Source organism: Gossypium raimondii, chromosome 13, assembly GCF_025698545.1.
Source record: "Gossypium raimondii isolate GPD5lz chromosome 13, ASM2569854v1, whole genome shotgun sequence".
In the NCBI taxonomy this organism is placed as follows: domain Eukaryota; kingdom Viridiplantae; phylum Streptophyta; class Magnoliopsida; order Malvales; family Malvaceae; genus Gossypium; species Gossypium raimondii.
In genome coordinates, this window is record NC_068577.1 from 8,459,266 (window position 1) to 8,531,354 (window position 72,089).

At 31.8% G+C, this 72,089-nt stretch overlaps 2 protein-coding genes and 1 pseudogene across 2 annotated transcripts in view; 2 read left to right on the forward strand and 1 right to left on the reverse strand.

The window, feature by feature from the left end:
* Positions 1-38,610: 38,610 nt before the first annotated feature.
* LOC128036007 (protein DETOXIFICATION 53-like) lies at positions 38,611-39,487 on the reverse strand (annotated as a pseudogene).
* A 23,981-nt stretch (positions 39,488-63,468) lies between these two features.
* Positions 63,469-65,425, forward strand: LOC105783576 (xyloglucan endotransglucosylase protein 6). The gene is made up of 4 exons (XM_012609116.2): positions 63,469-63,742; positions 63,897-63,997; positions 64,343-64,536; positions 64,832-65,425. The coding sequence occupies exons 1-4, from the start codon at positions 63,484-63,486 to the stop codon at positions 65,250-65,252; spliced, it is 975 nt and encodes a 324-aa protein (XP_012464570.1). The 5' UTR covers positions 63,469-63,483; the 3' UTR covers positions 65,253-65,425.
* A 5,726-nt stretch (positions 65,426-71,151) lies between these two features.
* The window catches only part of LOC105781962 (putative F-box/FBD/LRR-repeat protein At4g03220), a 1,980-nt gene continuing 1,042 nt past the window's right edge, over positions 71,152-72,089 (forward strand). The window contains exon 1 of the mRNA XM_012606474.2: positions 71,152-72,089. This exon is cut by the window's right edge and continues 127 nt beyond it. Coding sequence (XP_012461928.1) covers positions 71,152-72,089 — 938 coding nt within the window.

Here is a 72,089-nt window from a genome sequence, read left to right on the forward strand (position 1 = left end):
TTTACAAAATTACCCTTAAAATTTTACTTTTATTCAATTTAGTCCTGAACCTAAAACATGTAAATTAGCTATTTTAAAATAAAATCATATTAGCTGAATATTTACATATATTATTTTTCCTCCTCCTCCACTCCATTCCACATCCTTGATATATATATTACCACTATTTACTTGTTTACTCATAACAAGCTGTTCACTTGAGTTATAGTCACTAAATTAATTATATCTTAAGCTACAGAACTCCAATTGAGATCTGTAAATTTTTGTGAAACTATACTTACATATATTCTTACCATAAAATTTTAATAATTTTTCGTTTAGCCAATAAGTACAGTTTATTCTTTAAATTCATCCCTGTTCTGCTGTATGACAGTTTTGACCCTTCTTCACTAAAAATTAATTATCTCCTTGTACAGGATTTTGATGATGTTATCGTTTGTTCCTTTTTAAAATATAATTATTAAGGATTCTAATCATATAAATTAGAACTCATAATAATTGTTTTACAATTTTAATTATTTTCCAAAGTAGGAACAGGGAGCCCAAATTCATTTTGACCTTGTCTCAAAAATTTATTATATCTCATAATTTACAATTCCATTGATTACACCGTTTCTTCTATGAGAAACTAGCTCAATAATATTTAATTTTATAATTTTTCATCCTCTAATTAAATTTCCATGATTTATGGTGATTTTTAAAAGTTAACATACTGTTTTTGTCCAAAACTGTTTTAGTGCAAAATGTTGATTACTAAATTTATGACACCCTTATTCCCTTTCTATAGTATTTCCCATCACTTTCTCTTATTTTTCTTCACTAACATATCATGAACATAGAACCTTATATAATAAAACCCTACATTAACATCAATTTCATACTTTTTCAATAATATCAAACTCAAAAATATATTGAAATCTTGATGTTCTTACCTTGCTCTATTGATTTCAATCTTTAACTTGATTTTATCTCTCCTTCAGCCTCTATTTCTTCAAATCTAACTTGATATTCTAGCTCCCCATAGTCTCCTTATCAATTTTCTCTCTTGGTGACTATGGAAATTTCTTTGAATTCTAAGTGAAAATGGTGAATTTTTTGTGTGAGGACCAAATTGTAATAAAAGTAAAACTTTCTTTCTTTCTCTGTTCTTCTCACGAAAAATGGTGGGATGATGGCTTCCATATTTCTTTCCACATATATATATATATATATATATACACTAAATAAAATAATAAAATATCATTAAGAAAAAAATTAAATCAAAATATAATAAACTAATATTTATTTATTTATTTAATCTAAAATATCTCCAACATCATCATTATTTTCTAGATTTCTCTCTTCTAATTGACCATTTTGCCCTTTATATATTCTAAAATTCCATCCTTGAGTCATCACTTAATTTGGTAAAATTACAATTTGGTCCATCATAATTCTTCATCTATTCAATTTGGTCCTAATTCATCCATTTTCCTTAGGTTCTAGATTATTCCACCCTTAAAATATTTACATTTTAACCCCTCAAATTTTGAGTATTTACTATTGAGTAACAAAACTTTTCTCACTTTTACAATTTAATCCTTGCTTGAATTAATATGTCATAATATACTTCCCAATGTTGTCATAACTCAAAAATCTCCTTTTTGTCACTTTATTTCCTTACTATAAAAATTTTCGGGGTATTACACCATTACTTACACCGTTTCTTCTACGAGAAACTAGACTCAATAAGATTTAATTTCATATTTTGTTCATCCTCTAATTCGATTTCTACAATTTATGGAGATTTTTCAAAATTAGCCTACTGCTGCTGTCCAAACAGCAAGTAATTTTGGCTTTTCGCCGAATCCCTTTTTTTTTGCGTTTCAGGTACATACCTGGTTTTGTTTGATGCTAAAACAATCCTCGAGCACTCCAAAGCCTATAATCAAGATACTCAACATCAATTTAACAGATTTACAAGTGAATTGACAACCAAGAACGAATAGAAACCCAACTTACCACAAACGATAACCCTCTATTTAACTATTGTTAAGACGAGAACACTAAATTCACCAGTTCGAGCCTCCCCCTACGCCCAAATCGCAGAGAAAAAACATTACCACTTCAGTCGCTAAGTGATTCATGACAGAAACAAAGAGAAACACTTATCGAAACTTAGCGAGCACTAACCACGTGCGAAAACGAAATAAAATAAATGGATTAGGGAAAAATCAAGAAGAAGAAAAAGAAGAGAAAAATGGAAAACTCAGAGAATTTCGACAAGAGGAGAGGGAGAAGAATAGATGGCACAATTGTTTTGGAAAAGAGAGTCATTCAGTTATGGGAAAAATAAAATAAAATCCCGATAACCCCTAAAATCCCTTAATCTTCTCCCCTAATTCCCATTACACATCCACTACTCAGAATCCCCCTATTACACAACTCTATCTCGAAATATGAGCAAAAAAAATAATACCCTTGCCTGCATAGGGATTCGAACACAAGACCTCCACCATAATAACACACCATTTAACCACCAAACCAGCAGGCCCATTCTAATGTAATTTACCCAACAATCAAATAAAAGCCTACTGAACAAGAGTAAAACCTAATTCATTCAAAATACAAAAATTTTCCCAAGCGAAGGCTTGAACTTGGGACCTCCCAAACACTCCCAGAACACAAAACCACTAAAGCTGACAGATATTTGTGTCATATTTTCACAATAACGAAATTAGAAATTTTGGGGCGTTACAGTATTGGAATCATCGACTAAAAAGGGAAAAGGTAAAGTCGACATCGAATAGCTCAGAATTTCCGGTTTGTATTTCTATAATTTGAAACTAGTTATTAACTGTTGTATAATTTAATGTATATGGTAAGTGTTGATGTGAGAATTATTGTGTTTTGCAATTGAAATGGATTGGTTTAATATGTGATGAATTTATTGAATTTATATTGCTTGAATTGGTATATATATTGAATATATTGATTATTTGAATTGAATTGAATATTAGTTGTATTTGAAAAGCGAATTGGAACCCTATTAACTGTATCGGGCTGAGTCAGATATAGATGGCATGCCATAGGATTGGAAGAGTTCAGGGGTTTCTTGGACTTTGAGTCGATGAGACACTGGGTGTCAATTCATTACTTCGGATTAATTCGATGAAGAACTGGGTGCCAATTTACTTCAGTTTAGCCGATGAGACACTAGGTGTCAAATTATTACTTCGAATTATCCGATAAGGCACTGGGTGCCAAACTGTTGTGTTTTGGTTGGAGCCGTGTATCTGTCTGAGTCCGAGTCATGTTAATAGGGTAAACATATAATAAAGTTTTATAATTGATATTTAAATGGCATGGTATGAGAAAGGAAATTTATATAGTGAATTGTAAATAGAATGTGAAATATGTTGTAAATACATAGAATACATGAGTTAAATACTCATGAATTGAATATGGAATGGATAGTGCCATTGTTTAAATGATATGAGTTAAATACTCATGAACTAAATATGGAATGGATAGTGCCATTGTTTAAATGATATGTGAACCAATTATGGAAAGCTATTATATAGCAAGTGATGAAAATTGAGTATGGTATATAATGATGTATTCATGAATTGAGTATTGCATGACTAATGCTATTGTACGAATAAATATGGTTTGATATGTGAATAACCATTTATATAGCAATTGTGCGAATAGGATATTGTTTAATAAAAAAATGATAATCATGATACTAGACATTAATATGTCCTTATAATTTAATTGCGCTTATTATATTATCATGTCTTTAAATATTCGGATTATAGAAATACCACTAAGTTTTACTCAGTGTACGATTTTGTTTTCCGTGCGCAGATTAGGTACAGTAATTTTGAAGAGTTGTAATTGAGGTTGTGAGCATCCATCTCATCACATCTCCAAGTGCCAAGAGGGTATGTTTCAAAATTTTGAATAGAAAGGCCTGTACTTAGGAAGATCAAGTGTGTACCAAGTAGTAGGGACAAAAATATAATTTATGAAAACTTAAATTTTTTTTTAAATGTTCAAATATGTTAGTGATTAGCCAAAATCACTTTGGCACCAAATGTAATATTTCTATATCAGGCTCCGTGGATCGAACCAGGTATAGGGGTGTTACATCATCGATACGTTTCGAACTAAACAAATTGCGCCCAACGCTCATTCGTTAATCTGAAGCAATAAGCACGCCTAGCACTCGCTGGTACATCCGATGGTTAGTGCGCCCAACGCTCATCGACCTATATTCGAAGTAATTTTATATCGGCACATCCGACATAAATAATATGTGCCCTGCACTCATCGACTCAGCCGAAGTAATAATTGTGAAAGCCACGGATTGAGACGTTCAAAGAATAATGCGCCTGGCGCTCATCGACTTATAGTCGAAGCAATTATTATTATTTTAATCGATTCTATAACTCATTAATTATTCTAAACTTTGCTCAACAATTACTACAGTAACCCATAGTCTAATTTCATTCTCTGTTTAGTTTCCATTCTATTGATCTCAATAACAAATCTTCCGTTGAATATCACTTCATATAAAACATGGATGGTTCGTCACATGTTCAAGCCAAATGTGTAACTTTATTAAATTATACTATTTCAAATTTTTATGCAATTTAACTCTTTATCACAATAATCAATTTCAGTATTGTATCTCTAATCAGTCACTCATGTGTAACTTTCTTCGTTTTGTCAACTTACCTAACAATGAAGTTAAAATGAAAAATAAATAATAAGTTGAGTTATGGTGATGCTTACAAGAAATTTCAAACTATTCATCGGTGACTTTAACTTTTTCCTTCGCTTTTGAAGAAATTGGATCGTCAGTAGATACGAATTAACATAAACAAATAACACCATCAATAATTCACCCAATTCATAGTTAATTATTATCTCAAACAAACTTTACATTGCATTCAATTTAAATTCTTCACACTGAAACAAGCATAACTCTCCATTCTAAGCAATGATTTATAATCCAACTTAATTTTCTTATATTTTAGACCCTCTATTATCAATTTCTAACCAAAACTCATAACAACTCTACTTGATATCCACTTTATTTTCTCGGTGAAAAATCTAACATCTAACTTCAAAATCTAGTTATTTTCATTTATAAACTAAAACTTATCAATTTAACATAGAAAAGTCATTAATGGTAACTTTCTAAAACATTAACAATTTTATAAATTGATACACAAGTTCGTTAAATTATGACTCCCCAATCTCAAAAACATAAAATTTATAAGAAAAGTAATAAATTGCACTCATCAATTTACGGGATTAGTACCAATAAAGGCCCATTTCTGAAATTATTTACGGAAATGGGCTGTTTCTAAAAATAATAACGGGTATGGCTGAAAACCCATAAATGCGCTGACGTGGACGCAATTTCAGGGGTTAACCAAGAAAAACGCGTCCATGTCAGTGCTTTTCTCCTTGTGTCAGGCAAATGCACGCTGACCTGGAAGCGCTTTACTAAAAAGTGCTCACGAGTACACGCTTTTGGCCGTGTTTTCCCTAAACAGTCACCTCCAAGGGCCGTTTAAAATTTTGACCGTTGGGCCTCAAACGATCAAGAAAAAAAGTATAAACCCCAACCCATTTGTTCACACCAAATTTTATTATTCTTCCGAATTTCTCTCTAAATTTCTCCTTAAATTTCTCAAAAAAGCTCTTAAAGCTCTCTAAATTTTTGAGTTTTGTCTGAATTATTATTTTTATAATTTCTAAGGAATTTGGTCGTGTTAGCAAGAGCCCAACAATTAATTTGTCTCGATGATAAACATATCTCCGTCAACCAAATGCAAATAGTAATGGTTAATTTTATTTTTTAATATTTTTTAAATTTTTTATTTCATTTTTATAATTTAGTTAATATTTTTTATATTATTTTATAATAGCCGGTAGATCGAGTGTTACAATGTTTTATTCGTAATCTACCTGGTCCTCCATCAGTGTTGATTGAAAATTATTTGAGGGAAGTGAGTTTTTGGCACGTGGCCAATATAGGTCGGTGGTGCAAGTTGGACCCGAAACTCATCAGCGCGTTTGTGGAGAAGTGGAGACCCAAGACGCACACATTCTATCTTCCATGTAGGGAGTATTCCATTACTTTGGAAGACGTGCAGTTACAGTTGGGGTTATCGGTGGATGGGTCCGTACCCACTAGGTCCGCTCAATCTACTGATTGGGGAGCCATATGTTACGATCTTTTGGGTACTTTTCCAGATAATATTTACAGAGGTCAAATCGATATAAAGTGGTTATGAAAGACATTACCGGTGTCGGGGGATGATTTGACTAAAGTACAAAGAGTACGATATGCTCGGGGGTATATCCTTTAGATCATCGGAGGTTATTTGATGCCAGACAAGTCATGAAACATCGTACATCTGAGGTGGCTGCTAAAACTCATCGATTTTAGATCAGCTGGCAAACTCAGTTTGGGGTCTGCCGCGATGGCGACATTGTACTGGGAGACGTGTCGAATAACAAAACCAAATAAAATAAAAATCAGAGGTCGCCTTGCACTGCTACAATCATAAGCTCAGTTTCACTTTTCATTTTTATGTCTTCGAGTGGACCACCCGTATACATTCCTATTCATAACAGGGTAAAATTTATATTAGATTTTACAATTATTAAGTAAACTTAAAATAAAATTTTATGCTAAAATTTTATTTAATGCTAAAATTTTATTTAAATAGGTGGAACCATTCGCCGAGTTATGGGGGAATACCTACCACTCTTGAAGATATGCAGCTTCTATCGATTTCATATTTAGTATTTAAATTATGTATATAACTAATATTTTTATCACGTTCATATAGTTTCAATGGACACCATACGAGGATCCGACAATTCAAACAGTAATTTCAAATGAATTCTTATAGAATCCGAACATCGGGCACGTTAGGGTCCTATTGGTCAGCTGCGTTACCATTAAGATGCACCAAACGAATAGAGTGTTGCATCAATTTAGATTCCAACAATCGATTCCCGTGGCACTTGAAGTGCTCGATGATGAGCAAAAAATTGACTTACGACAATCAGATACACATTGGCCGCTCTTCCACTCGGAATATATTGAAATGTGGAAAAATCAGTACGATAATATACCAACTCGTGAACCGATTATCATTCCGGAGTTAGTGTGCGATCCAGATTACATGCCATGATTCAGGATCCATGGCAAGCCATATTTACTTGCGGAAGAGGGCAGGCCTCAGTAAATCTATGTTGAAAGAGAATTATAGAGCCTTTTAAATCCAAGGACAAAGGTGGCCAGGCGGACCCATCAATAGCGCCCACGCAATTACTGGCCCCAAAGGAGCAAACAATGTTGCCCACACCACAACCCCTTCAGATTATGCTAGGTGTGTATTCGATGAACTTCTTTATCTCCCACAACTCTATCCTCTTCTTTATCGAAGCCATGATTTTCCATGAAAATGTATCATCTCGTACTGCACACTTGGCCTCGAACTTCTCGGATTTGGATTTATCCACATAGTGGTTAACCCTGTTCTTGATACTATAATAATTCAATGCACCGAGAAAACCATTGTTACTGGAAAACTCCTTACCAACTTCCAAGTCACCCGAATCTAACGATGAACTTGTGTGGCCACACCTCCTGTGTGGTAGATCTAGAAACTCCAACGCATCATCTACTGATATATCGACATTATACATGTGGGCTAAAGGAGAGTACGCTATGAATCGTGGATCTTCTTCATCATCATCTAAACCCCCTTCACCGTCTTCAGGTTTGGTTGGAACAGGATTCGGTTCAAAAAATAATACAACTTTTGCACCATTAGCACCGGACTCCCAGGGTGGATCTATATCAAACACATCATTCGACCCACCAACATCTGCCATGTAGAAGGTCCCCTCGCCGATGCACGTCGTAGAGAGTACATCATCTCTTCTCAAGTACGTTTCAGAACGTCCCCAATCAGATGTGGATTGCCAACTACTAGAAGTTGATGCCATTATTTAGTAACTATATCCAGCATCTAATATTGACCCATCAAAGTGTATGTCACATCCACTAACAAAGTGTCGTGTATCCCGTCCTGCCACAAAAAATGGACGGTTCCATGTTTCGCCTCTCACTAATGGAGTGTCGGGAAAGGGTCATGTATTTTTCTCAGATTGTAATAGATGTTGAAGTCGCAAGTGCTTCATTTGGCCTTGAAAATTCCATATATAACTCAAGATAGAGTGATCCACTAGCGGGGTGAGTCTGCACCATTGCCTCCAAGCCACGAGCACTTTTGATATCAAATGCGTTATATGTCACGGGATCAGCCGAAGCACAAAATTAATAGTTAATAGACAAAACTCTCATTGGCGTCGTTCCAATGATTTTGTGCCTAATTTTTTTACGAAGTTTTGTCAATTCTACGTTCTGGTTAAAAGCCAATCACGCTGTGTTCTCCGATAAAAAAATAATGCCGTTCTCGGTGTCACAGAGCTCACCATTGTAGTAAATAACATCACTAATACGTCCACTCAGTTTCAATCAAATTATCTGTTTAAGGAAATTTAAAAAAAATTATGCAAAAATATAATGATTTGTATAAATATTAACACGAAAAATTAACTTATACCTTCTCAACTTCTTTAATTTCTATTCTTCTGAACTTCGTCAATTTCTCTTATTGTAACTTATGCAATCAGAAAATGAAATTTGAGTCATTTAAAGACTAAGGGGTAGTGCGATGCTAATTTCTGTATAATTCCCCAGATAGTGAGGGTTGAAATTTGTAGGTTGAAAAACACTCCATGGAAGATGCACTGTCACCAGTACTATTGAAAAGGGCATCCAACTGGGAGTTTTTTGAGTACTTTTGCTGGCAGTGCATCCTGCTTGGAGCATTTTTCAACCACCACTATTAAGTTTCCCGAGAATCCCGAGATATTTTTCAAAACCATCTTCTCAATTTTATTTTTTCAAAATCATCAGTACAAAAAAAGCATCCAACTGAAAGCTTTTTTTGTACTATTACTGATTGTTAAAATAATTTTTTTCATAACCCATCTTGTTAAAATTATTTTTTCCAGAACAATAATTAGCAATTAAAAAAATTAAACCCTAAAATCCTAAATAATTAAAAACCTAATACCCTAATTTAAATTTTCTTAAACCCTAATCAAACCCTAAAACCCTAAACATAGGCTCTAATTAGCAAATAACCCACTGGGGATTACACGGCCAAAAGCGCGTCCACGTCAACGTGCTTTTGGCTGAAACAAGGAAAAAAGCACTGACGTGGACACATTTTTCTAAGTTATCCCCTAAAAACATGTCCATGTCAGCGCGTTTTTTGCTTTTCAGTCCATTCCCATTATTATTTTAAAAAACGACCCATTTTCGTAAATAATTTCGAAAATAGGCCTTTATTGGTACTAAACCCTTAATTTATGGGTTAAACTTTAAAAACCCTAGGTAAATTTCCTCTGTTTCTTTTCTGTCTCTTTTTCTCGTGTGTGGAAAGATGGAGAAGACATATTCTCTCTCCTTCCACTTAAATCATTTCACCTTTTTATAATTTTTTATAATAAATAATAATAACATAACAACCCCGTTTTTTAGCCACAAATTTGGCATGTTTATTGCCATATTAAATTTTAATTTGAATTTCGAGTTAAACGAATCGAGTTATTCGAATCAACTTGAATTTTTTTTCGAATTTCGAGTTCGAATCGAGTTGAGTTTTCGAATTCGAATAACTCGAATATTTCGAATAATTCGAATATCAAACTATAATATTTTACATTTTTACCCTAAACTCCCAAACTTTTTTACTTTTCCCTCAAAACTTTTACTCCTTCCCACTTTCCCCCCAAAACTTTTACTCCCTTCCCCTCCCCTCCCAACCCCCCAATCTACCCAAAATCCATTTCCCACCAAAATTTTACTCTTCCATTTTCTTTTTTTCAAAATTTTACTCCCCAAAACCCTCAAAACCTTTTATTTTCCCCCAAAATTTTTACTCCCTCCCACTTTTCCCCTAAAACTTTTATTCTCTTCCCATCCCACCTCCCACCTCCCATCTACCCTAAACCCTCCCCTTCCAATTTTTTTTGTAATATTTTCCCTCCAAAATTTTACTCCCTCTATTTACTTTCCCTCAAACTTTTATTCCCCAAAACTTTTTATTTTCCCCCTAAACTTTTACTTCTCACCCTTTACTCTCAAATAAAAATTAAAATTATCCAAAAAAATCACTAAACATAAATAGTAATAATTTTATTTATATATACTATTTATATTATTAAATTAAATTTCACATTTTATATTATTTATATTATTGAATTGTTTAGTCATATTGAATATTTATATTAAAATTGAATTCTTAATTATGCCATAAAATATTCGTGTTAAAATTTTATATTGGTATCAATTTCACATTTTATTTTTAAAATAAATTTTATTAAAAAATCATATTTTTATATTTAATATATTTTTAATTTCAAAATACATAGTGACAAGAATCAAGATAATTGAAACAACTAAGTAAACAAATAAGCTAACCAAGATATAAAAATTAATAAATAAATTATAAGGTGATGAAAGTTAATAAAAAATTGATTAAGGTGGACAAATTTTATTACGATGGGTGACAACGGTTACAAAGACCCAAAATTATTTTTTAAAATTTAACTCGAACAAATATATCCGATTCGATTCGATTCGAATTCTATCTCACTCAACTCGATTTGAGAAAACTTCAAATAAAATTAGGATGATAAAATGAGATTCGAAAACTCGATTAACTCGAAAATTTTCGATTCGATTCGATCGAATGCTTACCCCTACCGAGGAGAATACAGAGGCCACAACAAGTATTGAGGTTGCTACAAGGAAAAATCTTCTGAGACAAAAAAAAAAGCTACTTGATCATTTGTCTGATTATGTAGTTGAGTTGAATCATTTTTCTATTTTGTCTTGTTTTTCATGAGAGATCCATGTGAAAATGAGCCAAAATATACAACGAAGCTAAAGGTGTTCCAGAATGGGAAAAGGGCAATGGTAGAAGAAATTTCAACACTCATCAAGAATGACATGTGAGAGCTTGTACCAAAATCATTGGATGCTGATTTTGTTACCTGTAAATGGGTTTACAAATTAAAAAAATGAGTTGATGGTACAATCGAGAGGTCCAAATCTCGATTTTGTACCAGAATGGGAAAAATGCAATGGTAGAAGAAATTTCAACACTCAACAAGAATGACACGTGAAAGCTTGTACCAAAATCATTGGATGTTGATTTTGTTACTTGTAAATGGGTTTACAAATTAAAAAAATGAGTTGACGGTACAATCGAGAGATACAAATCTCTCCTTGTTGCTCGTGGTTTCTCCCAACAATATAGTCATGATTATGATGAGACTTTTATCCCCGTCGTAAGAATGATAACTATTGGAACAATCATTATTTGATTGCTACTAGAGGCTGAAAATTGTGGCAGCTAGATGTAAAAAATGTTTTCTCTATGCTAAGTAAGACCGTGATATTTTCATGGAACAACCACAAGGATTTATCTCTAAGGAATACCCAAATCATGTGTTCCGGCTCAAGATGGCGTTGTATGGCCTCAAGCAAGCTCCTCGTGCTTGGTTTGGTAAAATTGCTCAATATCTTGATTTTTGTGGCTTTATATCTTCAAGTGCTTATCCAAGCTTATTTGTTAAGAAAACACTCACTTTGTGCACTTTGCATTTACTTTATGTGGATGATATGATTATTACAGGTGATGACAGTGTTGAAATTAACAGTCTTTAAGATGCTTTGTCGATTCGTTTTGAAATAAAAAGTTTGGGTGAAGCTAGTTGTTTTCTTGGTTTGGAAATTAAAATATGTGATTGTTATTTTGTCTCTCAAAAAAGATATGCAACAAGTTTATTGCAGCAGTTTCGTATGGAGGAGTCAAGAGTAAAAACTACTCTTATGGAACCTATCTGAAGTTAACTAAAAATGAAGGAAAGTTGTTGGAAGATATGACACTTTTTCGTCAAATTGTTGGTAGTTTATTGTATTTAACTATGACACGACCTAATATTGCATTTCCCGTAAGATTTATTTCACAATTCATGGATCAACCATGTGAGATTCATTTAATTGCAATAAAGAGGATTCTTCGTTATGTAAAGGGCACTCTAAGTTATGGATTAATGTCTAAGAAATCTAAGTCATTTTTTTAAGTGGCTTTGTAGATATAGATTGGGATGGTGACATTAATGACAGACGTTCCACAACAGGTTTATGTTTTACAACAGGCTCGTTGTAATTTCATGATGCAGTAAAAACAAGTTGATGTGGCTCTTTCAAGTTGTGAAGTAGAATATGTAACAGCTACAATGGCTACTCAAGAATGTTTGTGGCTCCAGAGACTTATTCAAGAAATAGTGTGTACTCTCAATCATCCAATTCGGGTTTACTGTGATAATGAGAGTGTGATAAAGCTTGCTAGAAATCCAGTGTTTCATGCTTGTATGGTACACATTGAAACCCATTATCATTTTGTTCGAGAGGAAGTGTTAACTCATGATATTGAGCTGCTAAAAATATGAACAGAAAAGCAAGTTGTTGACATATTAACTAAGACACTTGCCAAAGCCAAGTTTGAAAGTTTTCGTGAAGTTCTTATCATCATTAACAAGTTTGCACTAAGGGTGAGTGTTAGAACTTAGTGCTACTTTCTTCTGCTAGTTATGAATTGGTCAAGTTATTCATTTTTATTAGGAGTCGGTTAACATATTTGGTCCTTTATTTGTGCAAATAAAACAGGAGCACGTTAGCTTCTTATAGTTAAAGTAGTTGAGTTATTTTAGGAAGTTTTTGAGTATAAATAGATGTCTTACACTGAGCTAAAAGTGTAGCACTTCAATTTCTATTTTCTTTGTATTATCTTGATCGGGTAATAATAATATTTAACTTTGTTTCTATTTAGAGTTTTTTTTTTGTAATTGTGTCAAAGTAATAGTGTTACATTATTTGGTTGAGTAAAATGATTTAAGGAATAAATTGAAAATAGAGATTTTACCCTTTGAATTATTTACTGAATTGGTGTACTAAGTAACTGGGCTCCAATTGGGCTCCAATTTGGTTAGGGAATTAATAAAATATTCTTTTGCATTAAAAATCAATTAATTATTCAAGGGTCTTTTATTTTAAAAATAATAAAAAATGCATATAGTGAAATTTAAACTTATGCTAATTGTATCAATAAAACCTTAAATTTACCATTCAACTAAAACATTATCTTAATATTTTGTATATATTTTACTTTTATTATGCACACTTTATTACCTCTATTAATTGTATATATATATATATATATATTAATAATGTTATTTATTGAGTTGGAGTCACAAATTAACTCGATAATCGACTCGTAATTGATGACAACATTATAGTAAACAATTTTAGTCATTTAGTATTATTAATCTGATGTATTTATATGTTTAAATTTTATTTTACTCACAATTTAATTTACTTATTTTATTTTAATATTATGTATATTTCATGTGTTATTATTAATTAGTTTCAAATGATAGTGAAGAGATAGCCATTATGGTTGAAGAGAAAATGGAAATGGATAAGAGTGAGGCCCGAATTCCACAAAGATGGAAACTGCAGAAAATCACGTGTGTTGGCATTCTCTGCCTACACTTACTAGTATAATAGACCTCACCCCCACCTAACCTCGCACCTTCACGTGTGCCAAACACTTTCATCATGTTGACCCACTTATCTAAGGTCAGCTGCTTATCTTATTTTAGATTAGATTTATGTTTCTATGGTTTAAATACAAAAACAAGCTGTTTGAGTATGCTAGGGTCACTATGAAGGCTAAAATGTTAGGGAGGAGTCGCCCATCTTCAAAGCAATCTTCTGCTCATCATATCATATGACTTATGTTTCATTTCAGGTTCAATTTTGTTATGTTTCCATCCCTATCATATTTGGTTGCTACCATTTTTTATAATTATATTGAAAATAAACTATTAAATCTAATTCATAAATTTTAATATTTAATTCCGAATATAAATATATTTACATTGATAAATTTGCAGTTTTTTTTAGAAAAATATATTAATTTCATATTATAAAATATATTAAAAAATATACCATGTTTTGAAAAATGTGAACACTTTTTTATATAACATTGGGGTGAGGAAGGGGGATGACAGATTTTGAGGCTATGTCAAAAGCTTCAACCATTGCTCAGAAAAAAGTGAACTTAATATCCATTTAGATGAGCGGTGAATTTGACTAAAAATAATGGTGCCAATAAAATTAAAATTAGTAATTGAATATGTGAGATTAAAGTAAAAAAATGATCATATATATAATAATAAAATTTAAAACCAAATTTATATTAATATTTTTTGGAAAATATATTTATATTTAATAATTAAAATATAAAATAAAATTATTTTAATATTAAATGATAACTAAAAATATTAATATTATATTTATGTTAAAAATATTTTTTTCAAAATGTTTAAATTATTATATTGGTTAATTATGAAAAATTATAAAATGGTCACTGATTGTGTTCTTTTTTTTGGTTATCCATCTATGAAAATTTACAAAATATCTGCTCAACCATTTAATTTTGTATTTTTAATCCTCTAACTATCTTGAATTTTTTGGTATTACCATTTTCACATTAGTCAATTGGTGACTAAAAAGACAAAATTGAAATGTTGGGTGACCAATTTTGTAAATTTTCATAGTTAAGTGATAAAAATAAAAGAAGCATAGTTTGGTGATCAAACTGTAACTTTTTATTGCTAAGTGACAAAAATAACATGTTAAAGACGCCATTGAATTTAAACAAATAACACTTGAAAGATTTTACCTGAAGGAGTTAAAAATCCCTTAACGGAGAGGCCAACTCTTTTGAGAAAATATTTAAAAGTATTATCCATTAGAAATTGACAAATTTGTATTCTTGACGGAGTCTTACATCACATTCTTACGAAAATCTGACTACTTGTATTGGTAAGTTTAACAGAGTCAGGAAGAAAATCTTGATTGATGGCAAGACTCATTCATCGAGTGATCCATCCATTCTAAATCTAAACAATACATAGTAGGTCCAAAACCCACATCCATAGATGGATGGTGTGAAACAAGCAGCCACAGCAGAGTGTGGGAGAAAGATATTGGATTAATTGCAGTGTTTGTACGGGCAGTACATGTTGTTTTGTTTATCTTACCCCTAATCTTAAGTTGCGAAATAAAAGATTAAAAACTGCACCTCGATGGATACGACAAGGTTCATTCCGACATGCGTGCACTCCACCGTCTCTCACAGTCAATAATTTTTGTTTCCATTTTGATTATTTGAGTACACGATATCCATGGACTAGGTCAGATCGAGATCGAGTCTAGTAAAAAATTTAAGTCTATTTGTTAAGTTTTGCTCGACTTTAAAAATAGATTTAAAATTTTGTTCAAATTTGGCTCAGATAAAAATACTAAAACTCAAGTCCGGCTCGCCCTATATTAATTTTTTTAATAATGCATAAAAAATACTAAAAATATTAAAATAAATGTTTCTCAACAAATTAAAAATAAATTTAAAAAATTATGTATACTTAAATAACACTAAGTACAACTTAACAAGTAACTATGAAATATAATAAAAATTCATAATAAAACAATAGTTATACAATATCTAAATAATAACAATAAAATAGCAATAATATAATTATAAAATGATAACAAAATAGTAAAAAAAGTAACAAGAATTTTTTTTAAGAAAAAGTAAAAAACAGTAAAAAAATAGTTTTTTTTTTATATATTTGAGTGGAACTGAGTGAGCTTAGGCCAAAAAAGTTTTACCTGAGGTCCAACCCATTTTCTAAACGGACCTAACTTTTTATCCAAATTTATTTTTCGAACTTATATTTTATCCAAATCTTCACTCTACTTCTCTAACCAAACTTCACTGCTACGCTTGAATTTTTAAAGAAAATAGTATAGTATATACATTTCCTTTTTAATTTAAGCGTTTTCATTAAAAATAGTAAAATACGTCAATTCTCATCATCATTTTGGTTGAATAGTATGTGTGAACTCATAAAATTTTTTAATGACTGAAATTAAATTGTAAATTTTACCATATTAAAAATATAATATTATTATTTTAATATTTTATATTTTTATAATTTTTAAAAATTAAATTAATGTTTTATCATTTTTAGAGGGGTCAAAGTATAAATTTACATTTACTAATTTAAAATTTTAAAAATTTCAAAAAGCTAAAAGAAAATGTTTCCATTTCGAGAGCTCGGCCCCTGTCAACCCCGGTTTCACCCTTGATAACCATACTTAAACCTAACAGCTCAATAGTTTTTATTGGGTCATAACTTATGTTTTTAAAATTTTAAATTATTTTAGATTCCAATGGTTTAAAAATATTTTTGGATAGATTTGTTAGTTGGTTTTGAGGTGATTAATTTGCTTACGTAAATAAATTTAAATAATTTTAGTTTTAATATTTTTAAGTCAAATTATTTTTTGATTTATAGTTTTTTTCTTTTATTCAACTTTTAAGAAGTTTTTCTTTGAGTTTTAATATTACAAATACAAGTGTAATACAAGTATAGATATTGTAACGTCCTACACTTGACTTGATTTACCAGATCTGAATATAGGATGTCACTAGACTTAAACACTTAACAAAAATTTTAAAACGGGCGAAGACTTTATTAAACGTACAGTTTTTCCTTATTAATTTTTATTCTAAGTCAAGAATACTGAATGTAAATGTTTGTTTGATTACAATTGATTCTCAATGATAGCATAATACATTATTTGTAATACCCTTAACCCGTATCTGTCACTAGAACAGGGTTACAGAGCATTACCGGGGTTTACGGATCAAATATATAGAAATTTCAAACGTTTCATTACATATCAATATTCATAATAAAACCAATCAAAATCATATTTATTGTCCCTTATACGAGCCCCCAAAGCCTGAAATACATATTAAAAACAAGTCGGAATTAAATCGGAAATTCAGAGAATTTTTCAGAAATATTTAAAATTTTCAACACTGTAACGTATGACTCACACGACCGTGTGGCCAGGCCATGTGACCCACACGATCAAGAGACATGCCCGTGTCTCAGGCCGTGTGGGCTGTAACGACTCGATAGTCACGGGTGTTGAAAAGTGCATTTTCGGGATTTTTTTCGTAAAAGGACTCGTAAATATTTATTAAAAATAGTTATGAAGTTAGTTGTGTAGTTAATTATGTTTTGGTTAAGTGAATTTACTTGAATTAAAAGTAAATTATGTATAAAGACTAAATTGCATATAGGGTGAAAGTTGAATTATAGATTAAAGAAAAACTAAAATGACTAAAGAAGCAATTATGCTATTGTTTCTTTATGAGGCGGCATAAAGTAGTTTTCTTTGTGAAATCATTATAAAAATTTTAAGTTAATATATATTGTAATAGTTACTTAAGTATTAAGTATATATGTTATATTATATTGCAATAAAAAATAATATAATAATGTATAATAAAACAAATAAATGAAAGAAAAACAAATAGAAAGTGAAACGAAACAGAAGGGAGAAAGAAAGAAAAAGAAAGAAAGAAAGAAAAGGATCAAGAAAAGCTAAGGGTTTCAATTGTTCAAAGCTCAATTGGTTAGTATAAGGGAAAAGATAAAGTCAATGAGAAATAACTCAAATTTTCTGGTTTGTATTTTTATAATCCGAATTTAGTTATTGTTATAATTCATTTAATGTATATGGTAAGTGTTGAGGTGAGAATTTTTGTTTTTGTAATTGAAATGGATTGATTTAGTATGTGATAAATTTATTGAATTTATATTGATTGAATTTGTATATATATTGAATATATATTGATTATTTGAATTAATTGAATATTGGTTGTATTTGAAAAGTGAATTGAAACCCTATTAACTATATTGGGCTGAGTCAGATATAGATGGCATGTCATAGGATTGGAAGAGTTCATGGATTTCTTTGACTTCGAGTCGATGAGACACTAGGTGTCAATTTACTACTACGGATTAATTCGACGAGGCACTGGGTGCCAATTTACTTTGGTTTAGCCGATGAGACACTGGGTGTCAATTTATTACTTCAAATTATCCGATGAGGCACTGGGTGCCAAACTAGTGTGTTTTGGTTGGATCCGTGTATCCGTCCGAGTCCGAGCCGTGTTAATAGGGGTAAATGAATAATAAAGTTTTATAATTTATATTAAAATGGTATGGTATGAGAAATGGAAGTGAAATAGTGAATTGAAAACAGAATGTGAAATATGTTGCAAATATATGGAATATATGAGTTATATACTCATGAAATGACTATGGAATGGATATTGCAATTATATAATGAAATACGAAATAAATTGTGAAAAGCTATTTATATAGCAAGTATGAGAATTGAGATATTTGTGAAACAAATGAAATATGATATGGTTGTTGCAATAATTAAATATTAATATGTGTTTATGTTTCAATTGTATATTTGTAATTTCTTACCTTTAAATATTCGGATTATAGAAATACCACTGAGTTTATACTCAGCATACGATTTTGTTTCCTATGCGCAGGTTAGGTACTTAACTTTTGATCGCTGATTCAGCATCCAACAACGATCCCGAACTCAAATGTGGTGACGTTTATCCTTTGTGTCGGCATGTACCTAGGATGTCTAAATAATAGTTATTTTGTGGTTTGATTGTAAATGAGGTTATAAGTTTAATTTTGGTTGGTTTTATACATATAAATATGTGTTTGTTTTTGAAGCCATATTATGACATGATAAATTGAACTAAATCTAGATAGGTACATGTGAATTTAATTCTATGTTTAAGTGCTCATGAACTAGGCAAAATTGATTTGGATTTGATATGTTTATAATTTGGATTAAAATGATGCTTTGATGACTTGTTTTAATGATATGAAATGTTTGAAATTTCTGTCTGTTTGATCTGTAAATTTCGGTAATGCTCCGTAACTTGGTTCCGACGAAGGATACGGGTTGGAGGTGTTACATGGGCATTTGAAATAGGGGCACACGGACGTGTCTCAGCCCGTGTCCGTGCTCATGTAACTCTCTAACTTGGGTCATACGGCCAAATCACACGCCCGTGTGCTAGGCTGTGTGAGCATACTGATTTGTATTCTTAAGAAGATATAAGGGACACACAACCGTGTCACTTAGCCATGTTCACACATGGCTGAGACACACACCCGTCTCTCTACCCATGTGGATGAAAATTGTAACACCCCTAACCCGTATCCGTCGCCGAATTAGGGTTAAGAGGCATTACTAATCAAAACACAACTCAGAACAGACATTCATTAAAGTTCAATAATTATAACAGTTACATATGATAAGCTAGGTCTAATATTAAACATGTAAAATTTTAAGCTTCTCTTTTGACCATTTAAAACAAAACAAAGACATTACAAGCTAGCAAAACCATAAGGAAATAAACCATTTTCGTATGGCTATTTAATTCATAAACAATATAACAAATTACGACCTTCAAAACGTTTATCTAGTCTGTACACGCCATAGTTAGAATTTAAACATTTTAATACCGAGACAGTAGATAGAGTGATGATCTTGCTGATGATCCCCGAGCTTGAAGCTTGATCTTTAAGTCTATAAAACGGAAAGACATAAACAAACAAAAATAGTTTTTATAACTTAGAAAGTCTATAGCATGACGAAAATATATAAATAATTATAAAATTTCCTGGTACACTTAGTGGATTCGCAAACACCATATATGTTAACAAATACCTAGACAGATGCATACAAAATTATCCACATTTAAAACCAAATGTATATACACTTTAACATAAATAGCCGATTTCATCAATATACATATTTGTCCCATGCATACATCCAAATGCACATATGTACTTAATATGTGCATATAATCGATCATGTGCATATATACCAAACACATTTCGAATCCGTTTGTTTACATATGTACTCATTAAAATTATACCAAACGCATAGCTAATACATTTAATCGAATATATATATCTACTTATTCTTCATATACTTATAGATGAATACATTTATATTTAACTCTCAATTTAATAAATAGATAATTATCAAACACATTGTCTCAATGTATGTATATTTAACAACAGCATATCACCATATGCATTAAAGTAAATTCAACAATCGCATATACCTAATGTACATATGCCTTTATTAAATGCATATACTGAATGCATACATTTATATTTAACCAATGCAAAACCCGAATGAATGTGTATACTCACCAAACATGTAAAAACTGGATAATTATGTTTCATCAATTTCCTATAATTAAAATCATAGACATATCAAGTGCATGTACGTACATAATCTAACAGATTCACCGGCACTTAGCCTGCTAGGTTTAAAACTTGATTCAGTACACCGGCTTTAAGCTTGCTAGACTTATAGTCCAAATTTATTTCACCGGCATTAAGCCTACTAGACGTAAAGTCTGAATTTATTTCACCGGCATTAAGCCTGCTAGACGTAAAGTCTGAATGGTTTCATTGGCAACAAGCCTACTAGGTGCTAAGCCTGAACACTCAATTCACATACGATATAATTCATTTTTGAGCTATATATGCATACAAAATCCCTGCATAAAGATTCAGCTTAAAATTCAAGACTCATATTCTTTTATACACATGGATATATAATAAGCTTGATCATCAATTCCAACTGACTAATTCAATGATTCAACCGAATAAATATATATAATTTTATACTATAGATTTCTAATATTACTATAATAATATTCAACTTATATTATACTTAATTAATATGCATTTAACACTCGAACATATTACATAAACTAAGCTAACAATTTCATACGTTTGATTCAATGCAAATCTTATACATATATACATACACATTCGACTTCATATGTACATATATAATTCCAAACCTAACTTCGACACAAGAAATTATACATGACGTATATATATACATATTTTAATTTATAATATACATAAATAAATTCATACTTAATTTCAAAACAAGATCTTATATATATATATATATATAATTCTATACTTATTTTCAAACAAGAACTTGTACCTTTATACATTATACACATACATATTAAAATTAACACACACATATGTATAAATATAATTGCATACATATACTCAATATAAGTATTTATTCATATATATACATGCTTATTCAATCCAACTTATACAAATATTTGATACACATATATATATATCTTTATATATCTATTCGAACATCATGTAAACATATATAACAAGCAAGCATTAACTAAATTCAAACTTTATTCACACATATACATACCTATGTTTGAATACATCACATACCTATATAGTTCCATACCTAAATTATTTACAAGGACATTGATGTATATATATTTATATATTCATACTCATTCGAACCTAACACATACATATATATAATTTTGATACTTTCCATTTGATTTATGTAATACCCTAATTCTGCCCGGCCCAAATCAGAAATAAATACACAAAAAATAAACCAATAAAAAACAGTCCATTTTAAATGTCCATTTACACTTGGCTCAATACAGACCCAATTAAACCTATGGCCCAAAACCCGCCTCAGCCCAAATGGCCCACAACATAAACATTTCATCAAACCCTAGGGCGCCGCTCTTGCCTCTACTACCCATTTCACACAAGACGCCTCTCTCGTGCCCACCACGTAGCAGCACTCACACGAGCCGCACGACGTCCCAGCTAGCCTCCGTACACCTGCAGAAAGGACAAAAGAAACGCAACAAACCACGCACAAAAAACAGCAGCAAATCAGGGAAAATAGAAAAAAGAAAACAAAGAGGGATTCGAGGGAGGATTTCTTTTATTTCTTTTTGATTTTCTGTAATTCGGGCGATATAAAGCCAATACAAACGTTGTAAAAAAAGGAGACAGTTGAAGAAATCAAAAAAAAAACAAGAGATTCACAAAAAAGAGAGTTGAAAAGGTGGTTTTAAATCTTTCCTAGTGTTTTTTTCTTTTTATTTTTCTTTTTCTTTCGGTTTTAATTTTTGTGTTTATTTGATTCATTTTTTAACACAAGAATATAACAATAGAGATTAGAAAGCATAGAACATACCTCGAGGCCGAATCCTTGTTCTCTCCGCCACAATCAGAGCATGAACGAGGCTTCGGAGGCCTTTTCCGATCGGCCATCGGCAGAACGGCACATCCAGGCTTGAGAGAGTCTAGGTTTTTTTTTTTAACTTTTTTTTAAAGAGAAAGGAGGCTGCGGTTTTTAGGTTTTATAGTCTGTGTGCAGAGGAGGAAACGTCGCCATTTGATACCAATCTGATGGTTTCAAAACAGCGTCGTTTCAAGGCTTTTGGCCTCCGACCTGACGACCTGACCCAGTGGGCAAAGGATCCGCGCATTTTTCCTTGATGGTCTTATTGCGCAACAAGCCCCTCCGCATTCGGTTTTCATTCCAATCCAGTTTTTGTTCATTTTTTTATTATTACTTCAAATTTTATTTAAATTTCATCTAGATCCATGGTGAGACGGTGTCGTTTTCGCTGAGGAGATTTGAACTTCTTGATTTATGTGGTTATTTGCTGTTTTGGTCCCTGAGTGTTGAATCGATAGTTAATTTAGTTTGATTTTGTTCTCTTCTTTTAATTTTGGTTGTAATTTTAATTTTGTTCCTTTTTGTGCTTAATTTTTAAATATAATTAGATCTTATTTGGATATATTATTTTAACATTTAAGTTTGATATCATTTCTAAACTTATTATTAATACAACTTTTAAAAATACAATATATTATTTTTAAAATTGTTATTAATATTATCTAAATTCATCATACATTAGTTTTCTTATTCATTAAACGTTTTAAATAAAATTTTAGTACATTAATATTTAATTCAAATGTAAAAATTTATGTGTTGATACTTTCATATTACATTATGTATGCAACTTTAGTAAATTATTTTGAAATATATTTGTATGTATGTTTTAAATCTTATGTATAATTTATTTCATGTAAAGTACCCCTTTATACTTTACTTATTTCAATTTTTGATACGTATATTATCATACATATATTATTATAAAGTTATTTTTATTTTGTATGTATCATTTGTTAAAATTAGCGTATGTATATTATTTTGAGCTCCTTTTCATGCAATACTTGTTTTAAAATTCATTTTATATTATTATAGTATTCATTTTAACCTTTTCGATATATTTCAATATTCATTTTCTTTAGTTGAAAACTTATTATATTTTATTTATGTTATTTCACTTGGCCTTTCTTTTAAAATTGACTATTAATTCACTTAGTTGTTGAAGGTTGTTATTTGCATAATGTATGATTGAAATTATTGTCACTATGCTTGTTCGTATTGATTGATTATTCGCATTCATTAGTATATATTCCGGGCTTACGAGTTATTACTTCGCATTGTACATTGAAATTCCATCGCGCTTTATTCGCTTAAAAAGTTACGTTTAATATCGTTCAAGTATCAAAACCAATCTATCGAAAAAACTTTCAAAACAAGGCAATATCTGAAATTTGGAATCCTCGAGAGAATTGAGCCCTAAAGTATTGGGTTTTAATTTTTCTCATTGAATCTAAATAATCGAGATTTTTTTAAAACATACAAATTTCAAATAAAAACCCATTCTCGGGAATTCGACACGTTGTGTCATAACGCATTGGATATGACATGTTATTTTCTCGAGATGAGGATTTTAAAAATAAAAGGCAATGTTCGATATTTAGGAATTTTGTGAAATCAAACCCTAACTTACTGGGTTTTGATTTTCTCATTGGACCCAAATAATCGGATATCCTTCTCAAAACACATAGGTTTTAAAAATCAAAGGATAAGCTTAATTTTGAGGATTTGAAATGTTGCACTCTAACTTACTGAGTGTAACAATTTATTTCTTTAAAATGAATGAGCCTTATCTTCCAATTCATTCAAAATAAAAGGACATTTTAAAATCTTTTCAAAATTTCGACATTAAGACATTAAACAATCAAATCGGTACCAATTTTGGGCGTCACGAGGGTGCTAACCCTTCCTCGTATGTAATTGACTCCCGAACCTGTTTTCTCAAAAATTCGCAGACCTAAAATTATTTTCAAGGTGATCCGATCACACCACAATAAAAGATCGGTGGCGACTCCGTTTTCATTTTAAAAGTCGATCCCGTTTTTTTTCAAAATTCAAATTGAAAATGGTTTCGACAATTTATATACTTTTAATTTTAAATCAACATAAATACAATTGGTATTCATACATATAAACTAATTTAATAAAATTAAATAGCTAATAGACTTACTTCGGACAGTGAAAATTTGAAACCGGACAGTTAGTCGACGACTTTGGCTTTTCCCCGATCTAACTCCGATTTCTTTGGTTCTTGATCTAGAAATATTCAAAATGAGCTAGTTTAAATATTATTACATTCAATTTAGTCCAAAACCACATAAATGGGAAATTTACCATTTTTTCCCCTGACATTTACACTTTTACAATTTAGTCCCTATTGCATAAAACACAAAATACACAAAATTTGCCCACACTATACAAGGGCCGAATATACCTAGTACTCATACAAGTCCACACATTTCATTTATTTCACATTTTAGTCCCCCAAAAATTTAATTTCACAATTTAGCCCTAAATACTCAATTTCACCAAAAATTCAAAGACAAAACATGTTAATCTTTCACATATCTTCCATATTTAACCATTAACTAACAAAAAGCTCAAGCATTCATCAATGGTATATCTCAAAATCACCATCAATTTCTAAAATTAAAGCATGGGTTTGATAAAACACGAAGCAACGATCACAAAAACGTAAAAATCATCATAAACCGAAATCAAACCATACCTTAATTTTGCTAAAGAAGTGCCGAACATTCAAAAGCCATGGATGAGTTCTTCTCTTCCACTTTTGACTTTCAAAGATGAACAAAATCATCTTTTTTTTCATCTTATTTTAACTAATATGTAATATATTTACTAAATGACTAATTTAACCTTAATTAATTTAATTTATATAACATATATATTAAGGTCACTTATGTAATATGCCACCCACTAACTACTAAATGGCCTAATTTCCATTTAAAACCCTCATTTTTAAAAGACATCTACAATTGGGTGCTTTTAAATTTAATCCCCTAAATTTTTATTTTACGGGATTAAGCCCTTTTTATCCAATTGAACACTCAAACGATCAAATTTTCATACGAAATTTTCACACATAGCAATTCACATATTGCAGATGTCAAAAATAATTTTAAAATATTTTTCTGACTCAGATTTGTGGTCTTGAAACCACTTTGTCCTATTAGGGTCAAAATCGGGCTGTTACAAAAAGAGGTCATTTTCTAAGTCACATTTCTCACCCAATTTGACATCAACCTAGCCTCATCAAATTGCACATCAACAAGCCATAATAAGGCATTCAACACAAGATAAAATCAAGTTTTAAACATGTATTATCACCACATACAACTATTAAACCCTTAAGCACCTCAAATGTCAACTTAAAAACATGTCAACCAAGTATCCAACCTTACCTAATTAATTTACCTAACCAAGTTACCAAAGTTCACTATGACTCAGTTACATACATACATATTTATTTATACTAATATCACAATCATACCTTAATTTCATACCAATATGAAAGTTGGTTATATAAACAAAATATTATTCAAAATATTTACATAAGCTAAAATTTGACTAAGTCCATACAAAAGCGTATACATGCCATATAAACCGTATTGAACATTTCAAAAACTACCGAGATAAGCTGGAAAATGTGACTTGAGTGCTGATCCGATCATCCAACCTTCCGAAAATCTACAAAGACATTAAACAACACATATAAGCTTAATGAAACTTAGTAAGTTCGACGAGTTAAATGAAAATCTTACCGAATTAACTATAATAAATCAAATATTAAATATTATCCAAGACAACTCCCTGTCATTCACAACTTCAATTGATAAATATATCCGTATTCAAATCAATACAAAAATAAATAACATGACTTTCAAATTCATTTAATAAATCATTTTACTGAAATCTTTCCATTCGAAAAACAACTTACGGATAAGAGTACATTGTCAACAGAAGCTCATAAGAACTGGTCCTTTCGAATATGCCAACAGAAGCTCGAAAGCTGAACAGAAGCTCATAAGAGCTGAACAGAAGCTCATAAGAGCTTATCCATCTAATTACGCCAAATAGAATGTAAAACACGAGAGTTCGCAACAAATGTTGAACCCTAGTTTACTTCAAACTAATGTCGTTGTCTCCTTCCAATATCATCGTACACCAAATTACGAATGTACTCAAATCCCGCATTCAATCCAAACCGAATATCCAATTCAATATTATAATTCCAACTATAATTCATTTCTATCAATAGAATAAATGCATAATACCATTCATTAATATATACAAAATGTTAAATTTTAACCATACAAACTTACATGGATTGAATTGTGGTAATTGTAGAAGTTTAGGGACCATTCCGCTATTTTTCCTTTTTCACGAGTATCTACGGGATCTTGATCTAAAATATAAAAGTATTCATTTATTATCATATATTCCATTTCCAATTCATTTTACAATTAATAATCTTTTATTTTTAAAATTTACATAATTACCCTAAACTTTTACAATTTTGCAATTTAATCCATTAATTAGGTAATCTATCAAATTAACTAATTTTCTCAATCAATAATCTATCAAAATATTCTAGTCCTTCATACAGCCCTAATAAACCCAAAATTCACTATCAAACCCTAATATTTTAACTTTTCACAATTTAATCTTAAAATCATTATTTAACAAAATCACTTTATAAAACCATCATTCAAAATAATCAAAGCTCTAAATCCATGTTATTCATAAAAAAATATAATATTTATCAATGAAAACTGACAAAATTTTAATAAAATAAAAACAAATGTATGATTTAATTTGGACCTAATTGGAATAATCTCAAAACAAAAAATTTACAAGAAACGAGTAAGAATTGAACTCACATGAAGCAAAAATATGAAAAAATAGCTTAATCTCTCTCTCCTATGTCGGTTTAATCCAAATTTAGAAGATGAAATGCATATGAAACTTTAAAATTCAATTTGTTTGTTTTAATTTCATCAAAACTACCATTTTGCCATTCCATCACTTTATTTTATTATTTTCTCTTCATATACCGCCTCATCACTTTAATTTAGGTTTATTTATTTCTTAAGTCCTCCCACATTTATTAATCAAGCCATTTAATCACTTAATTATTATAATTAACAAGTTTTGCACATTTTCAATTTAGCCATTTTTAATTACTTAACTATCGAAATGTTAAAAATTTTCAACGAAACTTTAATACCACCATAATGACACTCTATAAATATTTATAAAAATATTTACGACTCAGTTTATAGAAACGGTATCCCGATACCTCACTTTCTAAAACCACTTGATCTAAGGTCTTACCACTTGAACCTAAGAAATCATTATAGAATATAAATTACCAATTCAAAAACCTTTTTAAAACCATATTTGACTCGTAAATATTTAATAATAATATTTATGAACTTACTCGCTAGATTTGGTGGCCTCGAAACCACTATTTTTGACACCACTGAAAAATTTCGGCTGTTACATTATCACTTAAAACTTTATTAAAATAGACTCAATCGTGGCATATACTATTCACCATTTGGAACATATTTTCAAAAGCGTCTCTTTATATGTATAATATTATCCTCGGTCTATCGCCATGGTGCATTCTTGGCTTGGTATCGTATTTACCTTTTTTAAGGAGACGTAGATTCTTTTGACTTAAGGGTTTGAGTTCTCTCTCAAACATTAGCGGATACGTTTTGTATTTTTGGTTGGTAGATAGTCATACGTCAATCCCTGCACTAAACTGTCTTATACTCCTTTCACCCAACTGGTGAATCTTAAACTTTACACCATATTTCAAACTCTATTACACAATTTCTTTGGGGTTTGTAGTTAGATACACATCTCAGGATAATACTTGGCGTATACTACTCTTTATGAATCCCTTTACAAGACCCAAGAAAATTCCAAGTTTGGCGGGTACCTATACTACCCCATATTCCAATACACAAGGTTCCCTATCATGGCAGACTAACATCTCACCCCTTGATCATTACAAGATTCACCCTATAGATTTTCTAGACAATACGCCATGAAGGCTTTTCACAGATTAGCCACAAAGCCTTTCCACAAAACTTACCGATTTATTATCCTAGCGGACCTCATTTCTGTTCCATGTTTTATGTCCCAGTGGACTTTATCTCAATTGATATCATGAGCCTTACACACATGGTCTTACATATAACAGCCCATTTTCAATGATATCATAAACAATGGTTTTGAGACCACAATTTTGACGAGTAAATTATTATTTTATTATTTATTTAATGTTTATGAGATTATATTAAGGTTGTATTAAAATTTTGTTAAGAAATTTTTATGTTTAAATGGTTAATTAGGTAATAGCTATGAAATTTTAAACTAAAGGGCTTGAATGATAAATATACCAATTAATGAGTTAATGGATAGTTATGGACATGGTTTTGATGAAATTTTGATAGTTTTAAAGGTTAATTAGGTGATTTGATAATTTAGTTAAAATGTTAATTGATTAAAAGATGAAAAGCTATCATATTTTTCTTGCTTTCTTTCTAAAACCTAAATCACCATTAAAAGAGCTTGGAGTATTTAGCTAGCTTTGTTCTTGTGCATGGTACGTAGTTTGTTCCATTTTTAATGATTTTTATGTTTTGAGAACGTTTTAACTTAATCTAGCTAGCCTAAGGGTTAATTTGCAAAACTGTTAAAGGTTGAGGGACTTGCCGTGGATTTTTTGAATGAGTTTTCATGTTAGTTGAAGTTGGTAGATTATAAATCTTTGTTGAAAAATAAATATGTTTTGTTAAGTGAGTTTTGTTGAATTTTGAAAATAGGGATTAAATTGTTAAAGGTATAAATCCTAGGGTTTTGTTGTGAATTGTTGATAATTATGAGTTGCTTTAAGGTCCCTTGCAACATGGGTTAGGTTGGATTTAAATTAAAATTGTTAGATTTTAAGTTATGAGCATAAGGACTAAATTGTAAAAAGTTAAAACGTTAGGGGAAATTTTTAATTTTGCATTAATATGAATTAAGGGTTAAATTGAATTATATAAGTACTTAAATATTTATTTAGATCAAGATAAACTACATACGAACTTAGACCGAGGAAAAGCAAAAGCTTCGAATTAGCTCGACAAAACTACTACTCCGTTAACTATCGAGATAAGTTCGTATGAGCTGTAATCATTTTAATGTTACTTAAACTGAATGTTTAGTAAGTTGGTTTTAATGTAAATGAATCAATATATGAATGTATTCATGCGATACTGAATTGACGGATATCGAGTCTTGGTTGAACCTTAAGAATTCTTAGGATACAATTGACATGTCATTAAGTTGTTTTGTAATGATATTTAATGAATGTGTTAATGTAAGTTTTGGTAAGTTTAAGCCTTGAAGTTATGTTTAAAATGTTGAACTATAGTTCTTTACCAAACCATGTCATTTTGGTCACTTTTAAGTACATGTATAAAAGGTTCTTATGGTATGTTTGTAATAGCTTGCTAATGGTTATTTGTGATATGTTTTGATAGGTAATCGAACTAGGTTATAATGCTTGAAATAAGGAAATGTTGACTAGTTTTGGTATATAATGTTTTGGTATAATTTAGGTGCCTTTGAATGTCATATTGGTTAGGTGATTTAGGATGTTTGAAATGACATGTTTATGCATGTTTGAATGGTGTTTGAAACCCTTGAATGTGTGCTTAAATGGTTTGAATAGTTATGCATGAATTCTTAGGATGCAATTGACACGGCCTAGGACACGGGCTATCACACGGTCGTACGACACACATGGCCTGGCGACACGGTCGTGTGTCATCTGAGAGTTTCTTAGTGTTTCAAGTGAGTGAGTTAAACGGCCTAGCACAAGGCTTGGCACACGGGCGTGTGGGGCATCTCAGTGAGTTACACGGGTGAGGACACGAGCTAGGACACCGCCGTGTGTCCCTTGTTTGAAAGTTACATAGCCATGAACCCTGTTTCTAATTTTTTACAATTTTTTCCTAAACTTTCTGTTTTGTTTCAAATTAGTCCTGAATTGCTTCTAAGCTATTTTTAGGGACTCGAGGGCTCTATTTATGGATATAATGCATGTGATTGAATGTATTATGATATGTTTAATTTGTTTAAATATTATTATGTTAAATGTTTTTTATTGTACGATAATGCACTGTAACCCTAATCCAGCGACAGAGACAGGTTAGGGGTGTTACATTACACATATCTTTATGTTGTTATCTGCCAGTCCAACTTACAACCCACCAGAGGTTACACCATGAACATCCTTTATAACAATCCGTTTTCAAGTGGTGTCGAAAATAATGGTTTCGAGACCACAAATTAGAAAAGTGATTACAAGTCAAATATAGTATTATAGTAAATTTTTAATAGATAATTTTAGTTAATTGAATGATTTGTTTACTTCAAGTGGTTTATCTCTAAAGTCAAGTGGTTTTGAAAAATGCGGTCTTGGGACCTCATTTCTATAAATCAAGTCTGTAAATATTTTATTTAATATCTACGGAGTTATTATATAGGTATGTGAATATTAAGTTAGGAAATTTTAATGTTTAATTAGTTAATTAATTAAAAGGACTAAATCGTAAAAGTAAAAAATCTACTCACTATCGAATTTTAATGGCTAAATAGCTTAACTAGTGGACATGTGAGGACTTATGAAGTGATTATACCATGTTTTATATTAGTGGATAGTTAAGACATTTATTTATAGATTATATATGTTATATTATAAGTTAAATAATAAAGTAAAAAAATAAGTAAAGTTAAAAATAAGAAAACTGATAAGCTGTAAAAGTAACATATTTTAATCTCATTCTTAATGCGTTTTTGGATGATAAATTATGTAAATTAGTGAATTTGATGCTCCTAATCCTTTAAATTCATGTTTCTATACTTAGGAGAACATTTGGGAGTGAAAGGAGCGAAAAACAAGCCAAAATCAGACAAATAGAGCTGTTTCTAGAATCCACACAACCTGGGCATTTCCACACGGGTTGGCCACACGGTCATGTGTCAGTCTGTATCGATATCACACCTTGCTTCCCAAATACGCGGAAAAACTCAATTTTTAGGCTTTCTAAGCATTCTAAAGTCTATAAATACCAATTAGAAGAAGACCTAAGGTGGCACATAAAGAAGATCGAAGAAAAGACTCGAAGAACGCTATCAGAATCAACCCGAAAGTGGATCTCCTCCAAGATCGAAGATCTCCATTTAATTTTCTTCGAAGTTTTATTGGGTTTCTTTATACCTTGTTGTTATCCTAACTTTGAGATGTTTCTATTCAGGATTATGAACTAAATTCCCTAGATACCTAGGGAGGATGAAACCTATGATGAATCTTATTATTTAATTTCTGTTTTTACGTGATTAATACTTGATTATTATTCTCAATTATGTATTCTTATTTCTTGTTTTAATATTTATGAGATATTAATTCAAGTTTAATGTGCTTATTTCAGTAGAGTAGATATAGCATAATTGAGTGGAGTTGCATGCAATCCTAGAAATAGGGCGACATAAATCTACGAAATTAGAGTCAAATCTAATAAGGGAATCCATAGATTGAGTTAATGCGACAATAGGGGTTTTAATTAGAAAAAGATTTCAATTAATCAACCTAGAGTCAGTTGTTCTTACTCTCGAAAGAGATATTAACATAATTTAGGGATTTCTATGGATCAAGGCACAAGTGAATAAATCATTTAATTCAGATTCATAATAATAGGTGAAGTCTAGGTGGATTCTTTCCTAGGTATTGTCTATATCATTGGTTATCTTCGATTATTTTCCTATGTTATTCTCTGTTGCGTTCTTAGTTAGATTAGTTTAGTAATTTTAGATTAAAAACAATCACTCCAATTTGTCGGCTAAATAATAGAAAAACGGTAATTACTAGTACATTTAGTCCTCGTGGATACGATATTCCCTACTCACCATAACTATACTATTGTTCGATAGGTGCGCTTGCCTTAGTCGTATTTATAGTTAGTTTAGTGACCATCAAAAACATAAAGAATGGGTGTCATCATCATCTTCTTTTAATTTGAACATCAAAAACATAAAGAATGAGAACTTGGGAAGCTTCGGGTTTGATACTTCCATTGCATGTAAGTGCAATTTTATCTCGTTTCTAGTAATTTTTATGTTTTTGTGATCGTTGCAACTAGGTCCAACTAACTCGTACCTCCGTTCTCAAAACTATTAAAGATTTTATATTTTTTCATTAATGAATTTTAGTTGTGTTGAGAATTTAATTGATGGATTCTTGAGTTTTATAGCTAGATATAAGTATTTTGTTAAGTGATTTTTAATAATTTTAATGTTTAGGATTAAATTATTTAAATAGTAAAATTCAATGAAAAATAGTGTAAAATGATGAGAAGTATGGGCTCTAATGGACCCATTAGAAAAATTAGCTAGCATGGTTTTTCATTAATTTGTGAGTTTCGGGTTTAGGGACTAAATTGAATAAAAAGTAAAAGTTAGGGTAAAAGTGTAAAATATCGATTAAGGGTAAAATATATGAATTTTAGTATTTTATGATATTTGAATTGGTTAATTGAATAAAATTATTATATTTAGATCAAGAAATGATACAATCGGGCTTGAATCGTGGAAAAGTTAAATTAACGAATTAGTCGCTGGCATTGTTTTTGCACCCGTCTTTGTCCAGGTAAGTTCATACGGTTTAACTAAGTATGATTTATAATATTATTGATTTCTGAGCTGCGGTATGTTAATAAATATATATGTAATTAAATTATAATAAATTGGTATAAGGTGAGAAAATGAATTGAATTGTAAAATGTTATACAATTAACTGTATTGAGCCCAGATTAACATAGGATAGGATATAGTTGGCATGCTAATAGGTTATATTGCGCGCTATACAGGTATAACTTCATATGAGATGATGATTCTTGATTAATTTCTATCCACTGAATATATCGGAGTCCACCATTTGTTGTAGACTATTGTGTTATATTTATAATGTTTCTGACATGTTACTGGGGGCAGATGTACAGCCTTCGAGCTTAGCACTTGGTGCCGAGGTGTGCTCTAGAGGGATGTTAGCCTACAAGCTAGGCACTTGGTGCCCAAGTGAATTCTCGGTTGGTTAAGCTTGTTCGAGCTTTCTGGATGGTTAACCGTATATCCGAATCTATTTTGTCGTTCATCAGACATGTTTAAAATGGTTAAATGACTTGCATATTGAATTGTAGAAATATTTGCTTGATTTTCGATAGCATATCGTAACTTGATAATGATTGATTTCATACGATTGAACGGATTAAGCAACTTGTATATTTGTATAACTCACTATTGATTGGTTGTTGTTGGCAAGACTAATGTCTACTGACATTGTTATTAAATGATTTATTATTTTTATTCGATAAGTTTTATTGTTTTAAACTGTGAACTTACTAAGCTTATTTAAGCTTAGTCGTGTCATTTTGATGTTTCCTTGTAGATAACATTTTGCGGAATCAGGCAATTGGATCAATGTGAATATCACAGTATCCAGATTCTTTTTGGTAGATTTTAAAAACATTTAATTTTGGGATATGTGGCATGTATTAGGAGTATCTTGTATATGTTTTTAGTACTTATCACAAGTGATATGTTCTCTATTGGTGTGATGAACATATGCCTTAGTTAATAATGTACTAGTTCATGATTTGCTATGAAAATTCAAATATGGTGTGAAACTTGTCTTCTATTAGGTGAAATTTGTATATGTTTTGATTGTGTATTATATGTGGTATTGGTTAGATTGATGAAATGATGCTTATGTATAGAACTAGTTTATATGTGATCATATTTTGAGCTTGGTAGATCTATAGTCTTGATATGCTATTTGGTCACTTGATTAAACTCTTCAATGATGTTTGATTTGTGGAACAAATGAATGTTATTGGATGAGTAGAGAAATGGTATTATTTGACATGAGTTAATGTTTGGTTTTGAGGTTAAATGTGAACTAATTTGTACATGATTGTGTCATGAATGTATATGCTTGGTTTGAAGTTTGGTAGATGAATTGAGGTGCCAAATAGGCTTAGGATGATTGAATTTGGCATGTTTTAGTTGTCTTTGCAAGTGTTTATATGCATGTGGAAATAGGTTGAAATGTTGTGTCTTGGTGTGCAAGAAAAGGGTTTGAAATAGCTTGATTTTGAAATTTTTTTAGGTCCACACAGTCTGGCACACGGGCACATCAAATGGTCTTGTGTTACCTTGATTTTGTATGTAGGATTTTTGCACATAGCATCAGTGAGTTACACAGCCTAGCGATACGGCCTTGTGATCCTAATATACACAGAATCAACGAGTTACACGGGTTATGGGCACGGGCGTGTAGAGGGCCACATTGGAGTGCGGAATAGTCACACGAGTGTGTGTCCCCAGTTTTAGAAAAAATCAAAGCTTCTCATATTTCCCTATTTTATTTCAAATTAGTCCCTACTTGTTTTCAAACTATTTTTGCAATGAATATGCAATGAATAATACTTAGCCAATATTTTTGGTGTGAATTATAATAAATTTTGATTTAAACTTGCTTGTTTCAGATTGATTATCTATTGTAGTATCCCATAATCATAATTCGGTGACGGAGAAGGGTGAGAGGTGTTACATTTAGTGGTATCATTGGCTTTTTTCGTCAATTCTGTGAAAGATATGAGACCTTGTAATCTTGATTGAAATAGGGAAAGCTTCGTGCAAGATTCAAAATTGGCAAGTTTTTCATTTTTGGGTACTTTTTAAAAGCCGAAAAAGGGGCGTTAATTGCGATTAATGGAGAGCTAAATCAACATTGATGGAGAAGAGACAAGAAACCAAACAATGCATTCCACTTCTTTAAGAATATCTTCCGATGGTTACCAGTTGTTTGGTCGTCAAGGTTCTCTTCACTAGTTTTTAAGTGGTGGCCTAGGTAAAAAATTCGAAACAAAAAAGATAACCCTACTTTTCAATTTATTTTTTCAGGGAAGAAAACAAACAAATAATATATATAATATATATGACGTCACAAAGAAATAAAATTTTAGTTAAACAAATAAATTTGTCGGTTTATTTGATATGTAGTCCTTCCCTCTCTCTAACTCTAACAATAATCTTTACATTGTTTAAGGTTATTAATGTTATAACTTTGTCTAATCATTATTGTCTTTTTATCTAATACTACATTTCATGCTTCTCTTAGCATGATTTGTAAATTTTAAGGTTACCCCTTTTCTAAATTGTTGTAGACAAAATGATAGGTGAATTCAATCCTTATTTCATAGTCGAAAATAGAAGTGCAGCCCCAGCTAATGTCGTCCCTATTGATATTGAAGCAAAAAACTTACCTGCATGAAGGCTCTCGGCTTTTTATCTCTCCAACTTGTACAAGTTCAGTCTTCTATATTGTTTGATGGTGTTTGTGTAACACCCCTAACCCGTATCCGACGCTGGAACAGGGTTACGGAGCATTACCAGACTTACAACTTAAACAATCATACATTTCATAATTAATTATCATTCAAATAAAAAACCATTAAAATACATTCATACAGTCCCTAATACGAGCCCTCGAGGCCCTAAATAGACATTAAAAGTGGTTTGAGACTAAACCGAGTACTCAAGAAATTTTTAGAAAAACATTGAAATTTTTCAAAGTGCAGGGGACACATGCCCGTGTCGGCATTCGAAATGGAGACACATGGTCGTGTCCCAGCCCGTGTCCAACCCCATGTAACACATTGGCTTGGGTCACATGGCCAACCACACGCACGTGTGCCAGGCTGTGTACCCTTCGAAATAGCCTTTCACGCCCGTGTGCCAGGCCGTGTGAAAACTGGAGGGTATACTGACTTGTGCCACATGGCCAAGCCAAACGCCCGTGTGCTAGGCCATGTGAAGCTACTGACTTTATTTCTATAGAAGTATCAAAGGACACACGACTGTGTCACTTGGTCGTGTGTCACACACGGTTGAGACACACGCCCGTGTCTCTGCCCGTGTGGATAAAAATATGCCATTTTCCAAGCCATATTCTTCACTCACATTGGTACCAACATATACACATCAATTTGCACATAACCATGGCATTAATAAGCACTCAAAACCAACCAATTTCAAGATTATATCATGTACTATCCATACTTACAGCATGATATCAATAAGAACATTCATATGACCACTTTTAAACATACCAAATATACTTCCAAAGTCTACCTAAATGGTCAATCACATATATGAGACATTGTGCCTAAAACTTAGCATACATACATATCTAAAACACAACCATTTAGTAACAACACACAATCTCACAAGCAAGCCATTCATATAGCAACTATACACCACATATCATAAGGTCATTTACACCTTTTTACATATCAACACATATACCATTTTCAAGCCAAATCAATTGGCTAAATACACAACAAAACATATAGGCCACATTAGCCAAAATACCTATACATGCCATTTAACCCAAAATATAAAGTCCAATGTACAAAAATAAGAGTTTGATAGTGTGACGCGATCTCTGACAACTTCCAAATCGAGCGAGCTTCTGAATCACTATAAAACACAAAAATTAAAACGGAGTAAGCAATTAAGCTTAGTAAGTTCATATAACTAGAAATACAACTTACCATTCATCCACAATCTATAAAAGAAAAAAATTAAGACATAGATTAACTCTAATTGGCCTAAAGCCTAACACATAATCCACAATCATGTTAGCCATGTATGAATATATCAAAATGAATTACTTCCCGTATTTTACATGAATACCTCTACTAGTTTGTATCAATCTCGTATAACTTCATATCATCACTATGCCCATTGAACCATTTGGAATACTATGATACTCGTGTATCTCGCACACTAAGTGCCAATACATGGTCGAAACCACCTCTATCTCATATCTCATATAGATGCTCACTCCCGAGCCATCACTAGGTCTACTCACACAAGCTGTTAGTCAAGATGTAGCTACACATACTCACACAAGCTATAAAGTAACCGCAACACATGCCGAAAACTCAGCCAGTAGTAGGACATACGAGACTAGCACCCAAAACACGGTAACCCCTAATGACATGTCATTTGTATCCTATCTATTCCTAAGGTTCAATCGGGATCCAATCCATAAGTCGTCGAATCTTCATCGAGTATTTTCGTGGAGTCATATCGTTACAATTATAACAATAAAGCATTTAAAACACGTATAATTTAATGCTTATTAACATAAGAACTTACCTCGAATTAGTATGAAGAAAATCGATCGATCAATCCACTACTTTATCTTTTCCTCGATTCAATTCCGAGTGTTACTTTTCTTGATCTATATATAGCAAATTCAACTAATTTAATTCACATTCTACTCAATTCAATCTCAAATTCATGTTATGGCAAAATTATCATTTTCCCCTATACTTTTGACTTCTTTACAATTTAGTCTCTAGGCTCGTAAAATGAAATTCATGCAATTTCATCCACATCTAAGCCTAGCCAAATTTACTATATGCTTATAACATCCCACACACTCCACAAATTCACACATTTAACACACAATTTTCACATTTCACTATTTAACCCCTAATTGGTAATTTCATTAAAATTTCTTTAACAAAAGTTGTTTATTTAACAACAAAGATTCATTTTCTTCCATTAAACTTCAAAACCCTAGAATTTTCATCAATATAAAATCTCAAACTATTCAATAGTTTAGCAAATTAGTCCCCTAGTTAGCTAGGTTAAGCTACAACGATCCCGAAAACAGAAAAATCATCAAAAACGGGCTTAAAAATCACTTACATGCAATGGTTTAAGTTGCTTAAATTTTGAGCTCTCCAATGGCTATTTTCTTGGTGAAAAATAGAAACATTTTTCTTTTGTTTTATTTAATTTACTATTAATTACCTAATTATCATTTTACCCTTACCTAATTTTAAAAATTACTCAATTACCAAGCCATGCACATCCACTAACTTATTTAATGGTCTAATTACCATATAAGGACCTCCACTTTAAAGTTATATAGCTATTTAACACCTTTAGCTAATAGAACACAACTTTTACACTTCACGCGATTTAATCCTTTTTCACAAATTGAGCATACCAACGGTAAAATTTCCTAAAAAAATTTTTATACAATAAGACTATCATGCTTTAGACCATAAAATAATATTAAATTAAATTTTACCCTTAGATTTGTTACAAAGGACTATTCTTGTGAATAGTAGGAAACTAAAATAAACATGGAGGTTCTGCTTCTAACTAGTTGGTCTTGTGTGGTTTGAGTCAACTCCTTAGGCAAACTAGAATCAACTTAGAAAATTAGTTTCTAAATCGTTGTTCTGGTCTCTTGTGGCTTGAGTCAGCTCCCTAGCCCTCTTAGCTTGGTGCCTCCAACCAGTGAAAACTAGATTGCAACTCATCATACATATACATGTAACTTGTGCTACAGAAAGCTCGAACCATAACCCAAGGAAACCCGTCTTTAATCTAAAAACTACAAAAATCGAAACTGGCAAACGAGCAAAAATTTATACAAGCACCAAGATTAGGCCTAGTAGAACTTATTAGGATTCCACAACATGTTGTTTAAGGACAATTACCAAGCTCACAAAAGCCTAATATTGGTAGGACAATGTATGTTAATGTTAAAACCTTAGGTTCACATGTATACAACTTTCCCTACACATCTACTACAATTGTGAAAGTAAAAGCGTATTCCACATGCCATTGCTCTGATGAGTCCTGTAATAGTTGTCTGTCATGCCTGAGCAGGCGCATCAACACCTAACTCTTGCCCGATACGCATAGATAAACTTACACTTCGAGAATGAGGAAAAACATATTAAAGTCCTGTTGCTTGTATAAGAATCCGCATTGAAGCCATATTTGTCTTTGGATTATTAATTAAGCCACAAAGTACCACCATTATCTCATACCACCACCATTCTAAACACACAGATGCAACACTTGGAATCATGAGCAACACTACTGAGTGCCAGTCACGATAACTATTGCTTAACATTTGACCATCCAAAGGTTTTATTATTGTTTTGTGAAGAAAAGATAAACTAACAATGCTAAATTTATGTTTAATGTGTTGCAAAAAGAGGCTAAAAGGACTCCTTTAACCCCTAAATCCAAATATATTTCAAGGAAGTAATTGATTGGAAGGTGAAGTATCATGGTCGAAGTTGCAGGAAATTGTAAAAGTTAAGATATAATAAGAATCTGGTGCCCGTATCGACGACTTGTTTGATTAGTTGAAAGGTGACGTAGTTTTTTCAAGAATAGACCTCAAATTTGGTTACTATAAGTTATGAGATAAAGATATTAACATACCGAAAACTTTTTTTCGTACTTATTATCGCCATTATGAATTTCTAGTAATGCTAATCAGATTAATTAATGCCTTTGCGCCTTTTATGGATTCGATGAATCAGATTTTTCAGCTCACTTGGATAGATTTGTAGTAGTATTTTTTATGACATTATTTATATGGTGGCTTAAACTATTGAAAGATTTACGATCTGATAGTTGATTACCACCTCGAGAAAAACTAATATAGTTGCTAACGCTTTTAAGTCAGAAATCACTGCTTGCTTTGAGAGTGTTGAATGTTAAGTTGATTTTGTATAGTAATGGTTTTGTATTAGCTGAATTGAAAGCTAAACCATTGTTTTCTGCAGAGAATTTGATAACTGGAAAATGGTAACCTGAAATTGATAATCGAACGAGAACAGATTCAGAGTGATCAATCCATACAATTCGGATTTGGTAATGTTGACATGTTGAATTTCCATAATAGATTGTGTGTCTGAATGATTTGGAATTGAAATGAGACATATTATCACAAGCTTACAGTAGTACGTATTTCATTCATCTGGGTAATATTAAAATGTTTTATGATTAAAAAAACATACTTGTTGTAACAACCCAATTTCAACGGTGTCAGAAACAGTGGTTTTGAGACCACGACTCCAACAAGTGAGTTATTATTTTAATATTTATTTAATTTCTATATGGTTAACTTAAGGTAGTATTAAATTTTCATTAAGAAATTTTGAGGTTTAAATGGTTAATTAGGTAAAAATGACTAAATTGAAAAAGGTACAAAAGTTGAGTTCTATTAGTTAACTGGATTAAATAGCTTTAACAATTTGAGTTAATGGATTTATTTAGTAATTATGCCATATATAAATATGGTGGACAATGATGAACATGGTCTAGTGATTTTATAAGTTTATATTATAAGGATAAATAAGTAATTTAATAAATAAATGCTTAAACATGAGAGAATTAGCTATCATCTTTCTCATTTGCATTTTACTATTGTCGAAATCACCATGGTTTTTCATCTTAAGCATTCAGCCAAGCTCATTTCTCTTACATGGTATGTATTCAAGTCTCGTTTTAGTGATTTTTATGTTTTGAGGTCGTTTTAGCTTAAATAACTTAGCTCGGGGGTTACTTTACAAAACTGTTAAAGGTTAAGGGTTATGTTAGAAATGAAATTGATGAATTTGTAATGTTAATTGATAGATTATTAAACTTGGTTGTTAAATAAACTTGTTTTGTTAAGTGATTTTTTTATGAATTTAGGGTTAATGATTAATTTGTAAAAAGTGTAAAACCCATTGGTTTTAATGTGAAATGTTTGTAATAATGGGCTATTCATGACCCCTAGTAAAATCAGCTAGCATGTTTTATTAGAAAAATGGTGAAATTGCAGGTTAAGAATTTAGGGACTAAATGGTAAGAAAGTTAAAGTATTTGGGGTAAATTTGTAAATTGATGATGGAAGAGTTTAATTGCATAAAATTACTTATTAGAATTTGGGGAATTATAATAATTAAATGAAATTATTTATTTAGATCAAGATAAACAACAACTGGATTTAAATCTAGGAAAGTCGAAAGCTTTGGAGTGAAATAGTCCGAGTTGAATCAGATAGATGTGACAGTTCAGCTATCATTTCAGTTATATTAGCTCATAAATATGTTAGGAAGGTTGTGAGGCGTATTTAGCTTATATACTTGATACTAGGGCTTTAGAATCAAAATTGGATTCAATTCCTGTAATAGCCCATTTTCAGTGATGTCGGAAACAGTGGTTTTGGGACCACAATTCTTATGAGTGAGTTATTATTTTAATATTTATTATAGGTCTACGAGATTATATTAGGTAGTATTAAAATTTCGTTAAGAAATTTTGATGTTTAAATGGTTAATTAGGTGAAAAAACTAAATTGTAAAAGGTGTAAAAGTTGAATTCTATTAGTAAAAGGGATAAATGGCTATGGAAAGGAATTTTAATGGACTTGAATGGTAAATATACCAATTAAAGAGTTAGTGGATATGCGTGGATAGGTTTTAATGAAATTTCAATGAATTTTAAAGGTTAATATGGTAATTTGATAATTATGTTAAAAGATTAAGCTAATTAAAAGGAAAATAAGCTATCATTTTCTTTATTTTCTAATTTTTGAACCAAAAAGTTCCATTTAAAAGAAGAAAAGCTTCAGTTTTGAATTCTTCCTTGCATGGTATGATTTTATGTCTCGTTTTTAATGGTTTTATGTTTTTAAGTTCATTTTAGCTTAATCTAGCTAGCCCGAGGGTTAATTTGCAAAATTGTTAAAGGTTGAGGGACTTGCCATGGTTGTTTTTGAATAGGTTTTCAAGTTATTTGATAGATTAATAATCTTGGTTGTAAAATAAATATGTTTTGTTAAGTGATTTTTGATGAAATTGCAAATAATGATTAAATTGTTAAAAGTGTAAATCTATGGGTTTTATTGTGAATTGTGGGTAATTATGGGTTGTTTCAAGGTCCCTTTGTAACTTTGGTTAATATGGATTTAGGTTAAAATGGTTAGATTTTAAGTTATGAGCTTAAGGACTAAATTGTGAAAAGTTAAAATATTTGGGGTAATTTTGTAATTTTCCATAAATATGAACTATGGATTAAATTGAATACTTGCAGTACTTAATTGAATGAAATTATTTATTTAGATCAAGATAAACCACAATCGAACTTAAATCGAGGAAAAGCTAAAGCTTCGGATTAGTTTGATTCTACTCCGACGCCCTAGTTATCGAGGTAAGTTCATATGAACTGTGATCATTTTAATGTTAGGTAAATTGAATATTTGTTATGTTGTTATAATATAAATGCATTTTCATATAAATGTATAAAGGATATGAATAATCGACGGATAACGAATCACATTTGAACCTTAAGAATTCCTAGGATACAAATGACATATCATTAGGGATTTTATGTTTCGGGTGCTGCTCTTGAATATCTTACCGATGGCTGAGGTCCTACATTTGTTGCGGATTCTTCACAACTCGTGTGAGCAACATCATGTAGCTAACATTTTGACCCACAGCTCATGTTAGCAAACGCATTTTACAGCTCGTGTGAGCATTGATGTAAAGGAAAGGTTACGGTTATATGTAAAGACACACGAGATGGTAAGTATGCAAATGGATTGACTCATGATCCTATAAAAATGTTGGTGTGTTAAATGATGTTTATATATATAGAATTCTACTTATCTTATAGTTAAATTCATTTGTATCATGAACAAGTAAGAAAAGGAAATGAAATGAAATGAAATGGTAAGTATGCAAATGGATTGACTCATGATCTTATTAAAATGTTGGTGTGTTAAATGATGTTTATATAAATAGAATTCTACTTATCTTATAGTTAAATTCGTTTGTATCATGAACAAGTATATTAACTTGAGAGTTAATGATGCTTGTATAGGCTTACGCTAAGGTTATGGTTTTGGTTGATTTTATGTTTGTGCAAATGAAATGGTAAGTTATGTTTAAGTTTATACAAGCTTACTAAGCACTTGTTGTTTGCCTAGTTACTTTCCTTTGTTTTATAGATTATCGAAAGCTCGATCAGTTGAAAGCTCGTTGGAAACCTGCTACACTATCCAGCAATCATTTTGGTAGTTTTTGAGCATTTTGGCCAAGGTTAATAAAGGCATGTATAAGATCTTTGTAATGAATGTTTTAGTATGTTTAAGCTTTTGAAGTTATGATTGATTAGGTGAACTTTAATGCCTTATCAAGATATGTCATATTGGTCAATTTCAAGTGCTTGTATATAAGGTTCTTTTGGTATGTATGTGATGGTTTGTGAATGGTCATTTATGGTAACATGTAGTGATTAAATGAACTAGGTTTGCATGGTTGGAAAATGGCAATATTGACTTGTTTTGGTAAGTAATGTTTTAAAATATTTGTGATGCCTTTGAATGGCATCTTGGTTAGATGAATTAGAGTGTTTGAAATGGCATGTTTATTTGTGTTTGAATGATGTTTGAAACCCCTTGAATGTGTGCCTAAATGGTATAAATGGTTAGGTATTATTTGGACTAGAAATGGCTTGATTTTAGGTAAATTTTGGGTTCAAACGGCCTGGGACAAACGCTGTCACACGACCGTGTGACACACACGGCTTGGCGACACAGCCATGTGTCATTTGAAATTTCTTCATGTTTCAAGTCAATGAGTTAAATGGCTTAGCACACGACCTACGACACGGCCGTGTGACCTTACTTAGTGAGTTACACGGGTGAGGACACGGGCTAGGACACAACCGTCTGTCCCTTGTTCGAATATTACACGACCTGGCCACACGACCGTGTGACCACTTTCTCTAATTTTCCAAGTTTTTCTTAAAACTTCTATTTTGTTTCAATTTAGTCCCGAATTGTTTCTAAGGTGTTTTGAGGGCCTCCAAGGCTCGATTTAGGGAGAAAATGCATACGATTGAATTATTTATAATATGTTTAATTTATTTAAATGTTTTGATGTTAAATTTTTTTGAGTGTAAGGTAATGCTCCGTAACCCTAATTTAGCGACGGGGACGGGTTAGGGGTGTTACAGTTCTAACTTTTATGAGTTTTCGAATGTGTTTCTAGAAGAGTTATCGAGGTTACCACCAGTTAGAGAGGTTGAATTTACTATTGAGTTAGTATCGAGAACTTTTTCGATATCGATTGCTCCTTCTGGAATGGCGTCTATAGAATTGAAAGAGTTGAAAACACAGTTGCAGGAATTGACAGATAGAGAATTTGGTCGGCCTAGTTTTTCTCCTTGGGGTGCACCTGTACTATTTGTTTAGAAAGAGGACGGATCAATGTGACTATGTATTGATTATCAACGACTTAATAAAGTCACAATAAAAAATAAATATCCATTACCGCATATTGATGATTTTTTTGATCAACTGAAAGGTGCAATAATGTTTTCAAAGAATGACCTCTGTTCTGGATATTATCAGCTATGGGTTAAGGACTCCGATGTGCCGAAGACTGCTTTTAGAACCAGATATGGACATTATGAATTTTTATTTATGCCATTTGGTTTAACAAATGCACCTGGTGCGTTTATGGATTTGATGAACAAAATATTTCGACCGTATTTAGACAGATTTGTGGTTGTTTTCATTGATGATATTTTGATATATTCCCGAGATGAAATTGAGCATGCACATCATTTAAGAGTAATATTGCAAATATTGCGTGAGAAATAGTTATCTACTAAATTTAGCAAATGTGAGTTCTGGCTGCGAGAAGTTGGATTTTTGGGACATGTTGTATCGGCGGATGGTATTAGCGTAGATCCAAGTAAAATATCAACTATTGTAGACTGGAAGCCTCCAAGAAATATTTCAGAGATCAAATGTTTCTTGGGTCTAGCCGAATATTATCGGAGATTTGTTAAAGCGTTTTCGATGATTTCTACACCGTCAACGAAGCTACTCCAGAAGGATGTTAAATTTGAATGGTTTCAAAAATGCCAGCAAAGTTTTGATCAGTTGAAAGTATTGTTGATCGAAGCCGCTATGTTGGTTCAACCAGAGTTTGGAAAGGAATTTGTGATCTATAGCGATGCTTCACTTAATGGTTTAGGTTGCGTCGTGATGCAAGAAGGCAAAGTGGTAGCTTATGCTTCTTGTCCATTAAAATCGCACTAGAAAATTTACCCGACTCATGATTTAGAACTTGCAGCTATTGTGTTTGCATTAAAGATTTGACGGCACTATTTGTACGGAGAAAAAGATCACATCTTCACGAATCACAAAAGTCTGAAGTATTTGATGTCATAAAAATAATTAAATTTGAGATAACATAGATGGTTGAAGCTTCTAAAAGATTACGATCTGATCATCGATTATCGTCCAGGAAAAGGTAATGTTGTTGTTGATGCTTTAAGTAGAAAATATTTATTTGTTTTGCGAGCTTTGAATACTCATTTAATGTTGATTGATAATGGTTCTATTGTAGCGAAATTAAAAGCTAGATCGACATTTCTAGTGTAATATCCCTAAATCGGGTCTAGTAGTTTCAGGTATATTTTTCGGGTTTCGAGTGTGAAAATAGGAATTTATGGGGTTTTTAATAATTTTTAATTTAATTTAGGAGGTTAATTTCATTTAAAATCGATTAAATAATAATTCAAAAAAATAAAAATATTTTTGGAAAATTAATTGTAAAGTAATTAAATAATTATTAGTGAAAATAATTAATTTGGGTTAAAAAGAATTTTAAAATAATTTTTATTGGGGTTAATTTGAGTTCAATTTAAATACTAATTAAATTAGATTTAATTGTAAAATAAGGGAAATTTTGGAGTACTTATTTGGCAAATAAACCTTAAAATTCAGAATTTTGGAGGGAAATGATCAATTGGTAAAGTAAGGGAAATATGGGAGTGGCCATTAGACAAATTTCCCAATTTTTAAATTTCTGGTGGGTTGTTTCAGTTTTAAACACAATGCATCTAGCCTACTTTTTACACCATTTACATCAGATTAGAGAGCTATAAAGTTCATTTTTTTGCATGGTTTTAAAGATCTATCATCAGAAAATAGATCCAACCATTTTCCTTTTTAAAATACTTTTTCAATTCACCCGAAATTATTCTCAAAAGTAGCAAAAAATATTCTAAAATTTCTCAAGCTTCTTAAATCAAGATTTTCAATCAACAAATTTAAAGCGAATCAAATGTAATCTTCAATCCTAAACTTGTTTTTATGAAGACTAGAAACATTTTTACATGATTTGAGAGTCAATTAAAGGATTTTTATCAATGTCATCTTTTTCCTAGAACACAAGGTTCTTTAATGGCGGATCTTGAATTTTGAGAGGAAATCCACAAATCAATGGATGTTCAAACTCAAAATGGATCTATTAAAAGGTTTTTGGTCTTTTTTTATCAAGATTAAACATGATTGGTGAGGTAATTTGAAGAAATGTAAAATTTCATCATCTTCAAGAATTGATTTTTTGGATTTTTTTTGAAATTGATTTAAATGTGAAATTGATGCTTAGTATACGTGTATTTGGTCTAGTATTGATGTTTGGAAGTGATTAGGAGGGTTGGAGAGATTGATTTTGTGAGGAATCAAGTTTCCGACTTGATGTGACAAATCCGGTAAGCTATCCTTGTGAGAGAATTTCGATTAGTATAGTTAATTAAAATTTGTGTTTATTATAGCATTAGAAAGGTTGTAATGTCTATTTTACCTCTGTTGAAGCTCCGAATCTTATAGAGGACCGAGATAACTGGAATTGAAGTTTGGAATTGCTTAGTTTATCACTTGTTATGATAGAATAAAATTGTGTGGTGAGTGTTTCTAATGGCGATTTGGTAAATTGACCCTCAATTATGTTTAATTAGTAGCTTAGTTAATGATTTCAATTAATTAATTATGGTTGAATGGGTGATTTTGCAAGATTGGCATTAAATGTGCAAAAATTGAATTTGTATTGGAAAAAATATGGTAAGTAAACGTTTGGGTGGTGTTGTGCTATTTAATTAGATTAATCTTAAGAAATATTTAAAGCATGTGTACTGAAATTTTTTATCATGGTATGTTGGTCTTACAATTGGTTATTGAATATGGGAAATTGGCAAATGATTTGGTTGTTAAATGTTATGTTACATGTTACACATAAGCATCTTGTTACATTAAATTGAGCACACTAATGACTGATTTATATGCTATGTTTGTTTGAAAATATTGGCAACATGCGTGGTGGATCCATTGGATATAGTTAGCATGCCATAAGATTTGTGGGTACTCACCTTTATTTGTGACATTGTGAGCATATGGCTCTAGGTGGACTAATTTGTTTAGAGTAGATAAGGGAGTTTTGAGCATGATTCTCCACTCAATGGGTTATTTGAGGTGCTATAAGGGAGCGTGTGCTTCGGACCGTTCAACTTAGTGGACTATATTTGATATTTGTGGGAGTTCGAAAATCCGTTGATCCGATGTATGATTACCCGATTAAGCCATGAGAAGTGTGTGGCAATGTATTCTTGTGTGATTGTTGCTATATCAATTGATGATTGAAAGCCATGAATAATTGATTTTCGATATTGAAAATGCTTTTGGAAATTAAATTGACATGTTTAATTATTTTTGCTTGAAAATTAGTGAATGATTGGTTGTGAATTAAGCATGAATTGGATGTTAATTTACTTGTTTTTATTAACATTCACTGAGCTTTTTAAAGCTCACACCCTCACAATTCCTACAAATAATCGTCGGGATTGAGGAGCTGAGCAAGAGAGTTCCAAGAGATTTAGGCTTGGTAGAGACTTTATTATACATTTTAGAAACTATAATCAGGCATTGTAGAACTCCTGAGAATTAGTTGATTTTGGTTGTAAATGGACTTTGGACATTGGACATTTATTTTGGATGGTTTTATGATAATTTTGAGGCATGTTTAAGTTTAATTATTGATTGATTTACATTGTATTGTTGCTTGATAACATGGTGATTGATAACACGATGTGTGAAGTATTATACTAACGATTGTTTAAATGAAGCTTCCATGGAGTGGTTTAGTGACTAATGTATGCCACTTGTTTGATTTAATTGGTGTTTGATGTACATGAAATTAATTGCCTAAATATATTCAATTGAGATTTAATTGATGTCAATAAATTCAATTGAAGTTGTGTGTGTAAGTATAATAGTTAATTGTAGTTAATTCGGGTTAAATTAGCCATTTAAATATACAAAATCGAGTTTTAAAATGAGTTTTTTTGTAAAAATAGGTGTAGTGATTTTCAAACGGGCGTGTGAGGGGTTGCACACGGGTGTGTGGGAACTGAAGCTATCATACACGGACGTGTGGGATTTCCACATGGGCGTGTGCAATCTGCCTAAAAGGTTTTCGCGAAATGAACGCGATCATTTAATGACACACGGTCTGTGGGTCAATGCCGCGTGGGTTTTTGGGGGGTTTAAATTTGCCTTTATAATTTGGTATTCTAATTTTTTTATGTTATAATTTAGTCCTGAAATTTGATTAGTCTAATTAGACCCCTAGATGGTAAGGAAACCTGGTACAATTTTAGGATTAGTCTCGTAATAGGTAAAATTTGATAGAAACACACTTAATTTGTAACTTGGAATAGGTCCTGATAGTTTGTATTTATTACAATTTGGCCCATAATAGTAAAACTTGAATTAGGCATAGCAAACGAACTCAATTTAAGCTGAAATTTTTAGGCTTGTATAATTTTGACTAAAAGAAGTTCGGTAATCATTTAGATCTAAAATCGGGTTAGTTTTACCGTAGGTGGTAAAATGATGAAAATGTCTTTAGGTTAAATTACCTAGGTAAAGTTTAAAACTGGCTCATAATTTGCTTTTGCGTTAATAGATAACTAATATTCAGATAAGACTAAGGTGTTATAAGGTTGGGGTGTGTCTTGGGTGGTCCTTAGCCAGAGAGTCACTTAGGTGGCTAATGTAACTCTTAAGATTCGGGCCGGTCCATCTCAGTCAAGTTTGGGGTGTCACATCTACAACAGATTTGTGAAGCTCAGAAAAGTGATTCCAAGTTTATTGCTAAACGAGAACAAATTGAAAAGACATCTCATTCAGAATTCCATGTTAGTTCTGATAGTAGTTTATATTTTCGAAATAGAATTTGTGTTCCGAGAAATTCTGATATTATACAGTAGATTTTACAGGAAGCTCACAGCAGTAATTATTTGATACACCCTGGTAGTAACAAAATGTACAGTGATTTGAAGCGAATGTATTGGTGGCCAAGTATGAAATGTGAAATTTCAGAGTTTGTATCGAAATGTTTGATTTATCAGCAAGTCAATACCGAGCATCAAGTACCCTTTGGACTGTTACAGCCTATTATAATTCCAGAGTGGAAATGAGAGCGGGTTATAATGGATTTTGTATCAGGGTTACCTTTGCCTCCGTGGAAGAAATATGTTATTTGGGTTATTATTGATCACTTAGCTAAACCTGCACATTTCATTCCAGTACGTACGGATTATTCGCTTGAGAGGTTGGCAGAACTATATGTTTCTGAGATTGTTAGATTGCATGGTCTGCTAGTGTCTATTTTTTCTGATAGAGATCCATGATTTACTTCTCGATTTTGGAGTAAATTGCATGAAGCTCTGGGTACTCGACTACATTTTAGTACAACATTCTATCCACAAACCGATGGTTAGTCTGAGCGACTGGTACAGAACTCGAGGATATCCTCCGTTGTTGCATTTTAGAGTTTTAGGGTAGTTGGGAGAAATTTCTTATGTTGGTTGAGTTTGTATATAATAATAGTTGTTAGGCGAGTATTAAAATGGCGTCATATGAAGTTTTGTATGGTTGGAAATGTAGAACTCCATTATACTAGACTGTATTGAGTGAGAAAAAGCTTTTCGATGTTGATTGGATCCGAAAAATTGAAGAAAAATTCAAAGTAATTCCTGATTGTTTAAAAGTTACTTTGATCATTAGACATCATATGCGGATTAGAAAAGAAAAGATATGAGTTTGAAGTTGGCAACAGTGTATTCTTACAAGTTTCGCCGTGGAGAAAAGTTCCCCGTTTTGGCCAAAAAGGGAAGCTTAGTCCACGATTCATCAGGCCGTATGAGATCATCGAGAGAATTGGGCAAATAGCTCACTGTTTAGTTTTACCATCTGAGTTGGAGAAAATACACAATGTATTTCATGTATCGATGTTACGACGGTATCGATCTGACCCTTCACATGTGATTTTGCCTATTGATTTTGAAATTCAGCCAAATATGTCTTATAGTGAGGAATCGATCAGAATTTTAGCTCATGAAGTAAAAGAATTCAGGAACAAACGTATAGCTTTGGTTAAAGTTCTCTGCCAATGTCATGGGGTCGAGGAAGCTACCTAGGAACCAGAAGAAGCTATGAAAGTGCAGTACCCAAACCTATTTTTGGGTAAGATTTTCGGGGACGAAAATTCTTTTAGGGAGAGTTGTAACAACCCAATTTTAGTGGTGTCGAAAACAATGGTTTCGAGACCATGACTCTGACAAGTGAGTTATTATTTTAATATTTATTTAATTTCTATAGGGTTAATTTAAGGTAGTATTAAATTTTTATTAGGAAATTTTGAGGTTTAAATAGTTAATTAAGTAAAATGACTAAATTGAAAAATGTGCAAAAGTTGAGTTCAATTAGTTAAGTGGATTAAATAGCTTTAACAATGTGAGTTAATGGACTTATTTAGTAATTATGCCATATATAAATATGGTGGACAATGATGCACATGGTCTAGTGATTTTATAAGTTTATATCATAAGTGTAAATAAGTACTTTTATAAATAAATGCTTAAACAAGAGAGAATTAGCTATCATCTTTCTCATTTTCATTTTACTATTGTCAAAATCACCATTGTTGTTCATTTTAAGCATTCGACGAAGCTCATTTCTCTTGCATGGTATGTAACAGCCCGATTTTAGTTAAATCAGAACAGTGGTTTTGGAACCACAAATCTGAGGTAGTAAAATTATTTTAAAATTATTTTTGGTAATTACATTATGTTATTTAATAGGTGTGAAAATTTCGTGATTTAATTTTACCGATTGGTTAGTTAATTTGATAAAAGGACTTAATCGTGTAAAGTACAAAAGTTGCATACTATTTGTTTAAAGTGCTTAATTGCTATGGTTTATTAAACCAAAGGTCCTTATGATGTTATTATGCCATTGATAAGGTTAATGGACACTAATGGCCTTATATTTGATGATTAAATAGTTTAATAACTAAGGGTAAAATAGTAAATTATGTATTAATGTGTATTTAATAAAAAAACATAAAACTTAGTGATATTATTCATCTTTCTCACCGAACATCAAAAGAAGAAAGACCATTTGAAGCATTTTAGGGTTCAGCCCTTTGCATTCTTGATTTAGGTATGTTTTAAGCTCGGTTTTTGATGATTTTTACATTTTTGAGATCGTTGCTTCGTATTCTAGCTAGCCTATGCTTTAATTTTTGGATTGGTTGATGAATTTTTGAGTTTCCATTGATGATAGCTTGATTTTTTTGTTTTTTGATGATGAAAAATAAATATTTGATGTTAGATTATCATGTTTTATAAAGTGATTTTTGATAAAAATGTAAATTAGGGATTAAATTGTGAAATGTGTAAATTGAGTGGTTGAAATGTGAAATAAATGCAAGTTGTGGGCTACTAGGGACCCCTAATGAATTCGGCTAAGCATGGGTGTATTGAAATTTTGTGTAATTTGTGATTTTGTGAAATAGGGACTAAATTGAATAAATGTGAAACTTAAGGGGCTAAAGTGAAAAATGTCCATTTATGTGTTTTTGGATGAAATTGAATCGATATGTTTTTAAATAAATTAAATTTGAATTGATTTAGATCAAGAAAGAAACAAATCGGAGTTAGATCGGGGAAAGTCGAAAGTTATCGAGTAATCGATCCGATTGGTCAATTCTGAGTACGAGGTAAGTTCGTAAGTAAATAAATGTTTTGAAATTAAATATAAATTAATTATACATTTCCAAATTTGATTAATTATAGATATACATTGCCGAATTTGAATGTTTTATATTTTGCCGAATTTGAATTGTTTTTGGTTATACATTGCTGATATTGAATTGTATATTACATAAGTTGCCGAAATGATTCGTATATGGTTGAACATTGCTGAAAATAATTTTTATATGGTTATTCATTGTTGAAATTGAATTGTATATGTATATAAGTTGCTGAAATGATTCAGTATATGGTTGAACATTATTGAAAATAATTTTATATGGTTATACATTGTTGAAATTAAATTGTTTATGAATATAGGATGCGAATTTGATTTGTATATGATTATACATTGCCAAATTAGATTCTTATATGGTTATATATTGTCGAATTGCTTGGTATATCGATATTCATTGTCGAATTTGATTCGTATATGAATATATATATTGCTGAATTGATTGGAGCATTAGATGACTGGTTTCGTGTATGAAATGATTTAATTATGAAGTCAATAACTCAGGATTAACCTTAGGAAATGTATTTGATATAGTTGACATGATATTAGTACTTCAAAGGTGTGATTTCATGTAAGACCATGTCTGGGACATTGCCATCGTATATGATTCGTATAAGACCCTGTTTGAGACAGTAGCATCGATATGCGTTAACATGTAAGACCATATCGGCATTGTACAAATTTTATATGATTTTTGTGTGTACTTAACAAATCCGAAAGTGAATTTGAGCTGAATGACTTAGGTACGTATGAGGTTTACATGTTCATTAGAAAATAAGGTAAGTGAAGTGATTTACTATGGTAATTTGGAATATAAGAGATAAATGATTTTATATATGAATGTTATTAGTTAAATTTTGGCCTATTTTGGATTAAATTAAATATGTTCTCGTGTTGAAATAATTGCTTATGACTTATTGAGCTTTTTAAAGCTTACTTTGTATGTTTTATTATTATTTTATAGATTTTGAAAGATAGCTCAAGTTCGGGGATCATCCAGGATCATCGTCGCACTATCGATCACTATTTTGGTACTTTAAAAGCTTGTATTTTCAACTTATGACATGTATAGGCTAGTCTTGATAAGATTCATTTTGATTTGTATATATATAGCCATGCGAAAATGGCTTGATAATGATACAAATGATTGAGTATTTTCGGTCATGGTATATAAATGTACGGTGTTTTGGTTATATGTTTAGGTTAAGTAACAAATTAGTTGATGATGTGTTATTACTATAATATATAAGATCCCGTAAGCTAAGATATGTATAAGAGATTGTTTCATATATTGATTGTTAGGTACGGTTGGTGATGGTAAAAGATGACTATGTTTTATAGAAGTTTAACCAGTCACTTGAGCAAGTAAAATGTGTTGGGTTTAAAATTGTTGTTTAGTTATGTAATGGTACCTAGTCGAGTTTTTGTTTGAAATTGGTAAGATCTATAAATTAATAATTGGTTATTCGAATGATTTGATTGTTGATCATATGTTTCTGCTATTGAATCTATATAAATTTAAAGCATATGTAATATGTTCCAATGGATGTTAGTTGTCTCGAAATTTGAATAATTAAATGGTTACGATTTGGTTAGATTTCAGAGCATGAGTTGTAATAAAGACCTGTGTTAGACTGGGTTGAGTTCGGTAATGCCACGTAATCCTTTTCGGTGACAGATATGGGTTAGGGGTGTTACATGGTATGTACTCAAGTCCCGTTTTTAGTGATTTTTATGTTTTGAGCTCGTTTTAGCTTAAACTAGTTAGCTCGGGGGTTAATTTGCAAAACTGTTAAAGGCTGATGGTTATGTTAGAACTAAAATTGAAATTGTGATGTTAATTGATAGATTGTTAAAATTGGCTGTTAAACTTGTTTTGTTAAGTGATTTTTTTATGAATTTAGGGTTAAGGATTAAACTGTTGAAAGTGTAAAACTCATTGGTTTTAATGTGAAATGTTGGTAATTATGGGTTGTTCAAGATCCCTAGTAAAATTATCTAGCATGTTTTAGTTAGAAAAATGGTGAAATTGCAAGTTAAGAATTTAGGGACTAAATTGTAAGAAAGTTAAAGTATTGGGGTAAATTTGTAAATTAATGATGGAAAGGTTTAATTGCATAAAATTACTTATTAGAATTTTGGAATTATAATATTTGAATGAAATTATTTATTTAGATCAAGATAAACAAGAACCAGACTTAAATTGGGGAAAGGCAAATACTTCGAATTAGTCTCCAACTCTACTTTTACGACTATAGTTTTTGAGGTAAATTCGTATGAATTATAATCTTACTAAATATAATTTGATTGATTATCTATTATATTATGTTAGTTATAAACTGACTTGAAAATATATGTATCGATGCTTTGAGTAATTGACAGATAAATAATCACGTTTGAACCTTAAGAATTCTTAGGATACGAATGACATGTCATTAGGGATTTCATGTTTTGGGTGTTGGTCTTGAATGTCCTACCGATGGTCGAGGTCTTGCATTTGTTGCAGATTCTCCATAGCTCGTGTGAGTAGCATTGTGTAATTAACATTCCAACCTATAGCTTGTGTGAGCAGGCTCATTTCATAGCTCGTGTGAGCATTATTGAACAAGAAACGTTATGGTTATATGGAAAGGCACACTATGTGTGAGCATTCCCAAGTATCCAATGTAATTCTAGATGATTCAATGGGTAAGTAAAGGTTAATGACAAGGTATGTATACAATTGGATAGTGGTTCATGGTCTTATGAAAAGGTTAATGGGATAAATGATGTGTACATGAAAATCTACTTATGATATGATTGAACTTATATGTATCATGTATGAACTTACTAACTTGTGAGTTTGGTGGTGTTTATAGGAATTTATTTAGCTTATGAGCATGGTAATGATGTTATGCATATTTTATAAATTGAGCTTAAGAATGGTAAGTTATGTTTGAGTTTATACGAACTTACTAACACTAGTTGCTTACGTAGTTATTTTCCTTTGTTTCGTAGGTTATCAGAATCTCGATCGGTTGAAAGCTTGTTGGAGGTTATAAATGACATGTATAGGACCTTTTTATAATGGTAGTTCTTGAATGTGTTAATGATCATTTTGGTATGAATATGCTTTTGGAGAATATATCTTGTTTGATGGATTTTTAGTGCCTTAACAAATTTATGTTCTTTGGTCACTTTAGGTACATGTAATATATGGTTCTTTTGGTATGTTATTTTTTTTATGAAAAGTGAATGGTTATAATTGATGTCATTAGGGAACTAAAGTGACTATGTTTTGTGTTTGATATGTGGCATTGTAGACTTGTTTTATTGAAGTTGTTTTGGTATAAATGTGGTGCCTTTGAATGACATATTGGTTAGATGAAATAAGTTGTTTGATTGGTATGTTTAAATGTGTTTGAATGATTTTTATGTCTATTGAATGTATGCACAATTGGAGAGGATGATTGGGTATGTTTTGATCTTGAAATGACTTGTTTTTAGGGTCAAATTATGGAGTACACGGGCAGAGACACGGGCTGCCATGGCCGTGTGTTACTTATTATTTTTGGTGTAAATTTCACACGGCCGTGTGTATCAAGCCAAAGAGTTACATGATCTGGCACACGACCGTGTGACCTAACTCAGAGAGTTACACATTTTAAAACACGGGCTGAGACACAACCGTGTGTCCCTTTATTCGATTGTTACATGGTTTAGGCTATGTCATATTGCCTGGCCACACGGCCGTGTGACCTCTGTTTTCAAAATTTTTAATTTTTTCCCAAATTTTATTATTTGTTTCGATTTAGTCCTAGATTGATCCTGAATTATTTTTAGGGTCTTGAATCCCCGATTTAAGGATCAAACGTATAAATGTTTGCTACGTTTGTAATGAAATTTAAGTAATTATGTTATAAATTTAATTGTTCAAATTTACATGGTAATGTTTCGTAACTCTAATCTGATGACGGAGATGGGTTAGGGGTGTTATATTTAGTGGTATCAGAGCCAAGTTTAGTAGGTTCTCGGACTGAACGTAGCTAGTAAGGAGTATAAAATACATGCCATTATATAACCTATGATAGTGTGATATCCCATGACTCAAATTGAATTATGTTTTCCTATAGATAAAAGATGTCATCCAACCAAACTGATTCCGATGAGGTTGAAAGTAATGCGCAAGCCTCTGTTCAAGGAACATTTAGTAGTGGACCCGTAGTTGAGGCCCAGGAAAGTGACGCGAAAGAAACTTTCTTCAATCTGATGTCTGAATGGTTCTCTGAATTTGTTAGAACGAACCCAATGGCTCAATGACCTCCACCCCCTCCCGTACCCCAACCTATCCCCTCTATTCCTCAAGGTCTGGAACAAGTACGTGTAAGCAAGCCTTCGGTTGAAAAAATACGTAAGTATGGGGCAGAAGAATTTCGTGGAACAGCTAAATAATTCTCGTCTCCAAAAGTAGCAACAGAGAAGGAAAATGAGAGGGACAGTAATGGAGGAGATCTGGTGGGAAAGGGGGAGTGGAATGGGGGAAAGGATTTTAAAATTAGGATCAAATTGATAATATTTATAAATTTTAAGAATTAATTTTTGAAAAGTATGATAAAAATGATATATATATCGATGTTTTGAATAATTGACGGTTAAATAATCCCGTTTGAACCTTAAAAATTTTTAGAATACAAATGACATACCGTTAGGGATTCATGTTTCAGGTGCTCGTTTTGAATGTCCTACCGATGGCTGAGGTCCTGCATTTGTTGCGGATTTCTAGAGCTCATGTGAGCAGTATCGTATAACTAACATTTCGACCTACAGCTCGTGTGAGTAGGCCCATTTCGCAGCTCGTGTGAGCATGATTAAAAAGGAAAGGTTACGATTATATGGAAAGGCACACTATTTATGAGCATCCCGAGTATCCAATGTAATTCTAGATAGTTCAACAGGTAAGAAAAAGTAAATGGGAATGCATGTATTCAAATGGATATTTGTTCATAATCTTACGAAAGGTAAGTTTGATGATTGCAAATGAATAGACGTAAACGAAATGATTATGTGATGAATGATATGTTCATAAAGATTCATTGGTGTAATGGTTGATTGTCTATATGTCTTATACATGAGCTTAATAATTTGTGAGTTTGATGGTGCTTATAGGATTGTATTAAGCTTATGAGTAAGGTAAAGATGTTATGCATATTTCATAAAATGAGTTTAAGAAGGGTAAGTTTATGTTTGACTTTATACGATCTTACTAAGCACTGGTTGCTTACGTAGTTATTTTCATCTATTTCATAGATTATCAGAATCTCGATCGGTTGGAAGCTTGTCGAAGTTCTATCACACTATCCAACAGTCACTTGGTAGTTTTTGGTTATCTTAGTTATCGTTATAAATGGCATGTATAGGGTTTATTGTCATTTATACTTTTATTACGTTTTGGTTACTTTTATAAATGTTTATATGTACATATGACATAGTTGGCTTGTATATGTTAAAAGCCATATGAATATGGTTATTTTGGTATGTTTTTGTGGAAGATGAATAGTTTGATAATTGATGTCATCAGGTAGCTAAATTGTCTATGTTTTGGGCTTGAGATGTGGAATTATAGCATTATTTTGATTGAAGATGTTTGGTATAAATGTGGTTCCTTTGAGTGGCATATTGGTTAGAAGAAATAGGTTGATTGAATTGATAGGTTTTAATGTTAATTGTTCAGATTTGTATGGTAATGCCTCGTAACCTTAATCCGACGATAGAGACGAGTTAGGGGTGTTACACAATTTCTTCTGTAACACTCCTAACCCGTATCCATCGCCAGAATAGGGTTTTGAGGCATTACCGGAGATTACAGAACATTTTCAGATAATTTGAGTCATTTACAATTCACTTTTCGTGTTTATCCGTAAAGTCCATTAAATGGACCTTCGTGGCCTAAATCATGCATTAGAACTGGGTCGGGACTAAACCGGATTCTCAGGAAATTTTTTACAAAATTTAAAATTGTTTTTCACATATAGGGGTCACACACTTATGTGTCTACCCGTGTGGACAAAAATCATGCTATTTTCCAAGCCTAATTTCTCAACCATTTGATCATTTATCTTCACCAGTATTTTAATACATTCAAGTACCAATTTAAAATATTCAACCAAGCCTTATAGTTATCACCATTTGGATAACCATTTGTTCATTTCATAGCCATATCAATAACCATCACTTTCTTGTATTTCAGATAAATACATATATCCATGCATAAGCATGCAATTCACTATTCTTCCTGTCAATCACAATTTCAAATGACAGATTCACGTAAATGAGCTCAAAATCATTAGTTGTTTAATTTTTATCACTTAAATTCACATACACATAATTTATTAACATAACCTGTCAAACATAACCTCTGAATGCAGGGATCACATAATTGAGCTCAATTGCACTATTCAATATGTTTTATCACATAAAATTTGCTTAACACTTACCACAATTTGTCAAATTAGAGAACGTTTTACGGAATTGAGTACTTCGTTTTCACATTGTCATAGTACCACTATGGTGTTGCACATCGTCACATATCACACACCGAAGCCATAGCCCAGCTATGGTCTTACACGGAAGCACATAATCACATTTTCACATGTTGCCATGGTCAAATCATGGTCTTTTCCGTCAATTCATCACATATCACTAGACGAAAGTACTCATTCCTGCGTTCCCCTTAATTTGAACTTACAATTCGATTTTTATAACATAACGATAATCATAATTTCATATTAACTATTTGAAATAAAACATTATATCATTTCTAATTCAATATTTATCGGTTATAATCGGGCAGATGACCAATTTATACACAAGTCATTCATATGTTTTCCTCCTCCTCTCCATTCCACATCCCTAATGTATATAGCACGCTTATAAGTAACATTATCTATAATCTCACTATTTACTTATATATATATTCAAAGCTATTCATCCGTGTCATAGTCACTAAATTATCTTTATCTTAAGCTACAGAACTCCAAATTAAGATCCGCTTGATGTTTTTCAAACTAGATTCATATATCTTTCTACCATAAAAATTTTAGAATTTGTAGTTTAACCAATTAGTACAATAAAATCTTCAAATTTATCCTTGTTCTACTGTTTGACAGCTTTGACCGTTGCTTACTAAAAATTAATTATCTCTTAGCAAAAAATTTGGATGATGTTTCCGTTTGTTTCTCTTGAAATTAGACTCATTAAGAATTTAAACATATAAATTTAAGCCCCTAACTATTTTCCCTAACTATTTTTCTCCAATTTTTGATGATTTTCCAAAGTCAGAACAGAGGAACTCGAAATCATTCCGCCTTGTCTCACAAAATTTATTATATATCATGATTTACAACTCCATTGCTTACACACTTTCTTCTATGAGAAACTAAACTCATTAAGCTTTAATTTTATATTTTATTCATCTTCTAATTCGATTCCCACAATTTTTTGTGATTCTTCAAAATTAGACTACTGCTGCTGTCCAAAACTGTTTTACTGCAAAATATTGATGACCATTTTAACCCTAAACTTTTAATACAAGATAATTTCGTCCCTAAGCTCGAAAAATGAAATTCTTGCAATTTAATCCTTGTTCCAGGCCTAATCATTCTCATACATGTCAATAACAGCCCATGAATTCCATGAAATTTCAGAATTTTTTCACAAATTCAATTTAATCCCTAAAACATGTTTTCATCCAAAATTCTTTAATAAAACACCTTTAAACATTCATTAACATCTCAAATTCATCATCAAATAACAAAATTCATATGAACTTATCAATGGTGTCTTCCAAAACTTTCAACAAAATCAAAAACTAATAGAATACCAAGTTGGACCTAATTGTAAAAGTCCAAAAATATAAAAATTTCAAGAAAAAAGCAAGAATTGAACTCAATTGAAGCTAGAATATGGAAGAACAGTTCACAACCCTCTTCCATGGCTATTTTGATCGAAAGTTGAAGAAGAAATGGTCTTGAAATCCTTAAAATAAATTTTGCCCACATAAACTTTATTGTAATTCTAATTTTTCCTTAAATACATAAAAATCTTTGATTTTTTTAACAGTATGCCACCTCAGCCACTAAAATTGGTCTATTTACTCTTTTAGTCCTTCCTTATTTAATTATTTGAGCTATTTAATCACTTTAGCAAGTTTTGCATCTTTTCAATTTAGTCTTTTTTAATTAATTGACTGCCGAAACGTTAAAATTTTCTGACGAAACTTTAACACTATCTTATCCTTAAATATTTATAAAAAGATTTATGGCTCGACTTATGAATTTGAGGTCTCAATACCTCGTTTTAGACTCAATTTACCAATTAAATTCTTTTTAAATCACAAAATTCAATAATTCAAAAATTCTTCTAAATTCACACTTGACCCATTATTATTAATTTATTAAATTTTCAAGCCTACTTGTCAGATTTAATGATCTCAAATCACTGTTTCCGACACCACTGAAAATTGGGTTGTTACATCTTTCTTCTTGTTGAACACTAATATCAACAAAAATAATTGAATCAAATTTTTTTATTCAAATCAAAATTGACAAATTAATTAAACTAATGAATATTCTCTTTAGAATGCAAAAATTGAAGTTATAAAGATGATATGTTTAATATTTTTTGAACAATCTCATTATGGGTTCTGATCATATCTGCTCTTTTTGACACAATGCTTAGAACTACCCATATCCCCATTCTTACCCATAAATAAGAAGATAATAATTTCAACACACTTGAACCTACGCCCTCCTGCATTGGCGACAATGCGCATGCTAATCACACTAAGACTCAACTGGCATGTTGAATATATTTAAAAAAAAAATAATACAAAAATGAAAAATTATCAAATTAATATATTTCATGAATTTTTTATCAAAATAGCACAAATTAAACAATATCAAATTGGTTTAACAATAACTCTTGACCATTAAAGGTGATTTAGCTATTTTTTTTCCTTTTTGCTTGCACTCCAACCATTTTTCAATAAGAAAAAGGTTTTGTAAGGGCTTCGTTGCCTCTCTGTTAGTTAGTTAACAAAAAAAATATGTGTAATACGAGTGGTGTTTATATGTAGTATGAGTCTAATATTATATTTATTAAGTTTTATTTATTTTATTGGCTAAATAATTTGTCTCCAAAAGCAGCAGCAAAGAATGAAAAGGAGAGGACAGTGGCGGGGGAGATCCGGTGGGAAAGGGGGAGAGGGACGGGGTAAGGATTTTAAATTAGGATTAAATTGATAATATTTATAAATTTTAAGAGTTAATTTTTGAAATTTATGATAATACGATTTATATATATATATATGTGTGTAAATATTGAGGGTTAAATTTATTATTATATCGATATTTTAATTGTCATGTAGATTGTTGTTTGTAATTTTAACGAAAAGGATCAAAATGACTAAATTATATAATATGATTCCTTAAATTACAATTTTTTTTTATTTTTGATTGTTAAAGTTTGAGTTTACAGCAATGGTGTTATAATAGTAGATATAGCTACAATAGTACAATTGAAATGAATATGATTATAATAATTAATAAGTGGAAATCAAAAGTTGACGTTATGGTTAGGTGTTTTTACAGTTTCGTGGTCATAAAAGTGAAAAAAAAGAAGAAAAAAGAAGTAGCAGAAGAGGCAGAGACGTGGCTAAAATATCTGCGCTTACTGCATACAAGGAAAGAAAAGAAGACTGTACGTTACAGACCTGACCTCAATAATAGTAGCGTATCATCATTGCAGCTCCTACTCCATAGGTGATCATAATTCCAGTCCTCTCATCTAATCTAAAACCTAATCCTAATAAGTGCCAAAACAGCAATCGCCATTTTGGTGCAATAAAGGTTGCCCATGACTTATCTTTCGTTCATAATCATAGCTTGTACTAGGACCCCCTCTCCCAAGGGCAGGGTGTATACACAGTATCCCAAAATATCTGTTGCCACATGGGAGTCTTTTTCTTGTTAAAGGAGTAGAGTATAGGTACATTTGTTTGCCGTACCATTATGGGGCTCTTTCCCCATTTGGTTTCCTTAAACCATGTCTAACATAACACTATTGCTGAAAGCACAGGTATTAGGAGTTTGAATGTGAGTTTTTCTTTAATCTATTTTGGGTAAAATCTATTTACATTCTTTGTTGCACATACACCCAATAATTGAATCGAAGTTCTTAAATTGAACCCATCTTATCCCAACACTTGTGACCAAAGTCAATAATTAATGTTACTTGTTTTTGAAATGATGGACCCCAAAAGTTAATGACATATCTGCCTTCATTTACTTACCCACTCCAATTTTTTCTATATCATTGCTATCTTTTTCTCATTAATTAATAATAGATTCATTTTTTTTAAATGGCACACACATCAAGGCTGAAAATATCATATTTTCTTGGAATTAAATTGCACAACTTTTAATGTTTTTAAAAAATATGGAAATGTAATACAGTGTTGTACTGTCCAGCTGGCAGTGAAAAAAATACAAAAAAAGGGAAATGGTTAACTGCAAGTTGCATTAAAAATACGACCCTACTTTTTAAATTAGTCAAAAAATATTTAAAATATTGAAGCAGATCAATTAAAATGTAAATATTGTATACAATTTTAACATCAACTGTTTTAATTGTAATTAACCTACACATTGGGTTGGATTAGATCTTTTGTAAAAGGTGAAAATCCAATAGTTGGGAACAAAGAGGGAAGCTTTTTTCTTAACTCATACTGCCAGTCCCAACTGGACAGCTAAGACAAACAGCTGTACTTGTCGTCGTGGCTTCCTTTTATTGCATCAAAATCTGCAAACCCTCCCTTTCGAAACAGACACATGTCCTACCACATTGCCTACCTTTGGTCCCAACTTCAGCCTTTGCCAATAGTAACGGTTACATTTTTCAAAAATGTTTGGGTTAATTCGCTAACAGGTCCTCCAGTTGTAGATTTTTCCTCGATATCTAGAGAATGAGAGTTATATTAATAGAGTTTGAACCTTGAGGTATTCAAAAGGATTGCAATTATTGCTTTAAATACAGGATTGATACCTTAAATACTCAATTAGGTGTTTTTGAAAAATTAAATACTAAATTAGAATTTAATGGATAGTTTGGGGAGGACCATTCAAATTAACACGATATTTATTTTGGGAATATCTCGCGTGGATAAAAAATAAAGTAGGGTGACGTGGCTTCTGATGTGGCCATTGAAATGAGGGGATAGTGCCCCTCCCCTCATATCCGATCCCTCTCGTGACATGCAGCCAATGGAATTTTTTTGGCTATAAAAATGAGAACCCACTCTCTGCTTCGACAGACTATTATTCGGAGCAAAAGCTTCACTGAGCTCCATCTCTCTCTCTCTCTCCCATTTCCCTCCATGGCCGTCTCTTTTAAAATGTGCGCGAGTTTCGGTCTATTTGTGGGTCTTATGATGCTGGGTCTGGTAAGCTCAGCTAAGTTCGATGAGCTTTTCCAACCTGGTTGGGCTATGGATCACTTCATCTATGAAGGAGAGCTCCTTAAGCTCAAACTCGACAACTATTCGGGTAATTTTTACCCTTTCTTGCTCTCCAAATACCCACCTACATATGTTCATTGACTCCCCGTTTTTCATTACAATATGTTACTTCCAACTTTTTTCTTCGTTGTAAACATGCCAGCTTATAGATTAATGAAAATGGTGGGTTTTGGTGATATCAGGTGCTGGCTTTGCATCAAAAAGCAAGTATCTATTTGGAAAAGTGACCATGCAGATTAAGCTTGTAGAAGGCGACTCTGCTGGGACTGTAACTGCTTATTATGTGAGTTTTATTAGACTATTAATCAATGTTTTTATTTTAATTAAAACATGCCTGAAAATGATAATAAAAAAATGTTCCGAGCTTGTACAAATGGTGGACAACAGCTCAGCTGTGTACTTTATGGAATCATGACAGGGGAGCCCTTGCAATGAACAATTTTTTGGTCTTCTTTTTCTCTTTAATGTCTATCAATCACGATTTTGGTAAAGGAGCTTTGTTTTCCTCCCGTCATTTGATTGAAATTAGTGTCATTGATCATCCCATCATTAATTTACCTTTTACCCAATTTTAGGTGCTGTGATAATGATGTGTTTTTTGGTTTGATGATGTTTTTTGGGGACATAGATGTCATCGGACGGTCCAAATCACAACGAGTTCGATTTCGAGTTTCTAGGCAATACCACAGGTGAACCTTACCTCGTTCAGACCAATGTGTACGTCAATGGTGTAGGCAACAGAGAGCAAAGGATGAACCTTTGGTTTGACCCTACCAAAGACTTTCACTCTTATTCCATCCTCTGGAACCAGCGCCAAGTTGTGTGAGTATTGTTACAATGTCATACTTAAATACATGTGGGTGCTTATATTTATAAGTTAAAAGTTAAAGAGAAACACTTAACAAGTGTAGGATTTAATGAAGAGTTGTAATTAGTGTTAAAAGTCTACATTCTTTTTAGAAAAGGGCATTCAATGATTATTTTATGTTCTAAGACATGAAATTAAAATGTTGGTGGGTATATATTGATTTTTGTGCGTTTTGGATTTTTACATTCTTGGTGCTGGGAATTATTTTGACGTATATATTTGTTTTTTTTTTCTTTTTTTAAATATCAGATTTTTAGTGGATGAGACCCCAATAAGAGTGCACACCAACATGGAACACAAAGGGATTCCTTTTCCCAAAGACCAAGCCATGGGCGTGTATAGTTCAATATGGAATGCCGATGACTGGGCCACACAGGGTGGCCTAGTGAAGACCGATTGGAGCCATGCACCATTCATTGCCTCCTACAAAGGGTTTGAAATCGACGCGTGCGAGTGCCCGGTTTCGGTAGCCGCCAATGAAATTGCCGATAAATGTAGGAGCAGCGGCGAGAAGAGGTTCTGGTGGGATGAACCGACAATGTCGGAGCTAAGCGTGCACCAGAGCCACCAGCTGGTGTGGGTGAGGGCCAACCACTTGGTGTATGACTATTGTACCGACACTGCTAGGTTCCCTGTCATGCCTGTGGAGTGTGAGCATCACCACCACTAGTGGTGGCGGCCTACGAGGGTTTGTTGGGGTACATTGTAAAATATGTTGGGGGGTTGATGATGATGATGAATTGTAGTCATATATAACATGTACTCGCATGTTTTGGTTCTGGCTTTGTTTCCACTTTGTATGATATAATTGGTATATAAAGCTCTTGTTTTGTGTTGCGTAAACTTGTTCAGACATTAGTTGCTCTAATGGGACATGCATTCTGACTTTTTATATAAGTGTACAATACTCACGGGATGTCACGCGGGACCAAGAAGCGGATGTTGATGAAGTCTGGCGTTATGGACCCCAGAGCATAGTAAAATATGTGGGTTGATGGTATCGGAGTTGTCAATCCTACACAGAAACTAGAGACAAAAGAAAGGGCTAAAAGCCGGCGTTGAATCAGTTCTTTTGGAAGGGGTAAATGGAGAAAATTAGAACACAAAATGAATGAAGTAGGGTTGGCGATAGTAACACATGTTTTTGGAATCATTTAGCAAAGTCAGTTCAATTGCTGTTTCTCACTGACTCTTTCACCCACCCATTTCAACAAGCCTCATTGATCATCATATACGTCCAAATTATTCTTTTATACCATTTCTTGTACAATTATTAACTCCATGATCTACGAGACAATAAGCAAAGCAAGTTTAAGTTTTGATGCTCTTAAACTCATGGGATTTATTAAAATGATAATTATTATGTGCACTAAATATATAAAATAAAGTATCAAATACAAATTGTGATGTAGGATGAAAGATGAAAGGCTGCACATACGGGAACCACGCAAGGCATAAGCCGAGCAAACGTGCGCGCACAATCACGACATAGGACATGTATCCCGAGAGTAATTATGGTAGGCCTTCCCCATGATCAAGCATGATGAAAATGATAATAATTGTCAAAAAGTTGAACGATTAACTCGTTAAGAACAAGATTTGCTGTAATGGGTCCTAAAGTCGGAGAAACAGAGCTTCAATATAGGGGGTCAGGGACTTCATCTTTGCTTAAATTGACCAAGAATCACCTTTATATTATGCTTTTTAATCTCAATAATTCAAAGCACTGATCCCGAAGAAGGAAAAAAGAGGTAGGACATAGGACAATATGATGGCTATCTACATCTGGGCCATTGTTAATGATTGATGGGTAATTTAAAATTATCGATTGAGAGTCACGGATTTTATTTTAAGAGAAACTTCTCTTCAATGCATGAAACTTTATGTAAAAAAGAAAAGCCCAACTCTTTATTCGTGGGAATGGGATAGGATTGATGCGGAGTCAATAGGGGGACCCTTATTGATGGTCTCGTATGATACTGAAAATTGGGCACTAAATGTTAAGTACATAGCAACCCACCTAAAGCTACGGAAAATAATTAAACACAGCGATCCAGAATCAGTGCACTATCGAATCTCGTGAGGGTTGCTGTCCATCCCAGTGATGAACCTTCAATCTGCATTTTAGCCACCACCATTTTTAACACTAGGAAATTATGGGGGGTTTTTTACAAAATTATTATAAAAAAATAAAAAATAACCAAAATATTATAATTTTTTTTTATTTACCAAAATATTATAAAATTTTTTTATTTACTAAAATATACCAAAAAAACAAAAAACAGAAAAAAAACCTGACACAGCTTGATCAGGCCAATCACATTGGCGGCACCAATGGTGCCAATGGACTAAAATGTTAGTTAATGGTAGTTTCAAGGACCTGACATGAAAATTTATCATTTTAAATTTTGAAAGTGAATTGATGCTGTGTGCGTGTGAGGCGCACTAAAATTGAAATGTGGCTAATTGCCTTCTAAGCCCTCCTTATTTATTATTTTCTTTTTATTCCCCTTCAACTCACTTTTTTATTTAATAAACAAGCCCTCAACTTATTTTTGTAGTTAAATAAGCTCTTAATCTATGATTTTTACTCATAAAAGCCCTTTATTTTATTATTAAAGTAAATATATTTTACCTAAAATAAAGCTATTTAAAAAGTATAAACTAATTGCATTTTATGTATTATTTTGATAATTTGATGAGAATAGTTTATTTAAAAATTTACTAAATAGAGTTATTAAGAGTATATAATATAATTATAATTTATTTTTTCTATTTGGGTTACATTTATGGGTGATCGTTTTATTATTACTTCGGTTTTTCAATAAGGCATGCCTAGTATTTCTATTAATTTTTTAATTAAATCTAATATTAGTTAAGTGATAATTAAGATACTTAGAATTCTAATTAAGTAATAACTCTATTTTAATTTAATAAACTATTCTCATTTAATAACTCTATTTTCATTTAAAATATAAAATTTACTTGAAATATAAAATTTGTTGCTTCATAATATCTTAAGAGACTATTTTAACATGTTTATGTTATAAGTCTAATTAAGAATATATTAAATTTATAAATAGATAAAATAGTTTATGTTTCGTTATTTTTTCCTTTTGATTTAATATTAGTTAAGGGAATATATTAAATTCAGAGGATTAAAATTAAAATAGTTTAATTTAATTTTTAAATTAAAATAGATTTATTAAATGAGAATAATTTATTACATTAAAATAGAGTTATTAAATTAAACTATTTTAATTTTATAAATTTAATATATTCCCTTAACTAATATTAAATCAAAAGGAAAAAATAATGGAAACATAAACTATTTTATCTATAAACATAAACTATTAAATTTAATAAATTAAAATAGAGTTATTAAATAAAAAAGTGAGTTGAAGGGGAATAAAAAGAAAATAATAAATAAGGAGGGCTTAGAAGGCAATTAGCCATATTTCAATTTTAGAGCGCACAGCAGCAGCAATTAACTTTCAAAATTCAAAATGGTAAATTTGCATGTCAGGTCCTTGAAACTACCCTTAACTAACATTTTAGTCCTTTGGCACCATTGGTGCCGCCAATCACATTGGCACCTTTGGTGCCGCCAATGTGATTGGCCTGATCAGGCCGTGTCAGGTTTTTTTTCTATTTTTTGTTTTTTTTGGTATATTTTGGTAAATAAAAAAATTTATAATATTTTGGTAAATAAAAAAAAGTTATAATATTTTAGTTATTTTTTATTTTTTTTATAATAATTTTGTAAAAAACCCAAATTATGGCCACATTTCCAGAATTTCCGAACTGTAAATTTTACGACTTTACCGGCATTCCTGGTTCATTCAAATTGAACTGGTATTGCCAAATTATTAGTATTTTTCTTTGTTTTTTTCAAATGATAAATATGATTAATAAAAAATAGTTTAATTCACGATTTGGTTCTTAAAGTATATCCGTTTTCCTTTTTAGTACCTGAACTTTTTTTTAATCAATATAATATAAAATATTATTTTTAAAAAAAGACACGTGGTGTGTTCTAATAGTGCCACATGGTTGGTCAACGATTGGGCAATACCTATTAACACTAATCAATGGTTGGTCAAAGTTAAATGTGTTTTTAATTTTTAAATATTTACTATTATAATTTTCTATTTTTTAATTTAAAAAAAAAACCTAATTGCCACATGACATTTTAATTGGCCAAAGTTGGCTAATAATTTTTTAACGCCTGTTACTAAATGGACCAAAAACAAAGAAAATTGATACTTTAGATACCAAATTGGAACAAAGAAGTTTTAGTACCAAAATAGAAAAATAAGTATACTTTTAAGGGCTAAATCATGAATTATGCCATAAAAAAGGGTTAGTACGTCATTCATGGGCCCAAAGCTCAGAAGATACGACAATTCAAGACCAAAGGTCGAGCCCAAAGGCATAACAACCCTACAAAACACCTTAATTTTTAATAGGGCCACTGCCGCCATGCATGGAGGAGTGGGGAAGCAAACACCGGGAGACTGTCAAGAGGTTGCCAAACTGGCCTTGATAGCATGCTCGCCTCCGTAAGGAGGCCAAGCCAACGTGAAGCCATGGAAAGTCAAAGATGTCGAATTCACCAACAACATAGAAAACCAATTGGTGGGTTGAATAGACCTTTAGAGCTATTGGGCATAAACAAGCGTCAGGGAAAGCATTGGTGCGATGACTCCATTAACCATCATGAAACAGGACCGACAAAAAGTCTAGAGAAATGTCGGCGTTGCAACATACTAGGCAAGGCTTCACAATTTGGATGAAAAAGAAAATAAAACATCCTAGATGCAAGAGTGGTGGCCCAAAGCAAAACAGGCGGACCCATGGAGAAGCAAGACATGGCCTCTCCTTGGCAGACTAAGGCCGGCAATGGAGGAACGATCAGGCCTTGAGTTATTATGGCGAAAAACAATAGGCAAAGTAAAAACCTGTAGATGATAGTTAACGATGTGAACGACCGGCTGGTCGTTGAACCCAAAGGTTTGGAGGAAATAAGAAAAGAGATTTCCAGAGAGAAGGAAGAGAAAGTTCCTAAAGAGAGAATATTGATTGTATCACGTTTCATTATGATATTTCTCTGATGATGCCGATTGGGATCTCCTTTTTTAGAACTTTTAAAATAATTAGATAGAAATTTTGCTATTTAGGAAGTTAAATTATAATTTTATTATATGTAAACATATAAATTTATAAAATTTAAAGGACTAAATTTTTTTTTTTGAATCCTTATCTGACCCTTCTAAAATAGTTGGATTAAAGCTTAATTAAATTAACTTAATTAACATAAACATAATTTAATTAACTTAATTCAACATTAATCAATCTTAATGGGTTTTGCTATCATCATCAACTATCTCTTACCTACAAAATAGTCTAATAATCATTTTGACCCTTTGGTTAATTACTATTTAAGTCCTCAAGTTTTTGGTCAATTAAAATTCTATAAGGATTAAACTTTTACAATTTAGTCCTTGGGCCTTAATTAACAATTAATTTGATAAAATTACTTGCCCAATCTTCAATATATTTTATATTATCCTCGTAAATATCATATTTAATATTTACAGATTCAATTTAGAAAAATAAAATTTGAAACTACATTTTCCAGTATCACTGAATGTTGGGCAGTTACATTCTTACCGACAATAGGATTGGTAAAAATTTTACGTTTAAATTTTTAATTGACACCAATCTTGATTAAGATCCCTGGACAACTTCTATCCATACCCTTATTTCAAACAAGAATTCAATGAATTATGACCAATAAATTAACACTCTTAGTATTTTTCTTTTATTTACCATGTTCCTTTTATGGCTTATGTTTAAGGTTCGTGATTATTCCTTTCAACAATATTGTCTTTAAGATTTGAACCTTAATTCCCCTTTAAGAATGCAATATGTCGGCGAGAGGATTTGTCACGATTGCCAGCGGAAATATAAGTAAAAGTATTCCCAAACAAAATTTTATATGAAATTAGACATTTTTTTTGATACAACGTCTAAAACTAACTCGTCCCCAACACATGAATAAGAGGGATAAATCGAGCTTGAGTGTGCTGGAACCGATGTTTTCTTGCACTAGTAACAATACCGTTACCAACTGAGACAGTATATGAAATTAGACATCTAAATAAAGGTAATACGTAATTTTAGGATAAAACGAACTTAAGCACGCTTGAACTCATATCCTCCTACATTGGCAACAATACTAATAGCAACTGTATTTTTATTAGGGAATTGCATATTTTGATTAATTATTAAGTGTATTAGGATAAAAATTAAACATAATAATATATATAAATAAATGGAGTGAATGAAAACTAAAAAAATTACCTTAATACAGTTTAAAACAAACGGTAGCACTAACATGTAGCTAAATAATTAATTTTTTATTTGACTTGTTTTTAATAAAAAAACAAACTCAAATGCTATTCTCGTTCTCTCGTGGCTTCACTCTTTTGAAAAATTCAAACCCTAGCCTCTGCAATTTCGACCGATTTTCAGTGATTAGAAACAAAATTATTATCATAATTTTCATGGAAACCAGATCCGCAAAACGAAAGAAGTATTGGTTGGAAGGCGAGAATGGAATCGATAGAATTAGTGATCTCCCAGACGTTGTTCTTCATCAAATTCTTTTTCATTTACCCATCAAATCCATAGCGCAAACCAGCGTGTTATCGAAAAGATGGAGATCGTTGTGGATTTCATTCCCTGATCTTGACTTCACCTCTATTAATCCAATCGGTGTTACTTCAACGAATGCTCCAAATACGAAGCCGAGTATAAAAAATAAAAGATTATTATTATGTCCGCATTCTTTTTCCGTTAAACGACTGGACTTCATTAGCCAGGTATTAGCTCTCCGCGACAAGCAATCCGATCTAAGGATCCTTCGTTTCCGTGCTCCTTTGAGCTTTTCACGTCTAAATGGCTTGATCCGTCTTGCCGTAAGGCAAAATGTGCAGGAATTAGACGTTGAAGTCGCCACCGACGATTACTTTAATTTCCCACGAAGTGTTCTCACCAGTGAATCATTGCGTGTCTTCAAGTTGCGATCTCGATACCCCGGTTTCCGTTTACTACCTCCGTCGGTCATGAAAGGTGGTTTCCAATCCCTCCACACCTTATCTTTATCCCTCGTTATTTTATACGATCAGCCCACACTTTCCGATTTGTTTACGGATTCATCGTTTCCTCGGCTCAAGAAATTGAACCTCGATGCTTGTTTTGGGTTGAAACAGCTTAAGGTTAGTTGCTTGGCACTAGAGGAATTCACGCTTGAAAATTGCTTCCAATTACATGGATTGGATGTTTCGGGGGCTAAATTGAAGACATTGCAAGTTGCGAGCTGTTTCGATGCGTATTGTGATAAGAGTTGGGTGAAGATTAATGCACCGAGCTTGAGAGTCATGGTATGGGAATATAATGCCATCACCGAGAACAGCTCGTTGGAGAACTTGGTATCGGCTCA

Bases quoted from the DNA above. Each gene is read 5' to 3' on its own strand.
- LOC105783576 (XM_012609116.2), top strand. From the start codon at position 63,484: ATGAGAACCCACTCTCTGCTTCGACAGACTATTATTCGGAGCAAAAGC. The intron at 63,998-64,342 runs GTGAGTTTTATT...TTGGGGACATAG, and splicing joins GGACTGTAACTGCTTATTAT to ATGTCATCGGACGGTCCAAA. The intron at 64,537-64,831 runs GTGAGTATTGTT...TTTAAATATCAG, and splicing joins TGGAACCAGCGCCAAGTTGT to ATTTTTAGTGGATGAGACCC.